The 62617-nt window shown below is 40.9% G+C and overlaps 2 long non-coding RNA genes across 2 annotated transcripts; both read left to right on the forward strand.

Annotated features, from left to right (window-relative positions):
• The first annotated feature begins 30478 nt into the window (after positions 1 to 30478).
• LOC306855520 lies at positions 30479 to 35165 on the forward strand. Its single transcript, XR_013782947.1, has 3 exons — positions 30479 to 30714; positions 31333 to 31401; positions 31486 to 35165. It is a non-coding gene; the product is annotated as an uncharacterized lncRNA (long non-coding RNA).
• A 3285-nt stretch (positions 35166 to 38450) lies between these two features.
• On the forward strand, positions 38451 to 58625 carry LOC306855508. Its single transcript, XR_013782943.1, has 3 exons — positions 38451 to 38513; positions 56925 to 57000; positions 58079 to 58625. It is a non-coding gene; the product is annotated as an uncharacterized lncRNA (long non-coding RNA).
• Positions 58626 to 62617: the final 3992 nt, after the last annotated feature.

The raw sequence follows: 62617 nt of genomic DNA on the forward strand, positions 1-62617 counted from the left end.
TGATTGATCAGATCTAAAAGTGCTGGTAGAGAGGCGTTTAATTGTTTTAGGAATAACACTACATCATCAGCGAATAAAGCTATTTTATGTTCCTTGCCACCCATTTTAATCCCTTGTATGTGGTTGTTAGCTCTTACGGCTATTGCTAGCGGTTCTATAGCCAAAATGAATAGAAGTGGGGACAATGGTGAGCCTTGAGGGCAACCTCTTGTAATATTAAATGGCTCAGAAATCATCTCATTGGTTAAAACTTCAGCCACTGGGTTGGAATGTAATAATTTGATCCAATGTAAAAAGGAGTTTCCAAATCCGAATTTTATGAGAACGTCAAAGAGATAAGCCCATTCGATCCTATCGAAAGCCTTCTCCGCGTCGAGCGAGAGAAGAGCAGTATCCTTTTCCTCTTTTTGGCTATGCAAAATATTTAAAACATGTCTTACGTTATGAAATCCCTGTCTGTTCTTAATGAACCCGTTCTGATCATCACCCACAATGCCCGGGAGCACAGTCTCTAGCCTTTTTGCCAAGATTTTACATAATATTTTGGTATCTGTGTTTATCAGACTAATAGGTTGCATATTTCCACACTTTGTATTTGGTTTTCCTGGTTTTGGTAAAAGAATGATCAAAGCCTCTCTCATAGAATTAGGAAGACAGACACTATTATAACATTCTATATTGTGGCGGGAGGAGCCAACGACAGACACAGTGGGCGTGGCGTCAAGCCTCGGAGAGGTTTTTATTAAACAATATATTAAAATAAAGTGTCCAAAGGGGGAAAAGTGTCCAAAATAAACAGGGATCTGGTGTCCTCGTCGTGCTGCGGGGCTGTGTAGGAGGGCAGTGTTCAGGAGGGAAGGGTCCAGGGAAGGGGCGGAGTCCGGTGGCCGCACGCGCTCCCCTCTCGGGGCCGGGAGCGAGTGGCGGCGGCGTCTCTGGCGCGGCTTCGTCCATCTGCGGAAATCCCGGCGCTTCTGGGGGATTCGGCGGCCCGGCATCCTGGCCCGTCAGCCGCCTAACGGGTGCGGCAGTCCTCCTCGACGCTCCCTTCCTGGACCCACGAGGACACCAGCGTGCATGCACGGGGGAGAGACCGGTCTCCCGAGGAGAGGCGCGTTCGGCATTTAACGGCGGCGGTGATGAGGCTCTATTCACGTCAGGTGCGCCTCATCACACGCCGCCAGCCCTGGCTGTTTCAGCGCCCCTCCTGTCTCACACACCCACTCCTGTCGGGAGCCTGGTGAAGGGCGGCGAATACGGGACGGGGTGGTGATGATGGACAGGGGGGAGGCAGCCGACTCGTCACAATATACATATCATGGAGTGGCTTAACCATTTTATCACTGAAATGTTTAAATAGGTCGATGGGCAGGCCATCAGGTCCTGCTGTTTTACCACCTTTTAATGTCTTTATAGCCTCCATAATTTCATCTGCCGTAATCTCACCATCTAATTAAATTTTAAATTCCTCAGATATTTTAGGAATGTTGAGATTATCAAAAAACGAGGAGTGGGCATCAGTCGTGGCCTTACATTCAGAGCAATATAGCTTTTCGTAGAAGTTTCTAAACGCTTTATTAATTTCCATCGGATCTACAGTCATATTTCCATTTTCATCTTCAATACTAGTAATTGCTCTTTCTGATTCTTGTTGTTTTATACGCCAAGCAAGAAGTCTGCCTGGTTTTTCTCCCTGATCGTAAAATTGCTGCTTTAATCTTAATAAATTGGCCGCTGCTTTTTCATGTGTTTTTTTCATTATATTGGGTTCTTAACAATAGCAATTCTTTTAAAACATTATCAGTATTTTGGCCTGCTTGTAAACTTTCTTCCTCGAGTAAGCGAATTTTTGTTTCAAGTGTTTTATATTTCTCCTGTTTCTCTTTTGTCTTCCTACTCGTATATCTTATAATTTGTCCTCGTATAAAGGCCTTAAAGGCTTCCCATCTGATTATAGCTGATGTTTGGGTGGTGTTATGTTCAAAATAGTAATCAATTTGTTCCCCTAAGAACTCAAGAAATCTTTTGTCTTGCATCCAGTGTATTTGAAATCTCCATTTAGTACGATTATGAGAAAACTTTGGTTCAACGTATGTCAAAGATACAAGAGCATGGTCTGAAATAAGAATACTACTATATTGACAATTTCTGATACATGAAATTAGTTCAGCTGATATCAGAAAGTAATCTATTCTTGAGTATCCTTTAGAAGTACTCGACCAACATGAATATTCCCTTTTTATTGGGTTTTGAGCCCTCCATATATCCACCAGGTTAAGTTCCTTTATAAAATGTTGTAAAGCTTTTCTTGACCTTACATGGGTATTATCAATGCCAGATGACCGGTCCTTACTGGGTTTACGGGTTACGTACAAGTTTACGTAGGCCTCTACAATTCCAAGATACACATTCAACCAAAACGTCTGTCATTTGTTATAGTGTCATAATTAACATAAAGAGAGGTAAATTACCTTAGTGCAAGAATAGCAATAAAAACCTATAAAGTGTACCATTTGAAATAAAACCCAAAACGAAAAGGAAGAGAGTGACCCACCCAGAACCCAGGCCTGACTCACATACAGGCTCCCCCAAACCCCTAAATAACTTCCCTCCATTATCGGGAATAGGTCCACACTATACTGAGGAACTATTCTCCTGTAAACCAAAACTCAGCTCAATTACTTGTCTATGTAGAAAAAATTATCCAGATAAGATAGTTTATCTATCAACTGAAAATAAAATGTGTGTCATACTACATGCACGTACTTTTCAGCACTCACGTAAGAAGCACCTAATTGCACTTTAAGAAGAAACCAAAATAAAAAACGAAATAAAATATATCTTTAAACAGGACTTATTAAAACTTTATATTAGTATTTTAAGAGAATCAAGTCTGTAAGTAGTACGATGTCACATTTCCAGCAGAATTAGGCCCTGCATACCTCTTAGTTTCCAGCAGCCACATCTGAAGAGATTTTAAGTTCAATAAAAGTTCTCATCAAGTCACACTTAATTTAGTCATCCTCAGTCACTGGCTCCAGTTTCTTGATGTACTTATTCACGTCCGCTGGTGTATTGAAGACGACAGTGCGGTCATCGTTGGTCAACAGGAGCCGTGCGGGGTATATTACCCGGTGCTTATCCAGACCGAGTTCCCGTAACCGCTTCCTCACGCCGTCGTAACTCCTCTGTTGCTTATACACCTCCGTTGGCAGGTCAGGAAGAAATCTTATTTTGTTGTTTTGGTACATCACCTCTTTCTGTATCCGCGCAGCTTTCAAGATATTTTCTCTGTCCTTGTAGTTTAAACACTTGATGATGATGGTTCTCGGTTTGGCTCGCTGTTATCCGGTGCGCTCTCTCCAAAACCGGCGGCGTTATCTTCAGAGTATCCGCTATCCATTTTTCCATAAAGGAACAGGTATCATTGCCTATACTTTCTCGGGTATGCCCAGTACACGCAGGTTATTACGTCTACTCCTCCCTTCTAAGTCTTCGACTTTGTTATTGAGGTTTTTTGTCTTGTTCTCAAGTTTTTCGATAGTTTCTTTCAGGGTTTGTATCTCGTCTTCTGCCGTAGATATTCGCATTTCGGCCTCCATGATACGCCCACTACAGTCTTTCACGTCCGTTTGGACAATTCTTATTTCCGTCAGTACACCGTCAATTTTTGTGTTAAAGTCTTGTTTGAATGAGGCAAGCATGAGGTCCTTTGTTGATGGATTTTCCATGTTTATGACTTGTTCAGCGTCCGCGGACACGTCAGCGTGTGCCTGCTCCGGTGAGCATGGCTCCCCTTCAGCTAGCTCCTGGCCTGCATCCTCGCAGCTCTCCATCGTTTTCTTCTCCTTAGCCGCTTTTTTTGGCATGTTTGAAGTGATTTACTCTTATGCTTACAATTTTGTCTCTTTATATGACCTCTCTCTGGAATATTATGCAGGATTTATTGAAAAGCAATTGAGCACGAGGAAAACGCGTCTGCTCACCTTGCCGCCATAACCGGAAGTGAGCAAATTAATCTTAATGATGGTTGCTACAGAAATGTTGATGGATGTTTCAGATTTTTCTTCATTCTTATTTCACGCACTCAAAATAATATGCTTATGTTGTCATCTGAAATGCTGAAATGTCCTGTGTTTATGCTTTTAGGAAACAGAAAGCTTAGAGAACTGGAACAAGTGTGATAGAATTTAGGAGGCCAACACGTACCATATGTATCAGAAAATCACATGATTATTCTGGACTTCAGTGTTTGTCCTCAGTGATGATGTAACCAATCAAATTGTAGAAAGGGTTAATGTAACTTTTTTTGAACATATCCTGCATAAATGTGTGTGTATTCTTCTGGTCGTTGAGTTGCTCTGCTGTGTCTGAAGTGACTCCTGGCTTCATTCTGCATTAGAGACTCGAGCACACACCTGGGGCAAACTTTACTTTCACTTTAAATTTCAATTTTGCCCGGATAATCACAAAGATCTGCTGTCTGTTCAGAAACACAGATTTTACAGCATTTCTCTTCATTCTCCATGAATCGCTGTTTCTGTGATCTTGTCCAGAAATCCAGAACGTGTCAGTATATAATATATGCATATAACAATGAGACTCTTTTCTTGGTAGATGTTTGAAGAGGGTGGAACAGTTTCTGATCGTCTTGTTCACCGAGTCAGACAGGAGCATCAAGATTTCTTCAGGATGATGTAAAATAAAAGCATTCAAAATCTATTGATAGAAAAACAACACATGACATTTTATGTTTTATTTATTGCCCTTCATTTGTTGTTGTGTTTGAAGCTCACAGAGTTTCTCCAGGGTCTGTCATGATCAAACTGATTTTTTTGATCAAACTGATCAGCAGGCAGTGTCCAGTCTTTTGAATAACAAGAGTGAGTATTTCTTCACAATACAGATTATTTATTAAATAGTGTGTCCTTCACAACTAAACGTCTTTTTATCTTTTATTGCATGTGTATGGGATTTCTTTCATTTTGGGTATAATGCACTCAAAATTAACTTAATATAACATCATCAACAACAACAAAGAAAGAAAATAAAGTGACGTGTGGCTAAGCAATGCATTTAACCCATCCAAAGTGCACACACACACAGCAGTGAACAAACACGCACACTCACTGTGAACACACACCCGGAGCAGTGGGCAACCAATGCTGTGGTGCCCAGGGAGCAGTTGCCTTGTTCAAGGGCAGCTCAGTGGTGGTATTGAGGGTGGAGAAATCGCTGGTTGTTCACTCCCCCCACATACAATCCCTGCCGGACCTGAGACTCGAACCTGCGACTTTTGGGTTTCAAGACCAACTCTCTATCCATTAGGCCACGACTGCCCTTACTATAAAGACACTATTGTGAGTTTTTTTCATTTATTGTACTTTATTTGTTAGTGTGTGAAAGTTCACAGAGTTTCTCCAGGGTCTGTCATGATCAAGTCTTTGTCAAAATGATTTCTTCACATGCTGAAGTCGCATAAACACACATCTGATTGTCAGTGTTTGGAGAGGCGAGCAGCACTTACAGAGACAACTAACCAGTTTCTGTCTTCTTATCTGTTCTGTGTCATTCCTTTGTGTTCATCATGTGTTTCGTGCATTTTTAGTCATTCTGTCCTTTCATTATCAGGCTTGCACACTTTGTTTTTGATGACATGGGCTGGATCAATGACATGCCTTCATATTAATGTCATATTAATAAGGCAAACTACCCAAATACCTCACATACTAACATTGTATTACATACACTTTTTAGAAACTGCCCCAATTAACATTCCCATTGTTGCTGATTAGATAGCTAGCTAATATTACCAACCAATGAGATTTCCTGCCAGCTAATTTATTAAATAATAATAATAATAAGTATTCTCTTCTTCTTGTGGCAAAAGATGTGTTATATAAATAGTATAAGTCATAGTATAGTAGATGTAGCAAGTTTAACCCCTTAACTGTCATCCCCATTTTTGAAAATTCACAAAAAAGTGCACTATGCAAACTTAAATTATTATAATTCATGAACGTTTTGAATACAGACCTAAGGTTGATCTCTTTTTAAAGAAGACTATTAGCAGATTATTACAGAGGTGAAATCATTTAATAAAATTAAAGCATTAAAAAGTTATAGAAGTTTAAATTTACTTTAAAACAAATGTATTATATTATTTTTACTGTATTTTATATAAAATAAATATTTTTAAAAATAATTAAAAATCTAAAATTGCTATAAAATTATATCCATATGCGTATATAAGTTGTGTTCCAAATTTGAAGTTGATATATAAAAAAATTGAGGTTCATATGCAATTTTATTTAGGCGTTATACCAAAAACAGCCACCGGGTGCCATTCAAAATCCATTGAATTTTTTATGATGCATTTCTGTCATAAATCTATAAATTTCAAACATAACAAGATCAACCAAATATGGAATCTTGAGACTCAGACCTTTCAATGTACAAAAAACCCAAAAGCTGTGCACCATTTTGGCCTGATGATATATTTATTAAAGTGCTTACTTCATGAACATTAAGTATTAATAATACTAAATGAAGTGTTGTAGTTTCAGGTATAGAAAACATTTCAAATGAGCATTTAAACATATAATTTCACACAAATGCAACATTTTAAAGGTTAGAAACCACAATTATGTATTGTAGAAATAAATAAAAAGGCACAAATATACAGTGGTGCTTGAAAGTTTGCCAACCCTTTACAATTTTATACACTTGTGCAAAAATATGACACAAAAGACCCTCATATTTTCATGAAAATGCTGAAAATTGTCAAAGAGAACCCCGTCAAACAAGTGAGACAAAAAAAAAAAAAATGTCTGGAAAATGATCCAATATTACACATGTGTGAGTGGCAAAATTATGTGAATCTCTAGGATCAGCAGTTATTAGAGTCCATCTGTTCAGAGGTTTTTCAGTGGGATGACTATCAGGTGTCAAGTCATGTCACCTTTATTTATATAGCACTTTTAAAGAACCTGGATCTTGTGGGAGTCTGATCATGTTTGTGGAAGTGCATCATGGCACAAACAAAGGAGATCTCCGAGGACCTCAGAAAAAGAGTTTTGTTGCTCATCAGGCTGGAAAAAGTTACAAAACAATCTCTAAAGAGTTTGGATTTCCCAAATCCACAGTCATACATAGAAGCATTATGCTTGGAGAAAATAACACACTGCATTCCAGCATAAGACCCTTATCCCATCTGTGAAAGATGCTGGTGGTAGTATCATGGCTTGGGCCTGTTTTGCTGCATCTAGGCCAGGGCCATCATTGATGGAACAATGAATTCTGAATTATACCAGCAAATTCTAAAGGAAAATATCAGGACATCTGTCCAACAACTGAATCTCCAGAGAAAGTGGGCCATACAGCAAGACAATGACTCCAAGCACACAAGTCATTCTACCAAAGACTGGTTAAAGAAGGACAAAGTTATTGTTTTGAAATGGCCCGAGTCAAAGTCTGAACCTTAATCCAATTGAACTGTTGCTGAAGCAGCTGATACAAGCAGTTCATGGGAGGAAACCCACCAACACCACAGAGTTGAAGTGGTTCTGTACTGAGGAATGGGCTGAAAGTCCTACAAGATGTTGAGCAGGACTGATCAGCAGCTACAAGAAACATTAATTTTTAGTTATTGCTGCAAAAGGGGGGTCACAGATACTGAAATCAAGGACTCACATATTTTCAGATATGCTGGATCAATTTTCTCAATAAATAAATGACAAAGAAAGTATTTTTGTCTCATTCGTTTGATTGCATTCTATTTTTCTAATTGCAGGACTAGTTTTATTGTGTGTATTGGTGATTTGCAAATATTGCATGCAAACAATAAAATTTTAAGTAATTTAAAACCTAAAAAAGGGGGAAAAACAGGAAGAAAGATATTGAAAATGTAGAAAATTATTCTTTCTTTAAATGACATAATTAGGCCAGTAGATGGCGATCAATGTCTTTTAAATATGATGAGCCAGCATCTCAAACAGCTTGAGGAAGTTGTTGCAGAAATGAATAGAGCCAAGATATTTTCATATTTACATATCTAAGCCACTGTATCTTTACCACAACCTTTACCACTGGAGATGATATTCAAGAAGCTCCATCCAGACTATAATAAAATGCTGATGAGACTGTATTTAGCACTGTCCAGGGCAGTCTTATTGGAGTTAGGTCTAATGTTACGGAGTTCAAATATACTTTTAATGTACAGTGGTTACAAACCTTGTGGACACTAAAGTCAATAGGATGGAGAAGAAAGTGAAAGGGAGCATGAAGACGTTATGAGAGTTAGCAAAGACTCCTTTTTGAATCTTAAGCAGAAAGATGTGCTACAAAACATGGTAGTGCAGGAAATCCATTTGAATAAACAGCTCTCTATGAGCTTTTATAATCATCTAATCTAGTGTGTAACTATCCTGCATAATATATGAACCACTGACACACTGAGATCAGAACAGACAGAGATTCTCCAGGACAGACACAGAAGACATTATTACTGACTATCACTGTCAAAAACAGTGTCTGCACTTCAAATACATCACATAAACAATATCTGCACAGCTACTCTCATTCAGACTGAATTAAACGCCTGAAATAAATTCTAATTTACAGCAAAAATGTGTTAAGTAAATTCAACTTTATTTATCATTTATCAACACACCACATTAATCTTTACATTTAATATTTCCATAAAATTTGCACTTTGGAAGATTTATTTATTTTTTGGTTATAAATGAATTAAATTACATTTTTGAGCGAGTACAAAAAACTGTGTTCAAATTATTCTTGTCTTATTGTGATAATATTCATGTGAAGCAGGGAATTGCAAAGACAACAGACAATTTTATTCAAAATACAACATTTCAATTAAATCCAATGTAAAGCACTTCATTGATTATGTTTACATTCAATATTGCCAAAGCATTTTTTTTCCACAAAACAAATAATGACAAAAAAAGATACATATTTAATATAACGATAACAAACATCAATAAAGTAGAATTAGAATAAGGTGAAAAGCAATTAATAAAATAGTGTAAAAATTTAAATATAGGCCTATGGAATATATAAATGTCATATAGACATATAAACACGTCATAAACAAAAAAGTATTTTGTCTGTTTGTTAGCTATGAATAAAAAAAAAGTGTCTCTTTCTTGCAAAACAATCACAACACGAAATCTGCTCAAACAAATATAGCAGAGAAAACTATGATAAACACGAGCAAAAACTGACTCTTTGAATGCTGTTAGTTCACTACACGTCTGGAAACTTCTACTCAATATTAATATTATGCTTACATTTTAGAATAATAGCCTTCAGAACTGCAAATACAATTTGAATATTTAGTAAATATATATATATATATATATATATATATATATATATATATATATATATATATATATATATAAATAATGATTAAATAATAATAATAACACTAATAATAATTAGTATTTTGTATAGAAAAATAAATACATAAAAATGTTAAGCATAAGCATTATATAAATGTCTACAAAACTAATTTCAAGTTCATGAGAAACATCTTTGAAAACATGAGTAAATATTTTTGATTGGTGTGCATCTATATATAAGCACGCATGGGATTTTCATCTACAGTTTCAGTTCATCCAAACACATTTGTAGCATATATAAGTGCTATAATTATAAATAAAATCGTGGACCAATATCAGAAAATCTTGGTTTGGCTCAAGGAGGAAAAGGTGAAATTCAATGATACCCAGAGTCAAGGCTGCCGTGCAATTGTGAATTGTATTACATATAAGACAACAAAACAGTTACAATATTTACACGTGCACATAGGAAGTATTCAGTTCAAAGTTATTAATAAACATACAGCAATCTTAGAATTCAAAATTCTTTCAATCATAAACAGTGCTTGAAGCCGCGACAGTTCACAACACACAGTCCTCAAGACAGACAGAGTCCAAGGAGTCCAGGATGGAACAGTTCATAAGCTCAGTACCAACACGTAGATGTGTGATAATGTGTCTGAGGGTGTGTGTGCAGGTGTATCAACTCAGCAGCTGCAGCGCCTCCTACCACATCGGTAGATGCATGCACTTCGAATCATCAGCTTTGGGCCTAGTGGCTCGCCATCAATGCACAGAACCTGGCCAGCTCCCATATCATTAAGTCACTCAACAGCAGTCAATTGAAAGGTAGAGGCAATCTGCAGCAGCTCAACACACCGACTCCCGCACACACACACACACACCAAACAACAGCGCGCGGCCATATTTAAAGGAAAATGACGTACGCAACGCTCTGTCAAGTCTCGCGATACTTCACGAAGTCTCGCGACAACGTGAACACAGAGGGGAGCCGCGAGTAAGGAGAATAAGGCAAAAACACCTGGGTTACACCCTCCCTCCTTAAATCATGCACGTCCCCGTTGCATAGAACTGCAGAAGTAGACTATTACAATTTAGGGACAGAATCTGCTGCAGTGGCTTGACTAAAGGCTTCTGTATAAACATTAGCCAAACTATGGAAAAGAGTTTGAACGACTGAAATTAATGGGTTTCCCAATACTGTATAATGAAGTCGTTGAAGAGGTTTACGCCGCCGACCTGAACGTCTGGGTACTACATCAGATCCCACTATATCACTGGGGGCAGTAACAGAACTATGAACAGCAGGGCCCACAGATGACTCAGATTGGACCGGCTCACGAGCTTCAGCCTCAGGCTCCAAAAGCACCTCAGTTTCAGGCACATTGACAGTTATTTCTTCCACAGGAATTTCCAATTCTCCTCCCACAGATAGCTCCGTCTCTCTCATAACATGGTCGCCTATCGGATCAAGTAGAGGATTTCCAGGCTCTTCTACCTCAGCCCCTTCCACAGGAGGTTCTACCTCACAGCTGGACATAGATGGATCTTCACCAATGATTGGCCGGGACTCTTCAACGTCAGGTAAGTGGGTTTCAAGTGCGGTCGCAATTGAAGATCTTGTTGCAGAGTTTTGTGGGAAAGGTGCAACAGAATCATTGTCACTTGGGGCTGTCGGTAAGGCGGACCCCACAATATCACCGGCCATTGGATCTTGTTCACCTCCACTCACTCTTTCCACACTGAACTTCATTGGAAACTGGGGAAAACTCCCAAAGGTGGCAAGTTCAGCATCCTCATCCTCAAAGATATCAACTTGGTCAGTACACTTTCCACTCTGGCTGCGAGTATGGGGTCTTTGAACAGTAAGATCTTCTAGGAAGTCCTCTGTAACAGAAGCCGATAGGAAGCCACAGGGCAAGAGCAAATCACGATGGAGCGTGCGAATAGGTCCCTCCCTAGTCTCTGGTTTCACAATGTAAACTGGGAGATCCCCAGCACGGTTCACAACCACATACACCTCTTGTTCCCACCTGTCTTCGAGCTTGTGTTTTCCTCGAATTCTGACATTCCGAACAAGGACTCGATCCCCAACGTCCAAGCTTGCAGGTTTTACACGTTGATCGAACCGATTTTTGTTCCTTTTAGCTGACTTCTGAGCATACTGACATGTAAGCTTATAGCTCTCCTCGAGACGTGATCTTAAGTCCTTCACATACTGGGAATGAGAGGAAGATGGAGAATCACGAACTGGCAACCCGAAAGCTAAGTCAACCGGGAGCCGTGGCGATCGTCCAAACAGGAGTTCATAAGGTGTGAATCCTGTTACCTCATTCCGCGTGCAATTATACGCATGGACAAGAGGTTTAACATACTCCCTCCACTTAGCCTTCTGCTTGCTCTCAAGAGTTCCCAGCATGTTTAACAGCGTCCGGTTGAAGCGCTCAACAGGGTTACCCCTGGGATGGTATGGAGTGGTGCGAGTTTTCTTAATGCCAGCTACATCGCAGAGCTCCTTAATCAGCTTAGATTCAAAGTCTGGCCCTTGGTCAGAATGTAGGCGTTCTGGAATGCCATAGCAAACCATGAAGTCATTCCACAGACATTTTGCCACAGTTTTAGCCTTCTGGTTCGCAGTTGGAATAGCGACGGCAAATTTGGTGAAATGATCAGTAAGCACCAAAATATTCTTTATGTTGCTGCTATCCGGTTCAAGCGTTAAAAAATCCATACATACTAGTTCCAAAGGACGACTAGTTTGAATATTTACGAGAGGAGCTGCCTTCTCTGGGAGAGTCTTGCGCCTTACACACCGACCACAGGTTTTGATGAAGTTCTCAACGTTAGCGGCCATTTTTGGCCAGAAGAAGCGCTGCCGCACCAAATCCAGGGTTCGCTCTATACCCATGTGCCCCATGTCACTATGGAGACTCTTCAGCACAGTAGAACGCAACACTGGGGGCAAAACAAGCTGAAGGACAAGTTTATCTCCGTCCTGTCTTCTCCTATATAAAACTCCATTTTCCAGCTCCAACCGATTCCACTCCCGTAACAACAATGGGAGCTCGGGAAGTTCCTCTCTAACAGTGGAAGAAACCTTTTCCCCCATCTCAAGCTGGAAGATGACTTCTCGAATTGCTGGGTCGGCACGCTGCTCTTCTTTCAGGTCAGCGTGGGTCAGAGGAGAAATGACAGGAAGGCCATGTGACTCTTCCTCAGCAAAACAGTCAGGAATAATATTAGCATGGACAGAAAAAGACTCAACTAAGGTGACATCAAGTTGAGTGTAGTCAGCAGGACCGCATGATCTGACAAGACTGCTCTGACATATAGCAACCACAATGTCAGGGGAGATTTCTGCAACTTCACCGGGGTCACACAATTGCTCCGCTAAGCGGTTCACAAGTTCCCATTCTTCACAGCTTGTAGCCTTATCCGGCACTTTATGGTAACATCTGGAGAGAGCATCGGCATCAAGGTTGTGTTTGCCAGCACGGTACTGCATCTTGAAGGAATACGTTGACAACGCAGCTAGCCACCGGTGGCCTGTGGCGTCCAATTTTGCTGAGGTCAAAACGTATGTAAGAGGATTATTGTCTGTAATAACTGTGAAGGTAGCACCATAAAGATAATCATGGAATTTCTCTGTGACACTCCATTTTAAGGCCAGAAACTCAAGTTTGTGTGCCGGATATCGAGACTCACTCTGAGATAGGCCTCGGCTGGCATAGGCAATTACCCGAAGTTGATCATCCTGTTCTTGGTATAGAACGGCTCCCAAACCAATTATGCTGGCATCCGTGTGAAGGATGTAAGGCAACTTCGGATTGGCGAACCCAAGGACAGGAGCAGATGTTAGCTTAGAAATTACTGTGTCAAAAGCAACTTGACAATCAGACGTCCATCTCTCCCCAAAAGACTGCTTCGGGTCTAGGAACTTTCCAGCAGGACTTTTATCTTTAATAGACCGACAGATGGGTGCATAGCCTCTAGTAAGAACATTGAGAGGTTTTACTATGGTGGCGTAATCTTTGATGAACCTCCGATAGTACCCTGCAAACCCTAGGAAGGACCGTAGCTCTTTAAGATTTCAGGGGACTGGCCAGGATTTGAGAGCAGATATTTTTTCAGGGTCCGTTTCAACACCCTTTTCGGACACGACATGTCCAAGATAACGTACACTGGACTGGAAAAATTTGCATTTTTCAGGGGACAGTTTCAAGCCGAATTCCTTCAGGCGGGTAAGTACTCTGAGTAAGCGCTTCTCATGTTCCTCTAAAGTGTCAGAGAAGATAATGATGTCATCCAAAAATACAAGGACTTCCCTGAGATTTAAATCCCCCATACACTTCTCCATAAGTCTCTGGAACGTACTTGGAGCATTCGTAACTCCTTGCGGCATCCGATTCCATTCCCAGAACCCCAGCGGTGTGACAAATGCAGTTTTAGCTTTATCGGCTTCACTCATTTGAATCTGATAATATCCAGACTTTAGATCTAGAACCGTGAACCATCTGGAGCCCGTTAATGCTGAAAACGATTCTTCGAGGTTCGGCAGGGCATAGGCGTCTTTCACGGTTTGTAAATTTAATTTACGATAGTCGATGCACAGCCTAACATCGCCATTCCTCTTCCGGATCACCACAATTGGGGAGGCAAATGGTGACTCTGACTCCCGGATGATGTCAGCTTCAAGCAGATCCCGCAAATGGCTTCGAACAGCCTCAATGTCGCGGGGATGGATAGGCCTGGCTCGAAGCTTGAAAGAGGTTTCATCGTGGAGCTTGATATGGTGTTTTACCTGATCCGTACAACCGAAATCAAGGTCGTGGTAAGAAAACACTTCAGGCATTTGGTTGAGCTTGGATGTTACTCGCTCCTTCCATTCAGGTGGAATAGATGATTCTCCAAAATTTAACTCCAAAGTGCTTCTTTGGGAACCTTCTTGGACTGGAGAAATATTTACGGTGTGCTGGGCCAGAATGGTAGGTGATGTACCGATATCAGCAATTACGGTCATCGGTGGAATGAGAACATCTTGTTCAGACTCGTTCCTAACAAGAACAGGAACTTTGTAGGGAGCATGAGTTGGAAGTGTAATGACACAACTCTGGACGCATAAGCCGCCAGGAAGAGGTGATATGGGGTGTTCAATCACAGCCCATTGAACTGTAGTTGGACTGTCTATTCTGGCAGAACCTTCTAGAACAATGGTCTGACCAGAAGGGATCAGAACTGGTGTCTGACTCAACAACTTCACAGATCCTGCTCGACCCAGCTGGCTTAGTTGGCGCTTCAGTTGTAAGAGCTTTAGGACTGCACAGTACCCTTGGGCCGTAGGCTGAAAATTTGAGATGTCACTACTGATGTATCGCTCATATAAAGGCTCCAGAGTATTCATGCCAATAAGCACAATTGATGAACCCTCAGGATGACCATCGGGTACAACCAAGGCAAGAGTCGGTACATCAAATTCCTCTCCCAAGAACTCTTTGTGAAAACCTATGGTCATCTCTACATACCCCAGGTATGGCACTGACTGACCGGCAGCACCCTCTACCTGGAGTAAATTATAAAGTGGCTTCACAGGGTGATCGCTGAGACTCTGGTTGTAAAAAGAGACTGGAATTGTAGTGACCTGCGAGCCAGTATCCAAAAGGCAGTGGTAATTCTGTCCAGCAATCTGAACGACTGCAGAACATTTTGAGCCCACCAGACCCTTTGGAAGTTGTATGGTTGCATTCTTTATCTTGGACTGTGACATTTCTGCACACTTGACAATCTTTTTTTCCTTGGGACGGATTTGGTCCCCTCTGGCCCCTGTCTGTCCCACAACAGGAACCGGACTCAGTTTAAATGAACGGAGTTGGAAGCGTTTTGTTGATTGCTAGTGAACTGTTTCTTTTTACGAGCAACCAGAGTAGGATTAGGTTCATTCTCACACTGAGGACGGATGTGGCCATCCTCACCACACCGAAAACAATAACCAGGTTTGGCCGACGTAGGTGTGGATCGACTAGGCTGCTGATTGGTGGCCCTGGTATGTGGTTTACTGTAAGTGGAAGTTTTGGGGATAGAACTGGTCTTTGACTGGCTGGCTGTTAGCATAGCTAACTGTCGCTGAATGTCAGCTAGTTGTTTAGCTAGTTGCTGGGTGATATTAACCAAAGCAGTAACTGCGGCCCCATCTTCAGGGTTAACACGAGCAAACTGGGCATGGGATGTAGCTTTCTGCCGTGTAGACCCCAAATGTTGCTTCATTCGATGTACTTTTGCTGCCTCTCGGTCCTCTTCAGTGCGCAAGAGGAGCAATAGCTCAGCAAAACTGGGTGGACAAGTCTTCTTTTGTTTTAGCTGGAGCTCAGCAATCAAAGAATTGTCCCAGCATCCACGACAGAACTGGTTCAGCAAATGCCGATTTACTTCAGACGCTATGACTCCTCCCCTTTTCATGGCAGAATTCAGGACAACCTGGAGCCGTTGAAGGTAGGCAGATGGTTTCTCACCGGTATCCTGAAATGTATCCATGAATCTAGCAAACAGTTCGTCCCCATCTTGAACAGTAGCATATGCAGAGTCAAGAGTGTCTAAATACACTGCAGGCAGCGTGCTGGAACTCAATTGCTTGACCAAGTCTGCTGCTGGAGGAAAGAGGCTCTCCACTATCCTCCTAGAACGATGGAGGTCGGACACAGATGGATCCTTCAACAGCAGTTCTACTCCTGACCGCCAGGTGTCATAGTCAGCCTCATGAGTGGGTCTGGGAAGCCGACCTGAAAAAACCCTGATCCTCTGGTGATGTACTGCACTCTCCTCATTCTTCACAATGTGCTCCACTACATAGCGCTGGACCTCAGGTGGATGGACATCAATGCTGGAAGTTGAATGTCTCATCCCCGACTGCGTAAATTTAGATGGATCAATACTGGGCTCAGTGACTGACCTGGGAGCAGCAGTGTCAATGAGGGGAACAGGAATAGCTGGTGGAAACTGAATTGATGGCTTCACTAATGGCTTTGACAGCGCAAGCGACTCTGTGATTGATGACTCTTCCACATGAGGCGCAGAGCTAAGCTCGGAGACCGAAAGTCCAATCTGAGACATCGTTGTTTTGAGCACTTCTGTGTAATCCACTCCAGTTAATTTGGCTAAATTCTGCAAATCAGACAAATACAACATAGTTTTAGCTTTAACAAAGTGCTCTGTACAAACAGTAGATAGCTCCAAAATGCAACATGTATGTGTCCTTTTAGCAGAGACCCATGTGTGCGGCAAAATGGGACGCAGCGCTTCCAAAGCTGCACCACTAGTGAATTCAACAACAAGCACACCATCATACTCCGATTCAGTCTCAGAAATTTCCTCAATCTTATTGACTGAACCATATTGGCCTAGAAACTCAATAACTTCATTACTTCCTGCTTCTGTCATGCCCTCGCCCTCCAACAGCACAGCATTTGATAATTTGATACCACGTTTCAAAAACACATCCATTATTGTTATCGAACTGAATTAAACCCAAATCAATAACTCAAATGCACATTAAACTCACCAATTCCTCCTGGCTGGCTTGCCAAAGTTATGTAGCATATATAAGTGCTATAATTATAAATAAAATCGTGGACCAATATCAGAAAATCTTGGTTTGGCTCAAGGAGGAAAAGGTGAAATTCAATGATACCCAGAGTCAAGGCTGCCGTGCAATTGTGAATTGTATTACATATAAGACAACAAAACAGTTACAATATTTACACGTGCACATAGGAAGTATTCAGTTCAAAGTTATTAATAAACATACAGCAATCTTAGAATTCAAAATTCTTTCAATCATAAACAGTGCTTGAAGCCGCGACAGTTCACAACACACAGTCCTCAAGACAGACAGAGTCCAAGGAGTCCAGGATGGAACAGTTCATAAGCTCAGTACCAACACGTAGATGTGTGATAATGTGTCTGAGGGTGTGTGTGCAGGTGTATCAACTCAGCAGCTGCAGCGCCTCCTACCACATCGGTAGATGCATGCACTTCGAATCATCAGCTTTGGGCCTAGTGGCTCGCCATCAATGCACAGAACCTGGCCAGCTCCCATATCATTAAGTCACTCAACAGCAGTCAATTGAAAGGTAGAGGCAATCTGCAGCAGCTCAACACACCGACTCCCGCACACACACACACACACCAAACAACAGCGCGCGGCCATATTTAAAGGAAAATGACGTACGCAACGCTCTGTCAAGTCTCGCGATACTTCACGAAGTCTCGCGACAACGTGAACACAGAGGGGAGCCGCGAGTAAGGAGAATAAGGCAAAAACACCTGGGTTACACATTCATAAGAGAAGATCAAACACAACATTGTTAAATCCCATTGTTAAAACAGTATTCCCTAACCAGGTAGTTTTATTTTTGTTCCCAGAATCCTAAACACACACACACACAAAAAGCTTAGCTATTACATTGTTAAAACATACAATTTTATTGATCTCAAAAATAAAACATCAAAATCTAACAGGTTTATAAATGGCATCCACATAAATTATTACTAGTTTTACATGCAGTAACTGCTCAGCATCACATGTTGAAGAACTCAGTAAAGTGCAGTGCATAATCAAGCGTCTGACTGTTGCTTGCTCAGAGTGCTCATCGTCTTTGTTTGTTGTGGTTCTTGCAGAAAAATAATACAGTCGCCTGTATTAATAGGTGTTCAACTGTTCTTCTCCAGTTTTCCAGCTGCTCTCCCAGTTAGCAGCACTGAGCTCTATTCTCTGTGTGCATGATAGAGTTCTTCCTCATGGCCTATAACAGAGGAGCAGACAACAGTGTAAACAGAAAAAATACAAATACACATTACATCTTAAGATCACAAACAATACTGACATTGAAAGCTTTAGAAATTAGCCAGCCTAATTAGTATTCAGAAACTATGTAAATACTAATTTATTGAAAGTATAGATATGAACCCTTATGAGTATCTATATTGTTTCTATAATTTAAAAGCACATGTAATTCACAGCTATGTAATCCATTATACATTAATAACACAACTACAGGCTAAATTTGTGAACAAACTTTGACATTGGCTTGAAAAGCCTGAACCTTTAGCCAAGACTTGAACTCAGGTAACTTTGTGCACAGCTGTAGCATATGTCAGAACGTGGGCCACAAGGCTATTGCTCCGACGTAACCGCTCATTTTCATCATTTATATTGTCTATGGATCATTACTTTTCTTACAGATTTCAGATATAAAGTGGCACTGTATTTGAAGTGTGATTTTTTCAGTTCAAGTTTGTTTGTATAGCGCTTTTCACGATAGAAATCACTGCAAAGCAGCTTTGCAGAAAATTAAGTGTTGATTATATTTAGTATTAGCTTATCAGTGGTGACTATGTCAAGCTGATGTACAGGTGCATCTCAATAAATTAAAATGTCGTGAAAAAGTTTATTTTTTTCTTGTAACATTTCAAAAAGTGAAACTTTCATATATTTTAGATTCATTACATACAAAGTAAAACATTTGTAAAAAATTGTTTTAATTTTGAGGATTAGAGCTTACAGCTCATGAAAGACAAAAATCAGTTTCTCAAAATATTAGAATTTTTTTTTTTCAAATTCAAATTCAAATTTTATTTGTCACACACATATACATACGTAGTACGACATGTAGTGAAATGTATTGTACGACTGTCCAACAAATTGTCCAACAAAATTAGAAAACCTCAAGTTTACAAAAATACAAATAGAAAAAGTACAGTAAACATATATACAGAAATAAACTAGCAATAAAATAAAATAACAAATAGATATGAGAATAAAAATAGATATGAGGAATAAAAAATAGAATATGATTCTATATAGATTCTATAAAAAGTAAAGTGTATGTCAGTGGTAAAGTGTCCGTGTGCAGTGCAGTGCAGTAAAGTGTATAAGTGAGTAAAAGGAATAATAAAGACAAAGACAAATGGTATGTAAGTCCCACTCATTTATCCTTACGTAACCTTTTACAAATTAGTGCAGATTGTACTTGAAAAATGTGCAAAGTGGAAGTGTGGGGTGATGTGCTTAGAGTGGAGAGAGGTTAAGACTCCGAATGGCCTGCGGGAAGAAGCTCCTCCTCATTCTCTCTGTGTTCGCCTTCATGGAGCGGAAGCGTCTCCCTGAACGCAGCAGAGAAAAGAGTCCGTTGTTGGGATGGCTGAGGTCCTTCACTATCTTCCTGGCCCTGGTCAGGCACCGCTTGCTGTAGATGTCCTGCAGGTCAGGGAGCTCGGTGTGAATGGTACGTTCCGCTGAACGCACCACCCTCTGGAGGGCTCGTCTGTCCTGCATAGTGCAGTTCCCGAACCAGGAAGTGATGCTGCCCGTCAGGACGCTCTCGATGGTGCAGGTGTAAAAAGTCTTAAGCACCCGAGAGGGAAGTCTAAAGTCCTTTAAGCGTCTCAGATGGTACAGACGCTGCCTGGCCTTCTTCACCAGGGTGCTGGTATGACAGGACCAAGTCAAGTCCTGCGTGATGTGAACACCCAGGTATCTGAAGCTGTCCACTCTCTCCACTGGAGTCCCGCTGATCGTGATCGGCTGGTATGACCGCTCCTGCTTCGTACTGAAGTCCACTATCAGCTCCTTAGTTTTGCTGATGTTCAGGTGTAGACTATTCACCTGGCACCAACTCTCCAGGTTCTTAATCTCCTGTATGTAGGCCGTCTCGTCGTTGTCTGAGATCAGGCCCAACACAACAGTGTCATCAGCAAACTTGATGATGGTGGTGGAGTTGGAAGTGGCCACGCAGTCATAAGTGTACAGTGAGTACAGCAGGGGGCTCAGAACACAACCTTGAGGGGCTCCAGTGCTTAGGGTGATGGAGGATGAGGTGTGTTTACCCATCCGTACGGCTTGCTGTCTGTCCTTCAGGAAGCTGGAGATCCATTGGCACAAGTATGTGCTGAGACCAAGGACCTCCAACTTGGAGGTGAGTGTGGAGGGAATTATGGTGTTAAACGCTGAACTGTAGTCCACAAACAGCATTTTTACATAATTCTTTTCTGCAATCCAGGTGACTTGTTGTGGTGTGGAGGAGGTGTGAGATGGCATCCTCCGTGGAGCGGTTATGTCTGTATGCAAACTGTAGTGGATCCAGTGTGTCTGGTAGTGATGCAGTGATGAAGTCTCTGACCAGTCTCTCAAAGCACTTCATCACCACTGATGTGAGGGCTACAGGGCGATAGTCGTTTAGGCAGGTGGGCATTTGAGTTTGGTGGGCATTTACATTTGAGTTTCAGTTAATGACCATCCCTACAGTATAAATTCTGAGTATCTCTTGTTCTTTGAAACCACAATAATGGGGAAGACTGCTGACTTTGCAATGATCCAGAAGACGAACATGGACAGCCTCCACAAAGAGGGTAAGTTACAGAGGGTCATTACTGAAAGGTGTGGCTGTTCAAGGAGTGCTGTATCAAAGCATATTAAATGCAAAGTTGACTGGAAGGAAGAATTTGGGTAGGAAAAGGTGCACAAGCAACAGGGATGACCGCAAGCTTGAGAATACTGTCAAGCAAAGCTGATTCAAACACTTGTGAGAGCTTCACAAGGAGTGGACTGAAGCTGGAGTCAGTGCATCAAGAGTCACCACGCTCAGACGTCTTCAGGAAAAGGGCTACCAAGCCACTTCTGAACCAGAGACAACGTCAGAAGCGTCTTACCTGGGCTGTGGAGAAAAAGAACTGGACTGTTGCCCAGTGGTCCAAAGTCCTCTTTTCAGATGAAAGTAAATTTTGCATTTCATTTGGAAATCAAGGTCCCAGAGTCTGGAGGAAGAGTGGAGAGGCACAGAATCCATGTTGCTTGAAGTCCAGTGTTGGTGTTGGTCCACTGTGTTTTCTGAAGTCCACAGTCAACGCAGCCATCTACCAGGAGATTTTAGAGCACTTCATTCTTCCTTCTGCTGACAAGCTTTATGGAGATGCTGATTTCATTTTCCAGCAGGACTTGGCACCTGCCCACACTGCCAAAGGTACCAAAAGCTGGTTCAATGACCATGGTGTTACTGTGCTTGATTGGCCAGCAAACTTGCCTGACCTGAACCCCATAGAGAATCTATGGGGTATTGTCAAGAGGAAGATGAGAGACACCAGACCCAACAATGCAGATGAGCTGAAGGCCACTGTCAAAGAAACCTGGGCTTCCATACCACCTCAGCAGTGCCACAAACAGATCACCTCCATGCCACACCGAATTGAGGCAGTAATTAAAGCAAAAGGAGCCCCTACCTAATATTGAGTGCATATACAGTAAATGAACATACTTTCCAGAAGGCCAACAATTCACTAAAAAAGTTTTTTTATTGGTCTTATGAAGTATTCTAATTTGTTGAGATAGTGAATTGGTGGGTTTTTGTTAAATGTGAGCCTAAATCATCACAATTAAAAGAACCAAAGACTTAAACTACAAACCTGATTCCAAAAAAGTTGGGACACTGTACAAATTGTGAATCAAAAGACAGAATGCAATGATGTGGAAGTTTCAAATTTCAATATTTTATTCAAAATACAACATAGATGTCACAGAACGGCCAGGCTCATCACAAAACCAATTACCACGATCCGCCTCACCTGAGTTCTGATCACCTTCACCTGCACCTCATCACCGCTGCTATCACCACCCTCAATAAGAGCACCGTCCTCAGTTCACACAGTTGTCCAATCTTGTTGTGACTACAAGGAGAGACTGCTTACGAAGCTACTAGGCTGAGTATACTACCTTTACTTCCCTACCTGTCGTACTTACCTTCTGCTTTGTTCCTCTTCATCCACCCCGCTCTCAGGAACCAGCTCCTGGTGACTACCATCTTCCCCAAGCTTGAAGTTACTCCGGTTCACCACGGACCTGCAAGTTAAGAAAGGGACGGTTAGAATCCTGACGATCTATCACCAAACTCACGGAGAATCACCACTCACCTGTTCTCACATCATCCACCTGTGCTGGGAGATCACCAAAGCTGTTAATAAATATTATCACTTGAAATACTTACCTTTGTGTCCGACAGTTCCATAACAGAAGATCGGACCAAGACGGCATCAAGATGAGTGTTCCAGACCCGTTTCAGGAACTAGTCGACACACTCAAAAGAATTCTAACCCGTCCAGCTTCATCACCCTTGCCAGAATCAGTTCCCACTCCTGTCTCCACCATCGCCAGCTCTTCTTCTCCAGTCATGTTCGCCAGTCCCATGGCCCGACCAGCGCCCTACTCAGGTGATCCCGAGGAGTGCAATGGCTTTCTATTACAATGTTCATTAACCATCGACTTGCATCCACAGATGTTCCTCACGGATCAAGCAAAAATAGCGTTTGTGGTCACTTCCCTTGAGGGACCTGCTTTAAGATGGGCAGAGACAATACTTCATCAAGCAGGACCCGCCACGCAGTCCTTCCCGCAGTTCGTTGCCCGCTTCAGAGAGGTCTTCAGCAGCTCTCCCGGGGACTCCTCAGTCGGTAAGCAGCTGTATCAACTTCGACAGGGGTCTATGATGATCCACCAGTTTACCCTGAAGTTCCGCACATTAGCAGCTGCGAGCGGCTGGAATGAGCCCTCTTTAATAACCGCCTTCCGTCAAGGTTTGAATCGCCGTTTGAGATTACATCTAGCCGCCTATGATGATTCACATGGCTTGGAAAAGTTTTATATACATAAATAATTATAAAAAATTACCAACTGATTATTTTCTTAGGGGCGGACATGCAGTAGTTTAACCTAATTTATGTCCTCATATGCCCAAACTAATGTGAAGGCTGTTCCAACAGCTGTGAATGATGAATACAGACTCGAAATGAATTCAGTTCATTTATTTTGAAAAACACACCAACAGTAAAATACACACAGATTATTAATAAAAACATAGGATGTACAGCTAAATATGAATGAAAGCATTCAAAAAGTTTCATGCTCAGCATCACCATAAACAGATATGCTATGCTAGCATAGCATTTGCTAGCAGACATTTCACATAATTTAGGAAAGATATTCATAATCACAGAGGTATAAATAACTCCCCAATAACCAAAACTACCAAATTCAACCGAGTGGGGAATCATTCCTATCACAAAGCTGATTGTAAAATATGGGAACTATTTTAATTCTGTTGAGAAATTGCCACTTTAAAATGCTGTTGAGAAAGTCAAACATTATCTAAAAAATGCATATAAACTAAAAAGACAGATGATAAGAGGAGAAAACAACCACACAAACATATATTATAATCTTTTTTTAAACTACTCATGACCACCCTTACTAGAATTTTTAATGTTTTATTTTAGGCTTTTATTTATTGTGGTAAATTTTGTCTAACTTGTAGAATTTATAGAAAATCTGTTAAGGCGACAGATTTTTTTCCCTAGATTTATATTACAACTGTGGCATGTTGTAGTTATTTTAATGTGCAGGATGTTGTTTTTTCATTACAAATGCTGTATAGATTAATAAAAAAAAAAGCCGTTATTGGCCTGGTAATGATTAAAGGGGTCATCAGATGCCAAATTCACTTTACAAGTTGTTTGAACATAAATATGTGTTGGATAAATCCACCCAGTGTTTTTTTTCTCAGACCCGCCCTGAGAGAGCTGTAAACAGTCCGACCGACTCCAGTGCAGGGGAAGACAAGATGTCTCCAATTAAGCGATTGAGGTGTTTTGTTGTTGGATGTAATAACGAATAAAGCAGTCATCATTTACTCCCGACATCTGAGCCGCTGAAGACGCAGAGGATTAACGTTACTTTCATTTTGAAGTGAATGCGCCGATCCCGATCTGCCTAAATGTGTCTATGTTCGCACGAATCATCGTCTTTCCTAATAATGTGCTAGTTAAGTTTAGTATGCTCCATAGATATATATACCTAGATGCCTCATTATGGACTGTTTCTATGGGCTGTGATACGTAAGCCATCCACCCTTTCTGGAACGGTCTGCAAATCTTTGAATGCATTGACTGTGTGGGTCTACAACAGCAAGTTATACGCTTGTATATCTTTGGATATTCATTGATTATTATGCGAGGTGGCTGATGCTTCAACGTATCTGGAGCGGTCGAATAGGGATCTATACATATCTATGGTCTGCTTGACACTCCACGGAGGAAGGGGTGGAGTCAGCAGAGCTCACTAGCATTTAAAGAAACATATACTAGAACAGAGTGCTGAAAACAGCTGATTTTGACAGGGTAAAGAAGGTGTTTTTTACACTACCATTGAGAAATTTTAACCAAAGTATGTTATAGACTTTTCATTAAGACCCTAAAGAATCATATCAACTTGTGTGAGATGGGCATCCGATGACCCCTTTAATAAGCTAGCCTTATTATAACAAATGCTACAGTTAACAACTACAGTACATTTTCATCAGAGCAAGTACAAGTCATAATTGAAAGCAATGTGTAAAATGTGTTCTAATGATGAGTGATGGAAAAACCTGGCCTTCAGATATTCCAAGTGATCATTAAGAGCCTGATGAACTGTTAAGGAGCAAGAAGTAAACAATATCAATATAAGAAATGTTAAGTGATATTGACTTCCCATGGCATGCTGAATTAGAACATTCTTTCAAACTCTAGCCAATTCATAGCTTTCAGTCACGTCACCGGCTCGAAGACCTGGAGGGCAAAACATCCATAGAACTGCAGGACAAGCCTGTTAATTTTCTATCTGTTTCACAGCCGCAAATATTTAGATCACCTCCCAAAAGAATTAAAAAAAGGTATGTGAACAAAATGCAAGTTTTGTCCATTTGCAATCCATTTTAAGCACCCGTGGCAGTATTTCAATCATAAACAGTGCGACAAAACGTTGTAAAAACACTTAAAGTGCCTTAATATATTTAAAACTGTAATATTAAAAGATCAAATTCAGTAATCACCACATTAATGATGCACAGGCAAGCAGATGAGGCTGGAATATGAACGCAATCCATTTAATGATTCAATGTTTTCCTTCTAATGGTTTTCTATAGGAAACCAGTTAACGTGAAACTTTGCACATTGTGTTTATATTCTGGCTTCATCTGCTTGCCTGTACAAAATATACACCATCAATAAGGTGTTTAATTAATTTCGCCTTTTAATATCTGCGTTTTACTACATTAATGCAAACTGCGTTTAACTGACTCTCTAACCATTAGGCCATGACTTCCCCGTAAAAAAATCCTTTACATACAGTAGGGTGAAATCAGCTAAAATGGGCCACGTTTTGGTAACTGACTTATAATACCATCATATAAGCTATGCATGAGATCTAATGATATTTGTTTATAAATTAGCAAGGGTCTCTTAAATATATATTGTTTTTTTAAATGTGAAAAAGTATAATTGTTTTAAAATTATGAGAGTTACAGTATCAGCAGGTACCTTCTTGAGCCATGGCACAGCATTCAGGTAAAATGGGCCAGGTAATTTCAGCTGAAATCATTTTAGCATATTTTTAACAGTAAATTGACACTATTGTCTTTAGTGTGCCATACAAACAACACCATAAATGTACTTCATTAAACAGAAATTTGAATTTGCACAGCTTTAAAGGCAGTTTTCTCAGTGTTTTGCACCCTCAGATTACAAATTCTCAAATGGTTGCATCTCAGCCAAATATTGTCCTATCCTAACAAACCATACATCAATGGAAAGCTTATTTATGCAGCTTTCAGAAGATTTATAAATCTCAATTTCGAAGAATTGACACTTATGACTGGTTTTATGGTCCAGGGTCACATATGGAATACTTTTAAAACACCTTTATGACCTTCTAGGATATTCTAAGTTTTGGTCATCTGAACTTTTAAGTGATAGACAGAAATCACTCAGGTTTCATTAAAAATATCTTCATTTGTAGTTTAAAGAAGAAAAAGTCTTATGGGTTTGAAACTGCATGAGGGTGAGTAAATGACAGAATTTTCATTTTTCGGTTAACTACCTCTTAAAGTCTCTGTGTCTATCTGTAGAAACAAACAAACAAAGTTGTTATCAGTCAAGTTTTCTCTCAGAACAGAACACAGAATGACCATTGAAAAATGTATCCAGTTTTAACTGGTTTGGCACAACATTGACAGTAACATTTGTATTGACATGGAATGTGAATGCCCCGCCAACCCCCACCCCTTTGGCACCGGCCCTGCATTACAGTGATTCATGGGATTTACTGGAAATCATGTGATTTACTGGAAAGAGAACATAGACCTTTCATAAATTATCAGAAATATATTTGAATAAAAGCCGTCCATATTTTAAGAATGTCTATGCACAGATTAGACTAGATAACTGGATCAAAGATAGAAAACTGGATCAAAGATAGAAAGACTTTAGGTTTTCTAAAAATGTAGCTAAACTGTTTCTCTTCTCATGCAGACTATGGTCTTGACTTTATATTTCTTTTTATTAGAGGTATGTTTGTTCCCACCAATCGCTGCACGAATTAAGGTTACGTATGATGAGCATGTTAGTGCTAGCCCTTCTGGAGCTCATAGAGATTGCATTGCAGTGCCTGGGTTGTGTCCAGAAGGGATACAGCTCTGACCGGAAACAATTAAATTGTTGTACAGTGAAATTATGCTGTATTGATGTGCGCATGCCACAGTTGCCTCCATTCTAGCCTTAACCCTGCCTGCAGTTAGAAGTCTATGAGAACACTTGGGGTCAGGGGCGCAAATATGGGGTATGCAGTATATGCAGTGCATAGGGGAGCCACACGGAGGGGGGTGCCATTGTGCCAAAACAAGTCTTTGAAAATTGTCTTTAAAAAAGCTTTTAAAATATTTGAAATATGACATTTGTTAAGAGAGAATTTTGTTTAGCATTTAAAAAAAAAAAAAAAAAATCAATTGACCCCCCTCTCCTACATTACTCCGTTGCCAGACAGTCACGCATGCAAAATGGACAGAAGAGGGAAATTGTCTGGGGTGCAGAACAGAAAAAGAAAAAGAGAAAATGAAAAACAGCGTCTTAAAATGAGGACATCAATGTCAAAGTGGATAAAAAGAAATCGGTAAGCTTGGCCTATCATTTTGTATTACTGTAAGTCTTGAAGTTCAACAACATTTAACGCTATTGCCACTGCCAGTGAGGCGAGGCCGGGCATAGTTACCGTCCATTAATATCAAGTCATTATTACCGAAAAATAGGCGTTTGGTTTACATTTTCATTGTTTGTTAAAAATATGAACTTACTGAGGTTCTCACCACCAAGCACAACCTGGTTATTGGGCGCCTGCCTCATCTTACATTTACATTTATTCATTTAGCTGACGCTTTTATCCAAAGCGACTTACAATTGCTATATATGTCAGAGGTCGCACGCCTCTGGAGCAACTAGGGGTTAAGTGTCTTGCTCAGGGAAACATTGGTGTCTCACAGTGGATTCGAACCTGGGTCTCTCACACCAAAGGCATGTGTCTTATCCACTGCGCCATCACCACCCATCACCACCCATCTTCTCAGCTCGTTATGTCCAGGGGTGCAATTAATGCACGATTTCCTAATTAGACCCTGGGACTAATTAGCCTATTCATAAAGTATTCGAGGCGCTATTGTAAGCTGTTGTGTAAACAGGATTCCTTAAAACATTCTCGATGCCTTTTCAGCTAGAAAAAGTTTCAAAAAAAAAAAAAAGCACTTTGAATTTATTCATGCATGACCTTTTTTTCTGTTACTGTTACAGTGCTAATGAAATTACACCACTGTTTAGCAAATACAATCCTTTTAATGCTTTGTACATGAGTGCTCATAAAAAAGACGTTTTAAAAATATATATATTTTTTGTTTTTTAATACTTCACTTATAGGCTATTTTAGTTTTTAACTAAAAGTTTTCATAGTGTGTAGAAATATGCAAGTAGTTTAATACTGAAAATTGACTGCTGTAGTATAGCTATAACAGTAACATAATGGTATGTTTACTTAGTCATGAAGATGGAGAGGACAAAAAAAAGAGCAGGTGAAGAAAACAGGTAGGTAAGGGACATACAGGATTTTATGATTTAACAGATTAGGGCATTTCAGAGTTAAGTATTGGTTTGTCTTGCAAAAATCTAGTGCAGGGAAAGATGGAGAGCCTCATCTTCAGGATGACATCAGAAGAGAGGAGTTAGATGGAGAATGCAGAGATACAACAGAGGAGGAATAAGAGGAAAGACCTTACCTAGAGGACCTATCAGACTGGCCTGCACCACATCCAATTACTGACACTTTTAGGCAAGCCATGACTGTGACAGGGACTTTGAAATGTATAACTGCAAGTGAGTTGCCAATTCTTTCCATGAAAGGTAAGCATCTGTATGATGGTTACTTATTTCATGAAGCTTTCTTGGAATATAACAACCAGTCTCGCTCAATTCTCTACCCATTTGATAATAGGCGATAACAGTAGGCTTTTGAAAATCGCCTGTTACTCGCCTCGGATCTAGGAAATGGCCCATCAGGACATTTCAAAGGCCCTGTCGCAGTCATGGTTTCCTCCTCTGTTGTATCTCTGCATTCTCCATCTAACTCCTCTCTTCTGATGTCATCCTGAAGATGTGGCTCTCCATCTTTCCCTGCACTTTCTGCAAGACAAACCAATACCTTTGCCCCAATCTGTAATGTAATTCACAATATCCTGGGCCTTAATCTCCTTAATTTTACATTGTGTGTATGCCAAAATCCACGGCGGGAGTTTGGTTCTGAGGCTCCACCCCATGACTCTACTGCGCAGACTCGGGCTCCAAATGATGTCATTTACTCACGATGGCAGCGGCCATCTTTTTTTACAGTCTATGCTCTAAACTTACCAATCTCCACCCCTAAATTTACCAATATGATGTCACATTTGGATGTGGGCGGGGTTGGATGTCCACCGCAGGATGCAGCGAGTCCTACTTGCCTGTTTTTAAGCAAACAAAAATTAAAACGCACAATAAAAAAAAACATGAATAAATTGTGTAAAAATGCATTTATATGAAACCGGTTTATAAATCTATAATTTACAGCAAGTCACAGATTTTAAAATTTAACAGTGCAGTGATTATGGTGGAGGTGATTATGTGGAAATAGACTCCATCTTATGATGAGAAAAAAAAATCAAGATTATGAATCATGAATTCCACTATGTTGAAGACATAAATTCCCCCGCCCCACCCCGACCCTCTATGGTCGTTTTCTTGAAAGTCATGTGATTTACTAGAAAGAGAGAGCAGAAATCTGATATCTCTATAGCATACAATTTTTTTTTTTCTGATTGGCTGTCATGCATCTTGCGAAACACGAGTCCCTTTTATAGCTAATCATGTTACAGACCTGACCTCAATTAACTTCATCAGTGAAGTGACATTCAGCCAAGTATGGTGACCCATACTCGGAATTCGTGCTCTGCATTTAACCCATCACGCGTGCACACACACAGCAGTGAACACACACACACCGTGAACACACACCCGGAGCAGTGGGCAGCCATTTTATGCTGCAGCGCCCGGGGAGCAGTTGGGGGTTCGGTGCCTTGCTCAAGGGCACCTCAGTCGTGGTATTGAGGGTGGAGAGAGCGCTGGACATTCACTCCCCCCACCTACAATTCCTGCCGGCCGGAGACTCGAACCCGCACCGTAGTTGCTATAGATACAGCGGCAAATTAATACAGCAATGTATGGCACTGGAGACTAAATGGTTCCTGATGGTTTCACACCTAATTTTTCACCATAATTCTTTTGCTGTTAGCAAATGTCTTTTCTTCTCCACCTGCTCTGCCGACCCAGTGAGCATTTTGCTGCCCAATGGTCATTCCTTAACTTTGCTAATTCTATTATTGCATTAGTATTGCATCCTTCTCATGGGCATTTAATATCTGTTTACTTTCAGTTAAATCTCTTTTTCTGGCTCATTCTGTTTATAAAAGAAAACCTGCCTAATAATCATGCACACCAGAATTTTTTTTTACCTTCAGCTTTCATGTACAATTATATATCACCTATAAATGATTAAATACAAACTTAGATTGATGTGGGTTGGAATTGGTCAAATGTGCTTGGAAAAACATATAGAATATCAACTTGTCTAATAATAATGCACGCACTGTACAGCTTTGGGGGAATGGCTCATTTGGAAACTTGGCAATGATTTACAATTTCAGTGTTGCAACGAACACACCCCTTAGTGTGGTTCATTTACTGAAGAACAGACATAAATACTCCTCTGTAGAGAACTGTGACAGAGAATCAGTTTTTATTTCTCTAAGACAGTGAATTTAAATTCCACAGATTTCTCTGGATCAACTACTCATTCTACTGGACCCTGTACTGCACACCGACGTTCGCAATATTTTCTATGTATTTCAACTAGGGGACAAATAAGGTAAGAACATTAATTAAATTCTGTTAGCAAAACTGCTTTTTCTCTAATTCACATTTTATATATAAAATCTATGGCTTAGTATTCACATGGAATATTTTTTACCAATTTTATTTTTTTTTAAGTATAGGCTCTGCTATGCTACAAAAATGTACTTAATTTAAAATGTTTTGGTTTCCAAATAATTATTCCAATAGGCTTAAATCTAAAAATAAACAAGTGCATAGCAGTATGGAAAAGAGAAGATGATACACATTGCTGTCTAAACAATATTTATGGTGACACTTTCACTGGTGTTTTAGAGAAATTATGACATTAAAAAGTATGTGTTTAGTTATATTATCCTTCTATGAACAAAAACTCTTTGTAAGCCTCTTAACATGAGATGAAATTTAACTCAAACCTCTCCCACACTCCCTCTACTGTTATATTTCAGACCAGATAATGTGTTGTTAAATGAATTTATAGCCTATGAAAATGATGGAATTTGAGATTGAGATAAGCTTGTTGTATGAGCCAAATAGTAAATGTCTTTGGTCTTTATTAAAAAAGTTTTGAAGTTGTTCTATTTGAAAATAACATTATAAAATGTTTGTGTGTGTGTGTGTGTGTGTGTTGTAGAACAGAAGTGAAGTCAAATCAGAGCAGCAGAAGTTCCTGTTTATCTGGCAGATCACGCAGCCAACTGATGTGAGCAAATCTTATTGTTTCTAAGTCATGTTCTAAGAATACTATTGCTTAAATCTTGAATTAAGGAGGTTTTTTTCTTCCCAGAACTGTAGACATTATTCTAGCCAAGACGAAGAGAAGATCCGTTGAAAAAGTCATAATACCAGATTGCCTCATATCTTAACTTTGTTAAGACACCCTTACTGCATCAAGATGGTATTTGAAAGAAAACCTTGTGAATCTGATAAAAATGTTAAAACCACTCGTGAGAAAGGGGGAACAGAACCACCTAATGTCAGGTTAGATTACATATTTAATGATGTGTTATCGTATATTGGAAAGTCTCCTCACTTAAACGAAACTTATAAAAATATTGAGAAGAAATATGACATTAAAAAGGAGAGTGATGGTTGCTGGCCAGAGGATGATATCAAACGAGCTTGGGGAAAAACACAAAGAATGGATAGCACCTCACTGAAAAAAAAACGCTGGTCTCTTGCAATAATGCTGCAGGTGATGAAAAGACCGAATTTCAATGAATGTATAGGAAAAGAAGCACAGCCTGAACAGAGCAATGAAAAAGCACATGAAAAAAAGAAAGGAGAAGGTTCAAACAAACCTAATTCTCAAAGTGTCTACATACGTATCCCAATCTCAGTCATGTTTAAAAATGAATCAACCTCTCAGGGAGGTGGGGGGAGTGGAGAAAAAGACAGCCCTACCTATAAATTAATAGACAGATTTCCTTTCCTTCATGAAATAAAAAAAAAAAAATCTTACGTTATGTTATACAACAATCAAACCAGGAATGCTGCATGGGTGTATGAGATATTGAACAGAGAGACAGTACCTCTTGAAGATAAAGATAAAGATGAAGAAAAAGATGACAACACTGCTCTACATAACAAAGCAGCTGAAAACGTAGCTGCAACTCAGTCACGTAACAAAAACTCTTTCAAATATAAAGATGACACCACTGATCCACTTTACGAAGCAGCTAAGAACATAGAAGAATGTAATGAAAGTGACTATGAACGAGGTCATCTTGCATCCGCTGCCAATCACAAGTGGTGTCAGGAAGCCTACGAGGATACTTTTTTCCTCAGCAACATAGCACCACAGGTTCCTGCTTTTAACCAAGGCCTGTGGAAAAAGTTGGAGGATCGTTGTCAAAAGAAAATGGAAAATCTAAATGATATCCGTAATGTTCATGTATATTCTGGACCACTTTACCTACTAGGTGAGAAAAAAAAGGGAACGAAATTGAAGACTTGGAAATCGAAAATAGTGCCAACTCACTTCTTTAAGGTGATAATTGTGGAGCATATTAATGGGAAAGTAGAGCTGGAATGCTATGAGATGCCCAATGAGAAACCAAAAGACAAAAACGATCAATCAAAAGACAAAAACAATCAATCAAAAGGCAAAAGCAGTCAATCAAAAGACAAAAACAAAAAATCAAAAGACAGTGATGAGCTAGAACTCTACAGGGTGTCAATTAAACAGATTGAGACAGACTCTGGTCTGAGATTCACAGAAAGCAGCTGCAGTGAGGGAGAAATAGACAGTATAAGGAAAGTGAAATGGGAAAATGCTGGAAAGTCATGTAGTGCTAAGATCAAGGTCACAGTAAGCACCCCGCGTACTGATCACATTGATTTTGTCTACATCTGACAGTAATTTACTGCATTACCAAATGACACTGCAACACAGATTGTGTTTGATTTACTCTTACGAGTGTTTTTAGATCACATACTGAGCATACAATATGCAGATGAAAAGAGGCAATGTGTCCTTGAGCATGAAATAGTACTCACTAGTGCTTAATAATCTCATATGTGGTGACATATACATGCACATCATTCAAAAATGCTTTCTCGTGATGTTGAAAAGCTTTTGAGCTGAAGGCTTATGCTTAAATGCTAGTTTTGAGGACAAATATATAATTATATGCATTTCTTTATTCCTTAACAAAACTACATTTTCATTATTATTGTTTTTATTATACAAACGGATGTCATAGTTCAGAAAAGCAGTCAGTAACAGCAACCCCAATATTGTGTAAAATCATCTTGTGGAAATATGAGGTTTTTGAGGAAATGTAAAGTGTTACTTTGGGAGGCTACTTTGAAGAAACTAAAATACCACAGTTTCACATTTTTCAGTTACTACATAATTCCCATACTTCAAATAGTTTTTAATATTTCTGATGACTTCTCTATTGTTCTAAAATGTGTATTTTCTTAATGAATAACATTTAATGAGTCTGTGTTTTGATGTTTGCTCATATATTTAGTTGTCTATTTTACTCTGATTCTGTATTGTAATTGTTTTAGCAGGTTGAAACTGGATCTGTGAATGTGAACACCTTTATGTGAAACTCTGTACTGGAACAAGATCAGCTTAAATAAAACTGGTTTACTACATCCCAAATCACCTTCAAAGGAAGAGCAACAATATTGGTAGCATTTTGTAAGTGTGGCAGACGAGGTGAGTACTCTCAGGGAGTACTAACAAGAGTAATTAAAGATTTGAACCAGGGAAAGAGCTATACAGATAACCATCCCCCAGAGGTGGACTAAAACTACAACTCTAGAAATACCCACCTATGCCACCCCAGAGGCTACTTTACTGGGGAATCGCCTGTTACAAAATCATCAAAAAAAGGTTCACAGGTTCGGTTTCGGCTGAGTCAGGATGCAATACAAATAAAGTATAAACAGCTTTATTGAAAACCAATAAGTAACATGTCCAGAATACAAAAAATAAAATAAAAATCAATATATGACATGCGCACAATTCTACCTCCACTCCGAGAGAGCTCAACGCATTGCAACTTCAGAAAACACATGCAAATAGAAAAAGCACCAGCAAATCATGAAAACATCTTCATCAATTTTGACAGCAGGTGCTGCAAATGCTCACAACGCAAACAAATAAAGAAACGCACTGCAGTGCTTTACTTTATTTAATCCGTTGACTCCATTTCTATTACACACCAAATCTCACCGTTCCCTGCGGGTCTCTCGCTAAATTTTCTGACCGGCGAAGGTAAAATCGCCCGCTCCCCAGCTAACAATTTTTGGTTCCCAGAACGTTCCCTTTTGGGTAGCCAGGAAAGTTTTCTTAACGTAAATAGAACATTCCCTTTAGGTTAGGGGAACGTTTCAGGAACGTTCTCTGTAGGTTCCCGGAACGTCCATGATTGTCTAATGAAACAAGAAGGATTTTTCCTGTTATGATTTATTGTTATTTCTATTGCCTAATTTGTCCATAACAGAGTTGACAGAGTTGATCTGTTTTTTCATTAAATAACTTTTTTTCTCTCTCTTAACTTTGGTAACTTTTCTTAATTGAAATGCCAAATGTATCTCTAATTATAGATTCACCCTGAACGCCACTACTGAGACTTTCTGACATTTTCTGAAAAGAGGGCCGGGAGCACCAGCTCATTTGCATTTAACATAAAAACAACGCGTGTTGGCTCATACCCTAAAAGTGGCAATTTTAACAAGCTATAAAAAAATGTCTGTTTGGTATTTTGAGCTAAAACTTAACATACACACTCCAGGGATATCAGAGACGTATTTTACATCTTGTAAAAAGGGGCATAATAGGACACCTTTAAGGGGTGGTGACCCCGAGGAGAAAAAAATATGATTGTGACTGATGTTTTCTTGGTTCACTGCATCATTCTCATCCATCTATATGTGTTATTTTATATGTTTTGATGATGATTAATTTATAATTTGGATTATAGTCATAATAAAGAGTATCCTAAGTGTATTCAAACTATCCTCTGTTGATTGTGTTTCCTCATCTTGATGTGTTGAACTGTTTTCTCAAACTCTTCTTTCATTTTTTCTCCATGTTTAAGTTTCTCTTGTAAGGTCTTCAGTGTTGTATTGAGCTCCTCCTAGAGTTCAACAAAGTGAAACATCAGTTGAGATTTGGTCAAGTGAATTTCAGTAAATACAGTAAATCTGTTTATTTTATTTTATGTTTATATTCCAAATATGAAGCAATAGGTTATTAAATGTATTTTTTTTAGTTAATTAATATTCATAATTGCGTTACATTATTTTATCTATTTTTTTGGATGCAGATACCAATTCCTAACATTTCACATTAACCCCTCATTTCAATAAATCAGGTCTTGGTTGCACTTTGTTTTACAGTCTTGTTCCTCATGCACATACTATGCACTTATTATAATAATTACAATAAGGCACTAACTATGAACCTACCTCTAAACCTATCCTTACCCCATGTAGTTTCCTTATATTACCAGAACTTCTTAACACTCTTCTGTAAAAGTGCTTTTCTTCATTGTCCACCGATTACAGACTCCTATTTGATAGATTAAATATCTTTGAATAATTCATCATAATGCATAAAAATTATTTATAAACCTAATTTATAAACCTGATGGATGAATCAAGAAAGTTAAATTAAACAAGAAAAAGAGGAAAATATTTAAGCCACTTAAACAAGGAGATTTAGCTTAAAATGAAAATATTGCACATAAAATAAAGAGATTAACAACATATTCAAGACATAATGATTTTGTGTTTTCGTAATAAAAAACAATATCCTTAAGGATTAATTTCCTGAAATTAATCACGATTAATCACAGCTAATTGAAAAGTTTTTAAATATACTTTTATATTGCAATAATTTTACTTTCAATATTCAAATTAATGTAGAAACAACATAAAGTACAATTTTAATAGTTGTTTAATTGCATAATTTTATGACTGAATTATCATTGATAGTGTCAGAGTTATGGACATTCTGTTGTGTTTTCTCCCTCACATGCCCATATTTGGTCATTCCTGTTCCTGTCCTCGTTGTGTCCTTATTAGTTTACTCCATCACCTGTTTGCCCCTCGTCAGCTGCCCTATTTAGTCTCCTTTCTGTTCAGTTGTCTGTTGGTTATTGTTTAGTCTCACGTGTTTGTTTAACCCGGAGTATTTACCCTTCGTGCATCATGTGGATTCTAATTAAAAGCATTTATGTGTATTACCTTCACCTACTTGCCTTCCTTGGATCAACTGTAACAAAATAACCGACTGTAACATGAGTAACAGGAGGTACAGTATGAACAGGCCTCTATCAGTATGGCCCCAAGGGGTGAAATCAATAGCCCTTCCGGGGTCACTATCTACATATTTCAGGACGGCCAAAACCTGGAGGAATATGTGTGGGAGTTTTTGGACAAATGCCATCTTACCACATGTGATGACCTCACCTTAATGGAGGGATTCTGGTGCGGGCTGGACAATGATATCCGCTTCGTCATGCCCCAAGCTCCTAGTCGCTGAGGCTGATGATCGCCCCGGAGCCAAAGCCCCAAGTGTCTGACCAGGTGCGAGAGCCGACAGCACAAGCGACGGGGGAAAAGCATGTGGAGATCGCGGGGCGGATAATATTAGTCCGGAGGACTTTAAATATTATTTAGAGAAAGGTTGTGATATAAATGGTAGAATAACACATATAAAAACAGTGGAGAATAGAAATATTGCATTTCTTTCAGTTTGCCCCTTGTACTCCTGAACCAACTTTTTTTTCTCTGTTTTGTCAACCTATCTCTTGAAATTTGCGGATTTTGAAATTGTATTGGGTGCAGATACAAATTCTGTAATGTCGCACATCCTAGATAGATCGGAAGCGAGGGTTACAGATCACAATGCAAGCGACAGAAGTCTGATATTAAGGTCGATCATCACGATCGCGGAAGACAACATGCAGGATCAGCATTGTTCATGTATCAATGTACATTTCACCGGTTAAATGTACATTAATTTAATCGTACCCTGCGATACATGAACAATGTGTGGCGCTGAAACCTAAAGATGCCCGAGTTCCGCTCCTCGTGTAACTGATACTCAACTGCCATTGGCTAGTCTGCGTTCAAGGGGAGGGGCTTACCGATAGGTCAATTGGACAGTTGATACTGATCATTCCACACACTCTTGACATCAGTTTTAAAGAAATCACATCCCTTCCTTGGTTTTGATGCTGTAGTTACTCCAACACTCTGACTGACTCTCTTTAACCTTCACATCCCAGCAATGAAAACCCAATGATTCCAGAACACAGGAATGATCATCAAATCTCTCTGGATTGTCAGGAAGTGATTGTTTATTCCAGCTGTGTCTCACACTGGTCAGATCCTCAGACAGGACAAGAAATGGATTTGCAGTGTTTGGATCCAGAATCACAGGAGCTGATGAGACACAATCAACAGCTGCTTTTATTCTGATGCTCATATAATTACAGACACCCTGTAGTTTTTTTTACTTTTTATTATTATTATTTTACAAATTTTCATCATTTTCAGTCCTTAAATCAGCTAACTTTTATTTTGGTGGGTTGCATGCTTCCAGTGCCGAGTGAAGCACACCAGTGAATGAAATGTCACAGATTTGTCACATTTTGCTCTGAAACCAGCAACACGTAGCCTAGGGCCGCATATTAAGGGGAACTGTCCTCAAACAGTTGATGAGGCTGCCACCTCGAACAAGAAAGTTGCTGGTGGGCCACCTTTAAAGAACCCTACTTTAGTGCACATTCCATTTTGGGAGAGACATCTTATTCAAATATAACTTAAGGCTAAAAGGCAGCTTATCTAAGGAACTGTCTTCAGACAGCTACCAACTCTGATGAAGCTGCCACATCAACAGGGAACCTCAAAGAGAGGCTGCCTAATGGAAAGTTATAAGAGTTACTTAAAACCCTAAACACTGTTTTCTTGTAAAGGGGAGTTAGTAACCCTACTTTAGTGCCCATTCTATTAAGGGAGGGGAAACAGACTTAGCACTATCCTAGGGGGCAGCCTCCCTCCCTTCATCTCTGATGACGCTGTCACCCTCAAAGAAAGACATGGACGAACCATGGATAGTGGATACTTATGGCCCATTAATGTAGGCTACATTTCATCAAAAAAAAACTTGGCATATTGTGTCAAACAAATGGTTTAATAGCTCTTCAGTAATTAACTGATATCCTGAAATAGCTGCAATAGTTAATGTCTGCAGTCATTCAGTACAAAGTCCTATAAAAGACAAACACAACACAAAACGCACATTACATCCAAAAGAGAATCACAGATAAGGTCAAACTTTTCACGGTGAGTATAATTCTCACGCTTCACACATGTGTAGACATACAGACTTTATTTAGATAACAACATAAGATGGTGAATCTCATTTTTAGAAAATTAATAATTGACAATTTGATGTAGACCCTCAGTTTAAATTCGAGAAAATGTAAGAGTTTGGACAAAAATCTCTTTTAGAGTTCGAGTCTCAATTGTTTCAATTGATCATTTTACTTTTTGCACCTGGTAAACCATGTTTATGCAAATATAAATAAAACGCCTTACATACTGTACATAAATGACTGTTTACAGGTCTGTGCCAGAAATAGGAATCGAGAAAAATGCTAAAATAATTAAACAATGGCCTGCATGTTGGAACACATTAAAATTGGTGTTGTTAATATTTAAAAAATATATTTTTATTCAAATTACTGAGCTATGAACTTCCTTTGATATGCTGGTCAATGTGAATTTATGAGCCTGAATGTAAATTATTATGATATGTTTTGCCGCTGAGTACATGTTTTAAGCTTGAATAATGATCAGATTTGTTAAATAAAAGAGTGACATCTTTTTTAGACAGAAGGAAATGTTTTTAGCTTCTCAGTTCTCATATTTAGTAGATTGACTCAGAAAACAGCAGAAAACAAACTTTGGCAGCTGGAGTTTTTGCAAATAAAACTCACAGGATACTGAACCTTGACCCCGACCTGCAAAAGACCATAAACAACATTGATGGCACAATACTGTTTGCACTTTAAACTTACAAAAAACATGAGGAGAAACACTGGAGAAATTACAAGGATTTGCCACAGCAGAGCTTTCCCCAAAACGCAGCTTAAAGAAAGAGAAATTGATACAGTTTTAAAATAAGACATGCATATATAATACTGAGCTGCTCATCACTCACGGCTGCCTCACTCTTGTGAGAATTTTTGGACATCAGAGACAGGCCAGCATGGCATCAGAGCAAGTTAAGGGTCCACTGGGACACGTTTCTAACGGACATGCATCTCGTGGTGATCACCGATTATTAGGGTTGGGTATCGTTTGGGTTTTTTATGATGCCATCGATAATTTTCTTACTGTAAGTGAGTAAAAAGAAGATAAGCATTTTGAATGATGAAACATAAAGACAATAAACACTCGACTGCGACAATCAGTGCCGGCCCATCCAACAGGCAGTACAGGCAATCACCTAGGGCCCCAGTTGTGGCTAGAAGGGATACAGCTGTGGCCGAAAAGTAACAATAAATTAAATTTGCTACCTATTAGTTTGTGTTTTATTAGTGTCTACTCCTACCCCAACCTTAAACCTTCCCCTTACAATAATACAAATACAATATTTATTGTTGTTCATTACAAAAATTTGCCTATGCAATATTGATGTGCGTATGCCCGATAGCTGCAACTGTGTCCCATCTAGCCAATCTTGTCAATTGAATTTCTAGGGCTGTATCCGAAATCGCCCCATGTACCCTTAAATAGGGCACTTTTTGGTTTCGGAAACCATAGTGGATATTATCGAGTGCACTCATTCAATCCCACAATGCGGTGCAAAAACGAGTGTACAACTGGGGCACGTTCAAGCTCACACCAGTGCCCAACGTTTTGCTACGGTTTCCGAGTTGAACGACATGTTTCCTGGAAACGGTGTGCAATGGGGTTTGAGATACATTTTCTCTTGTTTGGTGGGTGTGTCAAAAATGTCAGTCCAATCAGCAGCAACATGTATATAAACCACGCGTTATTAAAGAGACAGATCGCACAATGGGTCCAAGTTAAGTCATTCACAAATGTGTCCACTGCAGCTCGGTATACGCAACAATTGAAGATATTATTGACGATAACAATTGAAGACATGTTTGTCGTAAGAGTTTTATAGTAACATAGCATATCAACATGATGATGATGAATTTGTAAGTAAATGTAGGCTAATTAACATCAAAATAAATTCACAAGAGCAAGTATATTGTTTGCACATGTTTATTGACATTAAAGGCATGGAACGTCTTTACAAAGTCTGTCTAAATATCATATAGTAATTTCAAAGTCTTGTGGTCCATATCCTTTACTTAGGAAGGTGTGCTAGACACTGATTAATGTAACATACAAATACTATACGTATATATTTTGCTATTGTATTGTGGAGTGACACTTTCATAAACTTGGCTATGCTAATCTGATTATATAATGGTAAATATTACAATATCATACCATAACAACAGTGATCAGCAATAATGATAAGCCTAATACTCACAATAAATAATAAGGTCATATAGATCATAACACAGTCTCGGAGGTAAGAAGTGGATTATCCTTCACCTGAAATGTTTGTCTTTTCATCCTGGAATACGAGGCAAATGTAGCCCCATTCACACCAAGAACGATAATGATAAAGATAACTATAAAGATAACGATATTGTCACGGTTTAGTTTTCTTTCAGTTCTGTTTTGACCTTATTTGGTAGTTCCTGTTCTGGTTTAGTTAATTAGTAATCATCGTCTAGTCCTGTCACCTGTCTTCAGTTAATTATCTTGTTTGCTCGTTTGTTCCCGGTTTCTTTAAATAGTCCTGAGTTCTACCCTGTGGTTGTCAGCTCTTGAGTTACTTCAATGTATTTACGTGTTGATGCTATTTAATAAAGAAGAAGCCTTTCTGTTAAACTCCTGGATCGTGCACTTGTCTCTACAACATCATATACTATAACAGATATTAGTGTCCACACCAGCGAACAATATCGTCTGTTTATTCTAAGCGCACTTGAGTCTGCTTGAGTCTCATTATAGCAGGATGGATTCTGATTGGCTGTCAGTGTTTTTATCGTTCATCAGCTGGACAAAAAATCATTCTGGAAGTGATTCCAACGATATCGTTTCTGTGTGCCTTTATCGTTATAGTTGTGGTGTGGACGCTGCTATTCTTTAATACTGAGAACAATTTTTAGAACTATATCTTTATCGTTATCTTTATCGTTATCATGCTTGGTGTGAATGGGCCTTTAAATGTATTTACACCGATTTCATCAGGCTCTGAAAATTCTTCAAAAAGAACACAAAGAATGGCCTTCTCAGCTGCCATAGTTGCAACTCTTGCATCATCAGAACAGGGTGTTCAATGCACCACCGTTTCATTTAAGAAACGTTTTGAACCGTTTTTTCGTGGCTGAACGCAGCCCTGATGTAGGCGGTTTCTCAAACCGAAGGCTCCATCCTCCGGAGGTCACATTTGTAGGCTGCATACATCATAAAGAAGATCTTATTTTAGAATATTAGCAGTTATAAATTTGACCATTATTCTTAGTTAAGTGTAATTAATAGTGAATGGGGTGATTTCGGATACAGCTTGAAGCAGATCGATCGGTGCATGGCATCAAAGTACCGTGAAAGCTATAGATAGCAGACAGCTCTGCATGCTTTTTGATTTTTGATGTCATACACAGATCGATCTACGCAGCGCCGCTTCAAGCCGAACACACCCTCTGACTATGTATCTATGAATAACGCACCAGGGGCCTTTTGTAAGTATTTTTCTAAGTATATTTCTACATGTTATCCATGATTTATGTCTAAATGACATGCAAGCAAAGAACCAAAAAAAAAAAGGTATTCACATCCTTCCTGTCAGATGAGGCTGTCAACTTCCTACCCTTATTTCAGGGAAGCACTGCGAAGGCAAACCCTCCCAAAAAAAGATAATTTTCATGTTACTAATAAATATTTTTTGTTGATATATAAATATATATCTACATAATCATGAAGGTCGCTGGTATCATCCAAACAAAACAAATCTTACAAGAAATCTATAGTTTTTTGTATACTTAGTCAAAAGTCCAAGCGGCAACTATAGTTGCAGGTGGGCAAATGACTTGTAAGTACATATAACATAGATCATGGGGGAATGGGGTATACTGTAGCCAGCATCATGCTACTCATGTTACCTTCTTGTTAAAACATGTTAGCATCATGCTAGCAACATGCTATCATCATGCTAACAACATGTTAATCGTGTTAGTATGTTGTTAGCATCATGCAAATCACATTAACAGCTTGTTTAAAACATGTTAACATCATGCTAGCAACGTGCTAATCATGCTAACTTTGTTTTAACAATTTTAGTTGTGTTAGCATGTTGTTAGCATAATGCTAACACAATTAACATGTTGTTAGCATGTGGTTAACATGATTAAGTTTACTGTTAGTGCCTATATAGTTAGCATTATAGGTAGGGTAGAGAGGGGGGAAACAGCCCCCCTTAAGGACTGTGTAATTTCTTTCTGTGAAACAAAAGTTAAATGTGTTCAGAAAAGTTATCATAGTTTTAGTGACAATGACATATAAACAGAGTATGAAAAATGTCCAGAGTTTTCATGTTATTACAATTTTAACAAAAATTAAATTTGTACCAAGGGGACGTTTGCCCCCAGTGAGGCCCACTGGGGCCCAGTCTGACAAAGCAATTTGCTATAAACATTTAGCCTACAGCAAAATCAGTGAACAGGCAGTTCTCAGCGTAAAATTAAAAAGAATATTATCAATAATTATGAATTATACCATTATAATAGCCTATTTGAAACATTTTGTTAGCTGACGCTAACTGGCTAGCTAACTAGCTACCTGATGCTAACTTGAGGTAACTTTTAAATATAAAATCCAAATATTTTTATTCAACCAACAAGTCAGAATACATTTGATGTAAAAACAAAGGATTTGATGTTTGATGTTCAGAACAGAATAACTAGCTAGATGCAGCTTTTTTGGGTTTGCATCGAATGTTCTTTGACTTTTATACATAATATATTTGTTTATGAATTGTTTATGAATAAAGAGTGGTCTTTTGAAAGCAGTTATTTTGAGTTAGATTCCAAATGTTCTCCTCCTATTCAAAATAAAACAAAATAAAAAACCTGGGGAAAATAAATGCAGAACATGTTCACATAAGACACTTTTAACACAACTATATGCATGAAACCATTCAGAAACATTTTAGGCACAAATGGGTTAATATGTTTAACAGACAATTACACAATTTAGATTTTGTGAACCAACAACATCAGCTTCAGAGCGCTGGGGGGGTCTTTATCACGCATCACTACATTTTACAGGGAAGTTGTGGCCTAATGGTTAGAGAGTCGGACTTGTAATCCGAAGGTTGCGGGTTCGAGTCTCCGGCCGGCAGGAATTGTAGGTGGGGGGAGTGAATGTCCAGCGCTCTCTCCACCCTCAATACCACGACTGAGGTGCCCTTGAGCAAGGCACCGAGCCCACAACTGCTCCCCGGGCGCCGCAGCATAAAATGGCTGCCCACTGCTCAGGGTGTATGTTTACATTTACATTTACATTTAGTCATTTGGCAGACGCTTTTATCCAAAGCGACTTACAATTGGGGAATACAAAAAGCGATTCATCTTGAAGAGGCAGTCAGACAGAGGAAGTGTTCGTAACACCAAGTCTCAGTCATTGTTCAAATAAGTACAAGCTAGTAGGTGGAGAGAAAGATAGAGGGAAAGTTTTTTTTTTTTTTGAGTTTAGGATGAAGTCAAGTACTGCCGAAAGAGATGAGTTTTCAGTTGTTGCTTGAAGGTTGCCAGGGATCCAGCGTTCCGGATAGGGGTGGGAAGATTATTCCACCAGCCAGGAATGGTGAACGAGAATGTTCTGGAGAGTGATTTTGAGCCTCTCTGTGATGGTACCACAAGGCGTCGCTCACTAGCAGATCTCAAACTTCTGGAGGGGATGTAGGTTCGTAATAGTGAGTGGAAGTAGGAGGGTGCAGAGCCTGTGGTAGATCTGTACGCAAGCATCAGTGACTTGAACTGGATGCGAGCTGCCACTGGTAGCCAGTGCAAGGAGATGAAGAGAGGTGTAACATGCGCTCTTTTGGGCTCGTTGAAGATCAGTCGTGCCGCTGCATTCTGAATCATTTGTAGAGGTTTGACTGCGTTTGATGGCAGACCAGCCAGAAGAGCATTGCAGTAGTCCAGTCTAGAAACAACAAGGGCCTGGACAAGAAGTTGCGCAGCATGCTCTGTTAGAAAGGGCCTGATCTTTCTGATGTTGTGTAGAGCAAACCTGCAGGAACGAGCAGTCTTTGCAATGTGCTCTTTGAAGGTCAGCTGGTCATCAAAGATTACACCAAGATTTCTGACCGAAGTTGATGGGGTAATCATTGATGAGCCGAACTGAATCGTGAAGTCATGCCGTAGAGTCGGAGTGGCAGGGAAGACCAGAAGTTCCGTCTTTGCCAGGTTGAGCTGTAGGTGATGTTCTTTCATCCATGCCGAGATGTCCGCCAGGCAGCCTGAGATCCGTGCAGCTACCGTTGGGTCATCTGGTTGAAAGGAGAGATAGAGCTGTGTGTCATCGGCGTAGCAGTGATAGGAGAAGCCATGTGCATGTATGATGGGACCCAGCGATGTAGTGTATGTGGAGAAGAGGAGGGGTGCAAGAACCGATCCCTGAGGAACTCCAGTGACCAGTTGATGTGGTTTGGATACCTCCCCTCCCCAGGTCACCCTGAAGGATCTACCGGTGAGATAGGATTCAAACCAGCGAAGTGGAATTCCAGTGATGCCCAGTGATGAGAGTGCAGACAGGAGAATCTGATGATTGACAGTGTCAAAAGCAGCAGAGAGATCCAGCAGAATGAGGACTGACGATTTGGAATCAGCCTTTGCAGTTCGCAGGGCTTCAGTGACTGAGAGTAGCGCAGTCTCTGTTGAATGGCCACTCCTGAAACCTGACTGTTTAGCATCCAGCTTGTTGTACTGTGAAAGAAACCGCGAGAGCTGGTTGAAGACAGCTCGTTCGAGTGTTTTCCCTATGAATGGAAGGAGAGAGACAGGTCTGTAGTTATCTAAAAGAGAAGCATTTAATGTAGTTTTTTTGATCAGTGGGGTTACCCGAGCCTGCTTGAATGCTGTGGGGAAGATGCCTGTGAGGAGAGATGTGTTGATAATGTGTGTGAGTGCCGGTAAGAGTGTGGGAGAGATTGTTTGGAGAAGATGTGAGGGGATCGGGTCGAGAGGACATGTTGTAGGATGGCTGGAGAGGAGAAGTTTGGATACTTCTGCCTCGGTGAGGGGACAGAAGGAGAGGATGGGAGCTAGAGTGGTGGATGTGGTTGATCGGAGGTCCTGCGGAGTTGAGAACTGGTTGCTGATTGTTCTAGTTTTGTCTGTGAAAAAATAGGCAAAGTCATCAGCGGTTATCAAAGTGGTGGGAGGTGGAGGAGGGGGACAGAGGAGAGAATTAAATGTTCTGAAGAGATTACGCATGTCTGGAGCGCTGGTGATCTTGTTGTGGAAATGTGAGGATTTGGCAGTGTGGACTTCAGTAGAGAAAGATGAAAGCAAAGACTGATACCTACTCAGGTCCGACGGATCGTTTGATTTGCGCCATTTTCTCTCTGCCGCTCTGAGTTTGGTCCGATTCTCTCGAAGAACATCGGATAACCAGGGATTAGAAGGAGCAGCCCGTGCTGGCCTAGAGGAGAGAGGACAGATGTCGTGTAGACAAGAGGTTAAGGTAGAGCATAAAGTGTCAGTGGCTGCATTTACATCCAGAGAAGAGAAATGGGTAGGCGAGGGAAGAGAGGAGGATACTACAGAGGAAAGAAGGAAGGGGGAAAGGGAGCGTAGGTTGCGTCTGAAAGTAACCGGTAAGGGAGATGGTGGCACCTGAGTAGCAAAATGTAAATTAAATGTAATGAAGAAATGGTCAGAGATATGGAGTGGTTGTACCAGAATGTTATCTGTAGAACAACTGCGTGTATAAATTAAGTCGAGTTGGTTACCAGATTTGTGTGTGCTAGTAGTGGTGAGGCGTTTGAGATCAAATGAAGCTAGGAGTGACTGGAAGTCTTTAGCATAAGGCCTGTCTAGGTGAATGTTGAAATCGCCGAAGACTAAGAGTGGAGTGCCATCCTCCATGAAAGACGACAGCAGTCCGTCCAGCTCGTCTAGGAAGGTTGGTGGTATTTGGCCCGGCGGACGATAGATTACCACAATCTGGAGTCTTATAGGAGCTGTCACAGTAACAGCATGCGATTCAAATGAGTTGAGATTGCCTAGGGGTGAGTGGGTAGAGTATTTCCAATTGTTAGAAATGAGCAAGCCAGTGCCCCCACCCCGGCCAACTTGCCTAGGGGTGTGAGAGAAAGAGAAATTGTGAGAGAGAGCAGCTGGGGTTGCCGTGTCTTCTGGACGGATCCAGGTCTCAGTCAAGCCCAGGATGCTGAGTGTGGAATGTAAGGAAAATGCAGAAATGAAGTCGGCTTTGTTGACAGCTGACTGGCAATTCCAAAGACCTACAGAGAAAGAAAGAGGTGCAGTGGAAGATGTAGAGATAGTGCGCAGGTTAGCAGGGTTACGTGACCTTCTGCATGTATTTTTAGAGCGAGGTAGAGAGAGAACCGGAATGGTTTGGAAACACATGATAGAGGATAGGAAAGCGTGAGGGAAGATATAAAGGATACTTAAGTGTGTGCTCGGTGTCGTTGCTCGGTCAAAGTCGCGCAGGAAAAAGTCGTCTGTCTTTACACTCGTTGGTCTTCACACGAGGAGGCTGAACGCTTCCGCGTCAGCGCTCTGACATCAACTAAATACAGTCTAAGAAACTAGAGTGAAAACAGCTGTTGCCGGCTTCTGATCAGCCCAGCCAATGAGGTTAAAGGACTGCTAAATAGCTCAAGACGAAACTAACACTTTGCACAATCACAAAGGCTCGTTCTCATCTGAGGCGCAAATTATTCTAATTTCCAGTAAGTGCAATTAACAGATAAAACAATGAAAATGCAGAGTAGAAATAGGTAGGAAACGAACTATTCCTTCCTAGTAGCAAGTAAATTATTTAAACAACAGAACTGCAACCAAGTTATTCAAAAACACTTACGCAGCTGTAGTCCGTCTCTTCTGGTGACAAATCGGCTTTCCCCGTTCACGGTGTTCACGGTGTGTGTGTGTTCACTGCTGTGTGTGTGCACGTTGGATGGGTTAAATGCAGAGCACGAATTCCGAGTATGGGTCACCATACTTGGCTGAATGTCACTTCACTTCACTTAATATTAATCGACCCAGGATGATTCTGATAGAGAACTCTGCTGATGCTGTAGTAACGGAAGTTTCATGCACATTTGATTGACAGATTAACTGCACGGTCTTATTTCAGTGTTGTTTTTTATTATGGATATTTCAGCTACCAGTTTGATTTGTACATTCAGTTGAACAACATTAATTTAAAGTTAAAGAAGTCCGCGGCGACTCAGGACGCATGTTCCAAATCCTGCTACAGAGTGCCACTTACATAGTTTACTATAAAATATTTTGTTAATTCCTGAAGTGAACTTTTATATTTACTGTTTGAGACTGCTCTCTTGAATTGCGTGCAATACCTGTGAGTTGTTCTAAACTACATTCTACATGTAAAGACTACATTCCTCCCATGCATGTGTGGCCGGCTTGACGCCCTTATTATATGTTAAGGGAAAAGACAAAGCCAAGACATCTAGCAAAAGGATTCTTTTATTCTTGACTGAGCCTGAAAAAGGGACTCAGCATTAATGTTTTGTTGGGGGACAAGATTTGGAGATTCTAATCCAATTAGATGAGAAAAATTGTACAAAACAGAAACGGAAACAAAGACAAACACCCACTTGTCTACAATGGGTACAAGAAGTAAAATAGTAAGCAATAATATGAAAAAGTGTTCTTCATGCAATCTCAAATAAAAAACTCCAATTCACAAGCCCCATTCAACTTAAACCAGTGCAAACCAAGTTACAACACTTATAAAGGGTGTACAAAACAACGTCAGTGGCCTGTTTGTGCCTAATAAAACAAATAGAACACAGAATATGAGTAATCAGCACATTTCACCACATGAATAGACCACCTACTTTATACACAGTTCACGTTTATCTTCTTTTGAGCATATTAATCGGTAAATAAACTAAAGATAACAGTACACACTTTACACAGGGTGCAATCCTTTTCATGCAATATACAGAAACACTTTAGAATAAAATGAACAAAACTCACTCTTATTAAGCCTCTGAAGCACACAGAAAAAACTCACGTGGTAATTGGCACTTGTGTGATCTTACGTATCGTTTCTCTCCCCTCTAACACAGTATAAAGGACAAGAGTTACTGCATGTTCAGTTGATATATGAAATAAGCAGAGTTATTTAACATTTTAACAAATCTTACAACATATCTTAGGTTAACTCACGCTCAATCTCCATCAACGTGATCTGAATTCCCCTCCCCCACGGGCGATCTCTCACGTGCAGGAACAGAATGCTTGTATGAACGGCAAATTAAACCATCCACTCAATAAAACCACACAACTGTAGTCACCACACTCACAAGTTGAAATAAAGCTGGAAATTTCCTCTCTTTAACAGTTTTATCAACTATATCTTCCTCTGTGTAACTCCTGCTTCTAACTTTGCTCTCTTCCAGTCTGACGTGCACTTCACTCTAGCGCATGCACGAACTCTTAAAGGGGACAGCGCACATAACTTAGTTAAAGCAACAAAGGTGAATTACTGGGAAACTTAACCAAGTATAAGGTGAATCTTGCCCCGGTCACACTCTCCCCTGCCTACAGTCAACGTCCTCGATGACTGCAAACACCCTTTAATCATTCACTACTCCTTGTAGCTTACTGGACGTATACAAGACCATGCCCGCTAACACTTGGGAAAGGACATCGGGACTGAAAGACACAGCATTACAAGCGGATTTAGGCAGTCTGTTTGGGTTACTGTGAGCACCAGCAGTTGAACGCTGAGTTCTGCGTGGTGTAGGAAGGGGCGCGTCCACGTGAATACTCTCTGCCCTAGGCTTTCGGGGAACAGGGACTGGTCTGGTCAACACCACGTCTGAAAGTGAATCAGTTCTCTCCGTATCAGGCAGAGAGGGCTCTCCAACAACACTCGCCTCATTATTCACTTGTGCATCATCATATTTTTCCTGTGCTTCTTCAAATCCCCCCTCAGCACAACTGTCTGGTTCCTCATCTGGCTGTTGTGACTCCTCAAGCACTGGATCCTCTGGGTCCTCCTCAGGCCATCTGGTTTCTTCCACAAGCACACATTCCGCATCTAAAGAAGGCATCTCATCCACCAATACTGAGGTAGGTGCTTCTTCTACAGGTCTCACTTTTCTCCGTGGCATTGGGACTGGTCTCGGACAGGGCCTAATGTCTGATCTATGTACTCTTTTTGCAGGACCGTCTCCTACTGGCTCCACAGTGTAGGTTGTACCGTGCACCTCCACCACCTTATAGGCTGTGGGTGCCCAGGCATCCTGTATCTTGTTCCGTCCTGGAGGACGATAACGTAAGTACACCTGCTGACCAACTGCCACCTCTGGACAATATACCCTACTCTCACGCTTGGCAACTCGGTCTGCTGCCTTCCTTTCAGCGTACTCACGTGCCTGGGCATGAGCATCCCGAAGCCGCTCCTTATGGACAGACAACCAGGCGGGCTCCTTCTCGGGCACTGGCTCCTGGCCCAACAATGCATCGACTGGTAAATGTGGCTGCATCCCAAACAGCATATAGTAAGGGGAGTAACCGGTGGAGGAATGAGGTGTCACATTATAGGCGTACACCAGCTCAGGTAAGTACTCTGGCCATTTCCGTTTCTTTTCAGGTGGCAAGGAACGCAAGAGGTCATGCAGAGTTCTGTTAAATCTCTCGCACTGTGCATTTCCCTGGGGATGATGTGGCGTAGTGCGGGACTTTCTTACCCCATACAGTTTACAGAGCTCTGAAATAACGGCACTCTCAAAGTTCCTCCCCTGGTCTGAATGAAGACGCTGAGGCACACCGTACTTGAGGAACCATTCCTTCAGAAGGATCTTAGCAGTAGTGTCTGCCTTCTGATTGCGAGTCGGGAACGCCTGGCTGAACTTAGTGAATACATCGGTCATGACCAGGACGTTCTCCTGCCCATCCGACGCTGGCTCCAGTGTGGTGAAATCCATAGCGACCACTTCTAGTGGATGAGAAGCCAAGAATGGGGTCCAAGGTGCCTGAATCTTGGGCTGTGGCATTTTGGCTAGCACGCAGCGCTGACACTTCTTCACCCACTTATCCACAGCGTCATACATCCCAACCCAATAACAACGCTGCTTGAGCAGGCCCAGTGTCCTCTCTACGCCCTGATGCCCCATCTGGTCATGGACACTTTGCAACACCATTTCGACTAGACATGCTGGGAGCAGCAACTGTAGGCATTCCCCATTGAACACATCATCAATGGTTCTGTACATCAGCCCTTCTTTCTCTTGAATCCTGCCCCACTGCTTCAACAACAACAGCACCGGTCTAGACAAGTACTTTCTCTCACAATTTGTGGGTTTCCTCTTCTTGTTCCAGAACCTCTTGAACACACTGATGGTCGGATCTGCCTTCTGAAACTGACGAAGCTCATCCTTTGTGTATCCAGGTAATGTTGGGGTATTCTCCAGGTGTTCCTCTCCTGTCTCTTCATTCTCTATGGCTGCCTGTAACTGTCCAATTTCTCCCTCTCTAGGACTCGCCACTAGCCCTGCCAGGTCAACTCCCACTGCAGTCCCTGTACGAAGCCCGCTGCAAATAGCCACACAGCCATCATACTCCGAATCCTCAGTTACCACCTCCATCCCCTCCAGTCCTGGTCTTCTAGAGAGTGCGTCAGCTGCGGTGTTACACCGCCCAGGGCGGTACAGCACTTCGAAATCGAATATTGCAAGCTGTGCAGCCCACCTCTGTTCAATGGCGCCCAGTTTAGCCGTATTGAGGTGGCAGAGGGGATTGTTATCCGTTAGGACAGTAAACTTGGATCCTAGCAGGTAACTCCTGAACTTCTCCACCGCAGCCCATTTGAGTGCCAGGAGCTCCAGCTTCATACTACTGTAGTTCCTGTCATTTCGCTCTGCGCCCCTCAACCGCCGGCTTGCATAGGCTATCACAGTCTTACTTCCCCCTTGTTGCTGGTACAACACAGCGCCCAATCCCAGGTTACTGGCGTCAGTCTCCAGCACAAAAGGTAGGGTGAAGTCAGCGTAGCCAAGTGTCGGAGCACAGGTAAGCTTCTCCTTGAGGTGCTCAAAGGCTTGCTGGCACTCCGTTGTCCAGGAGACCTTAAACAACTTGTTGGCTTGCGCAACACTCCCCTGGTGAACACAAGTGTTTACGACATCATGAAGCGGACCAGCCACCTTGGAGAAGCCCTCAATGAATCTTCGATAATAGCTGCAGAATCCTAAAAAGGACCGCAGCTCCTTCAGAGTGTTAGGGACTGGCCACTGTCTTACTGCACTCACTTTATCTGGGTCTGTAGACACCCCTTGAGCAGATACCACGTGCCCTAAGAATTTTACCTCAGACTGCAGGAAGTGGCACTTTTCCACCTTAACCTTAAGTCCAGCCTCCCTCAACCTCTGTAACACGGTCTCAAGCCTCACTAAGTGTCCCTCAAACGTACTTGAGTACACCAGCAAATCGTCCAAATAGATGAGTACCGTTTGAAAGACCAGGTCACTCATTATGGCCTGCATGAGACGTTGGAATGTCGCTGGTGCGTTACATAGGCCAAACGGCATCCGCTGGTACTCATACAGGCCAAATGGTGTAATGAAAGCTGTTTTGTGACGGTCCTTCTCGTGAACTGCTACCTGGTGATAGCCACTCGCGAGGTCAATATGGCCAGCAGCCAGCAGCCATATCACCCTTCAGCCCAAGACTGGTTGCCCACTGAAGCTAAGCAGGGTTGAGCCTGGTCAGTACCTGGATGGGAGACCTCCTGGGAAAACTAGGTTGCTGTTGGAAGAGGTGTTAGTGAGGCCAGCAGGGGGTGCTCACCCTGTGGTCTGTGTGGGTCCTAACGCCCCAGTATAGTGACGGGGACACTGTACTGTAAAAAGCACCGTCCTTCGGATGAGACGTTAAACCGAGGTCCTGACTCTCTGTGGTCATTAAAAATCCCAGGATGTCTTTCGGAAAGAGTAGAGGTGTGACCTCGGCATCCTGGCCAAAATTTGCCCATTGGCCTCTGACCATCACGGCCTCCTAACCATCCCCATATCTACTGATTGGCTTCATCACTGTCTCCTCTCCACCAGTAAGCTGGTGTGTGGTGGGCGTTCTGGCGCAATATGGCTGCCGTCGCATCATCCAGGTGGATGCTGCACATTGGTGGTGGTTGAGGAGATTCCCCCCCTTCTATGTAAAGCGCTTTGAGTGCCTAGAAAAGCGCTATATAAATGTAACAAATTATTATTATTATTATTAATAGACGAGAACATCTTGGCTTTACTCAAAGCATCCAGACTCTCATCTATTCGTGGCAACGGGAATGCATCACGCCTAGTTTTACAGTTCAGCTTCCGGTAGTCCACGCATAGCCGAAGACTCCCATCATTCTTCCGGACTAACACCACTGGAGATGCATACGAACTAGAGCTTTCATGGATGACACGCTTTTTGAGCAGTCCAGATATATGGTCCTTCACTTCCTGGAATTGGTTTGGGGGTATACGTCGGTAAGACTGTGACACAGGAAGGTCCTCGTTCAGGGGAATCTCATGCTTTACAAGTTCAGTATAACCAAGGTCTTCATCAGTAATAGCAAACACATCCAGGTATTGCCTCAGAAGCTCCTTCAGCTCTGCCTGTTGTGCAGGGGTACCGCCGATCTGTACTTTCTCCAAGGGACACGGCAGGTCACCGCTAACTCCTGTCATTGACCTCTGGTTAACCCTAACCTCTTCATGATCTGCAGAGATTTGATGGAATCTAACTTCGCAGGAGCTACTCTCAACATGATGACCCTGGGCAAGAACCCCTAGTTTCACCTTCGGTGGCAGCCACACACCTTCTGAAGACAAGTTTACTACCTGCACTGGGAATACCCGCCTACCAGGTAAAACCAAGGTAGGAACCAGGACCAAGCCACCCGGCAATGATGCCTTACCTGGCTCAAACAAGCTTAAATCTCTGTTTCCAGCTACTTCGTTGTGTGTTCTGGCCTGAATTGTAGCCACGGAGGCTGCAGGTATGTACAACTTGCGGGTGCCTGCTACCCGGACCATAGAGTCCGCTCCTACTGGGGCAGCCTCTTGGACTCTGTTAAGGACGGCTCTCCAGTCAGCATCCAACGTCCCCTCCAAAGCATGGTCAAACTCAGCTAGAATTAATTGTTTACAACGCTGTGCTATGTTCATGCCAAGTATGCCTGGGGGCGCTGAGTCAGTCTCCCTATCATTCTGGTCACGTATCACCAAGAACCCACACCCAGGTATAGTCAAGCCCATTACCTGGATATCAAGTTCAACATACCCAAGGTAGGGAAGAGGCAAACCGTTGGCAGCAGTAATTTTTAACCACTTGCTCGTACAATGCAGGTCTTTGTCTTCCCCATGAAGATGTTCTTTGAAGAAGCTCTCTGTCAAAGTACTCACGTTACTGCCAGTGTCTAACAGGCACCGAATTGCTACGCCCCCAGCGTGAATTTCCACTTCTGGGCACTTGCCCACTGCACGTTCCAGAAACCGCTCTTTTGTCAGTGTGCCAGTCTTTGAGCCATCGGTGCCACCTCTCATTGCTCGGCTCTTCGCAATGGAGGCGCGAAGTTTCCCGGAACCGGAGACTCAGGCGTAGCTGGCATAGGGTTTTCTTGAAAGCGCTGCCCAGTGCATTGCCTGGCTATGTGCCCAACGCCCTCACATCTCAAACAAATGGGTTGACCATCTCGGGTATACTTTGGCTTAAACTTGGGCTTACTATGTTTCTCACAAGTTGGGTCAGACCTCTGAATTGTGAGATCACGGACAGCATTGGTAAGTTCCCCGATTGCCTTCCCTTGTTGTGTAATTACCTTAATTACATCTTGTAGGGCTACAGTCAAGTCGTTTGGTACGGTGGCGGTCATCCTTGCGTGCTCTACACTTTCCTCGACACTCACTATGTTTCGGTTTCGGCCCACGTTAGCTGGACGAGGTCTCTCTTCTGAACACCACAACAGGGCCTCCTCCCGAACTTCAAATAATGTAGCATGGGGTCGCTCTCTAACCACCTTGCGCAGTTCCCTTCGGAGGGCTGAATCCCTCACCCCTTCTATAAACTGGTCTCTCAATGCCAATTGCACATCTGGAACACAATGTGGTGCTTGTTGCAGTGTAGCATTTAACATCAATGACAATGCATGTGAAAAATCACGAAAATCCTCACCGTCTAATTGTTTTCGTGCATAAAATGTGTGCAACATCTGGGAGGTGCTACGCTTTTCCCTGAAAGCTGCCCTCAAATATGAGAACAGGTCTTCAGCTGACTTATCCTCTCTCCCCATACACAGCCTGACTTCATCTAGTGCTGAACCCTTTAAGTGGGAGAGAATAAAATCTACCTGATCTTCAGCATTCAACCCCCTCACTCTTATAACCCTCCCAAGTTCCTCAATGAACTCATCAACATTTTGGCAGTCTTTACCTGGGTCCCCACTAAAAGGTACAATTTGTCTCTCTCTGGGGATATACACATAGGATCTAGTATGGGCACTAGTCATGTTAGCCACAGCTGACATTACTTCATCATGTCTACGTCCCAACTCCAAGATCTGGGACTGAAGCTGTGAGACGGGGTTACTTCCCTCAATGTCTATTTCCTGAGCTGCAGCACCTGCAACTTGAATGTCCTCAGCATCCATGACTTTGAGCTGCAATTACCAAAGGTCTCAGTTCTCAAACAGTCAGTTAAACCAGCACTGTCCTCCTCGAAATCCTCACAAACTGCAGTCCTATTGCGCTGACCCTTTGTCCTGCCGCCGCTTCTGTCGGGATGGCACTGCAGGTCCTTCCAGCACTCGGTCGCCTTTCGCCACTACCGTTGTTTGCACCCTTCTACTTTTGCACTATTGTAACAAAAAGAAATCAGCCCCGAACAAAACAGAACCCCACTTCTGACACCAAAATTAGATGTGGCCGGCTTGACGCCCTTATTATATGTTAAGGGAAAAGACAAAGCCAAGACATCTAGCAAAAGGATTCTTTTATTCTTGACTGAGCCTGAAAAAGGGACTCAGCATTAATGTTTTGTTGGGGGACAAGATTTGGAGATTCTAATCCAATTAGATGAGAAAAATTGTACAAAACAGAAACGGAAACAAAGACAAACACCCACTTGTCTACAATGGGTACAAGAAGTAAAATAGTAAGCAATAATATGAAAAAGTGTTCTTCATGCAATCTCAAATAAAAAACTCCAATTCACAAGCCCCATTCAACTTAAACCAGTGCAAACCAAGTTACAACACTTATAAAGGGTGTACAAAACAACGGCAGTGGCCTGTTTGTGCCTAATAAAACAAATAGAACACAGAATATGAGTAATCAGCACATTTCACCACATGAATGGACCACCTACTTTATACACAGTTCACGTTTATCTTCTTTTGAGCATATTAATCGGTAAATAAACTAAAGATAACAGTACACACTTTACACAGGGTGCAATCCTTTTCATGCAATATACAGAAACATTTAGAATAAAATGAACAAAACTCACTCTTATTAAGCCTCTGAAGCACACAGAAAAAACTCACGTGGTAATTGGCACTTGTGTGATCTTACGTATCGTTTCTCTCCCCTCTAACACAGTATAAAGGACAAGAGTTACTGCATGTTCAGTTGATATATGAAATAAGCAGAGTTATTTAACATTTTAACAAATCTTACAACATATCTTAGGTTAACTCACGCTCAATCTCCATCAACGTGATCTGAATTCCCCTCCCCCACGGGCGATCTCTCACGTGCAGGAACAGAATGCTTGTATGAACGGCAAATTAAACCATCCACTCAATAAAACCACACAACTGTAGTCACCACACTCACAAGTTGAAATAAAGCTGGAAATTTCCTCTCTTTAACAGTTTTATCAACTATATCTTCCTCTGTGTAACTCCTGCTTCTAACTTTGCTCTCTTCCAGTCTGACGTGCACTTCACTCTAGCGCATGCACGAACTCTTAAAGGGGACAGCGCACATAACTTAGTTAAAGCAACAAAGGTGAATTACTGGGAAACTTAACCAAGTATAAGGTGAATCTTGCCCCGGTCACACATGTATTAAGTGCACGTCCTTGAAAGCGCGCAGTTTTCTAACATATTTACTTTAACTTCTTAGGTCAATTGTATGACCTTTCAGAAGCATCTGAAACTACAAAAACATATACATATATTTAATTGTTTGATCACAATTATTGGTAGGGACAGTTTGGTAGTTGCTGGATATTGGTAGGGACACATTACTTTGACAAGGACTCCACAACCCTACAGTCTGGCACTGGTGACAATGTATAATTTATCTGTGTTATTCAAGCCATCATGATATTTTCATGATAATTAAGTATATTTATAATCCATTGCTAATCGACATACCCTTTTTTACAGTAGGCAACACAACAAATGTTCTTCCTCATTCCGTGCCAAGAAGCAACATCGGATCACAAAAGGAATCATTTGAATGGTGAATAAAAACATTATAATATTCTCTGTCAGACAACAGGTTTAGAAATGCAAGTCCCATTGCAAGTCATTACAAAGGAAAATTAGCTTTAAGCCTTTTAATTGGGGTGGTGCAGTGGATAAGACACATGCCTTTGGTGTGAGAGACCCGGGTTCGAATCCACTGTGAGACACCAATGTGTCCCTGAGCAAGACACTTAACCCCTAGTTGCTCCAGAGGCGTGCGACCTCTGACATATATAGCAATTGTAAGTCGCTTTGGATAAAAGCGTCAGCTAAATGAATAAATGTAATTTAATCATGTAGCTAGCTAACAGTAGGCTACCTATGGCCATCAGAGCAAGTGTAATTGCTGCATTGACGCACTCCTTGGATGCTTAGTTGTGCTTTTAAGTCGAAATCTGAAAACAACATGGACACCAACGTCAGTTCAAAGATGATGGATTTGTATTATCAGAGCTTTCCAACTGTGTTCACATGAATTGTCTCAGTCAGGAAATTATTTTTCTGATTATTCTGACACCACATGAATGCACTATAATTGAACTAGCAATCCTTTATACTGTACTGATTATCCTTTATACTGTACGTCTGTTTCAAAGCACCAGAGAGCAAATATTTCAATCAACAGTTCAGGTATTTAAGTGGCACTGAAATGAGGCACCGACATCTGCGATCTGATTAGGTCCTGTACACCTGGTTACGGTACTCAACCCTGCCAATGATCATCTCAAATATGTCCTTTTATATCTTCCAAACTAGCTTGCTGCAATGGTAATGTCACATGCATGCAAGAGTCCTGATGATTATGAAAATAAATCAATGGATGACTGGATTATGGGATTTCAAATCAGTAGGAGTTGAGACAACAAAATTGTTGTTGTAACAAGCTAATTTTATGGATAGTAGTTGTAATATGATTACTGAAGTCTTAGTATCTTTCTAAATAGTTACCCTACTTGTTACTGAGGAAAGTAATATTAATGTTACTAGTAACACATTACTGCCCAACATTGATGATCAGGCCAAACACTACAGCATGTTGCTTTTTACTCTTTACTTTATTCTCCTCTTCACAGAAATAATGGAGCATCTACAAACCTCTCTCATTTTGCTCCTCCTCTTCTGTTCATCGAGTGCTGGAAAAACTTTCTTTACTCATCTCGGAACAAGGTGTATAGACGACTGCAAGAACGACTTTTACGTGTACAAGTGCAAGAGTATTGATAAAGATGGAAAATGCCGGGAAATGTATTGTTCACCTGAGGAAGACAGGAACTTCCAGGGTAGATATTGTCAATTTGACAGTATGTGTGGAAAGCATGGAGAAGACTACTACTGGTGCAAAATTAATAGCTTTACTTGGGGATACTGTGGGCTGGTGATAGATGACAAGAATTACAGTGTAAAAAAAGTCCTGTTAATTTACGGTAAACAACTGGCAGCTAGATTTGCATGCATAAAGCTGTGATTCTACAGTGCACCTCCTGTAATATGGAACAACAGTTTATTCCCATAAAAATATTACAGTACACACTATTTCATACTTAATACTGTAAATCTGCTTTGACACAATCTGTATCGTAAAAAAATGCTATATAAATAAAGGTGACTTGTCTGGCTGCACTGAAGCTCTAGAATGAAACTGTTGCAGGATCTAACGCATCTCAGCTCTCATGAGGACAGAGAGAAGAGAACAGAGACCCTGCTGTAGCACAAACCTGATATCCCACAATGCACCACACGCAGCGCAGTACTCGAGTAACTGCTCACTTCAAATCAAGCTCTTTATGAGAAACCATGATGCTCAGTGATGCTGAAGTTCCGGAGGAGATGAAGCTCTCCAGCTGTGGCTGATCTTCATCTGGAGTTCGTTTCCCAAAAACAATATGGTGGCAGTTACCAATAGAGTTCAATGGAATGTGCGACCATAGCTAGCTGACGATGCTTTTGAGAAACACACCCCTGAACATCACTGGAGTCTCCTGGACAAATGCAGAAGTCTAACACCATCATATATGATTTCAGTTTCAGTCTGTTCCTCACACATAGCCTACTTACTCCACTCCTACTTACTACACTTTGAATATAAAGTGCAAGCTGTATTTTTATTTGATAATTAATTTTCTCTGCAATTATTTCTGGTAAGCCAGCTAGCGCCTTCCATCTATTTGGGACATCTGGAAAATCAATTGTCCACAGAAAAAAAGGTGAATGCTCCTATGACACCTGTCACGCAGACAGTGTGAAACTTCCTGAGATCATCCACGTGTGGGGTTGCTTTTCATCCAAGGGAATGAGCTCTGTCACAATCCTGCCCAAAAACACTGCCATGAATACAGAATGGTATCAAAACATCCTGCAAGAGCAACTTCTCCCAACAACACAGGAGCAATTTGGTGATGATCCATGCATTTCCCAGCATGATGGAACAACCATGTCATGAGGCAAGAGCAGTGTTGGGCTAGTTACTCAAATAATGTAATATATTACTCATTACTAGTTACTCCTACTAGTTGCATTACTGTTTCTTCACGCCCCACAGAAGTTGTAACTGTGTATCTTCCACATAAAATTCTTCTAGAATGTTACTAATAACATATTTCTTCCTCATCATTTGACCAAAATCCACATTGGATTGCAGTCAGAAGTTATTACAAACACTCAGTAGTGATCGATACTGACATTCAAGCAGAAATGTTGTATTAATCTCATTAACTGTCATGTGTAGCTTGAAGTAATTCTTGAAGTTACCCATATATACGAATATTTTTTGTTATGTATTTTATCAAATCACATAAGTTAGTAAGAAACTGTTTAATTTTCCAAAAAGATTTTTAATTATAGTAATATAATGTACATGTTGATCAGAGGGATGTGGGTGGGATGTATTTCCAGAGTAAAGTAAAGCCACAATGTACACAACAGTGTTCAGATCATTTTTTTTCCTGACAAAATTAATATAATGCAATATTTCTATCTGCTGAATGTAAGCTTTTCTATATTCCAAGTTTACCAGCTGCACCGGGGACATCACATGCATGTGCGAGGCGTGAAAATTATGAAAATAAATCTAGGAATTATTTGATTGTTAGATTTTAAATCAGCGGGGTTCAGGCATCAAAAGTAACTAAGCTGTTTTATGGATGGTAACTATAATATTTTTACTGAAATCTTATTAGTAATTAGTTACACTACTAGTTACTGCAAAAAGTTATATTATTACAGTAACTAAATTACTAGTAACTAGTTACTGCCGAACACTGGGCAAGAGTGATAGTGAAGTGGTTTGGCGATCATTACATTGACATTTTGGGTCCATAGCCAGTCAACTCCACAGTTCTTAATCTCATTTGAGAAAGAATCAAACCTTGCAAAAGACTAAATTTATGTCACCGCCAAAACGTTTGGCCATGGCTCTCTTTCTTTCCCATTGCTTGTTTCTTTTTTCTTTTTTTTTCAGTGCTCAATCAGCACTTAACTAATCACTTAATTGTCCCATTAACAGCAACACAGTGTTCAGTGTTATTTTAACACTATGTAGGCCCATATATTGAGTATTGGTCATTTTGCTGTGTATCATGTCACTAGAATGTTCTCCATGGGATTAGATTTTTATGATGTAGAATATTAATATATACTAAGAATATTATTAGATGTAGAATACTAATATATTAATATTAGTTGTTAATTAAAATGCAGATGAAATAATTTTCAGGAGCATCATACTAACCTTAAAACGTAATTCATTTTTTTAAAAGAACCATAACATTGAGGGGGAGTCACGTGACGTGCTCATGAACCTAGTCACACTTGAGTAGAGCTCTGTACGTTTGGACCCTTTTTGCTGATTTTTTTTGTTTTATTTTAAGTTTTATTCATTAATTATACTTTCCCTGATGGCATACAATCATTTCCGTCGGCTTCTCCGATTAAGAAGAGATCCAACCCGCCGAACACGAGCGATATGATGGACAAGATGGCGAACACTGTTACACACTTTGAGGACATTATAAGAACTGAGTTGACAGCGATGCAGAACGAGTTCGCTTCTCACATGTCAGTTGTTCAGTCGCTATGCTCTAAACTGGATTTTCTTACTGTAATGATGGCGCTGAGGCAGAGTTAGAATCCATTCGCAGAAGTTTATTAAAAAGGGTTTCAACAAACAGAAACGTGAAGTCTGGTAAGAGGTCTATACCAGTATCACAGTTGAGTCCGTTGATACACACAGGGGCAATCCAGAAGGCGGAAATCAGGAGGCAGGCAAAGAGTTCGTACACAAACATCAGTTCAAACGAGCAAACAAGGCAGAGGGGCAAATCCAGGAAATCAGAGTCAAGGTCAACAGGCAGAGTTATACACAGCAAGGCAATGAGAAAGATAATGGTAAACGCTTGGTAAGGCAGGTAAACTGGCAATACTTAGCAGTTTGACATGTGCTCAGTCTCTGGCTTATAAAGCAACAAACAGGAAGTGGCAGTAGAGGAAGCAGAGGGAGTGGCAAGCAGTCAGTACTCTGGTGAGAGCTCCCTCTGCTGGTTTGGTGTTACACTTACAGGGGAGATGAGAGAACAAAAGAAAGTTGTTGCAGATCACGATAGGCGTGTAGCCGCACTCGAGCAACAGGTTGTGGACTTACAGGATCAAAATAGGCGCAGCAATCTGCATCTGATTGCCTGAAGGTTCCGAAAAGAATGATCCTCTGGGCTTTTTGAAAAGATCGCTACAGACGTGGCTCCTGTCTCTGGCGGGCAAAGAGATTGAAGTGGAGCGAGCACATCGTGTGTACACAAGGCTCTCCTCAGATCACGCTAAACCACGGGTTTTCATCTTTAAACTGCTGCGGTACACGGACAGGGAGCTCATTCTGCGGGCCGCCAGACTTCATGCCCCGGTGAAAACTTCCGACGGAGCAACGCTGTCTTTCTTTTCAGATTTTTCTCCGGTCACCGCAAAAAGAAGTGCATTGCGTCAATTAGGAAGGAAATGAGAGAAGCTGGCATCCAGAACTTTCTTCTTTATCCTGCAATGCTGAAAGTCATTCTCAATCAAGGTGAACCTAAAATGCTATATTCCCCAGAAGAAGCAAGAGTTTTTCTCAGATCCCATTCATCCACCAACTCTCAGTGAACTCCAGCTGGACATTTGCTGTCTAATCTGAGAAGAGATGCTCTAAACTGGGTTAGGTGACTGTGTCTTTCACTGTTCACTTTAATGTTCACTTCTTAATTCATAGTTACTAGAAGCTTTCATTGTGCAGACAGTATCGCTTGCTGATTATGATGTTATTTTATTTGTTTTAGTTGTATTTGTATTTATTTATTCATTTATTTTTTAATAGAGATACTACCTAGTCAATATGTGACTATGGGGCCAAAAGTTGGTGCTTCAGTAATGTGCAGGTTTTTGTTGACGCCACGGACCATATTAAGGGTGCTGGCAGATCAAGGTTTGTTCTTGGATTGATCTGCCATAGTTCATAGGAATGTGTTTATGTTTTTTTGAATGGTAACGGGGAGGGTGGGGGGTGGTTTAATGGTAGACTCAACTGGTTTTATTCTCAAACTTGTATTTTGTCTTATTATGCAGCAATTCTGTTTGCTACCTATATCCTG

The sequence above is a fragment of the Barbus barbus genome, assembly GCF_936440315.1.
Source record: "Barbus barbus genome assembly, chromosome: 3".
Lineage (NCBI taxonomy): Eukaryota > Metazoa > Chordata > Actinopteri > Cypriniformes > Cyprinidae > Barbus > Barbus barbus.